The sequence below is a fragment of the Euleptes europaea genome, chromosome 16 (genome assembly GCF_029931775.1).
Source record: "Euleptes europaea isolate rEulEur1 chromosome 16, rEulEur1.hap1, whole genome shotgun sequence".
In the NCBI taxonomy this organism is placed as follows: Eukaryota; Metazoa; Chordata; class Lepidosauria; order Squamata; family Sphaerodactylidae; genus Euleptes; species Euleptes europaea.
In genome coordinates this window covers 11,795,202-11,867,290 of record NC_079327.1, presented here as the reverse complement: position 1 = coordinate 11,867,290, position 72,089 = coordinate 11,795,202, and the positions used below count along the sequence as shown (strand labels likewise).

The 72,089-nt window shown below is 42.0% G+C and overlaps 1 protein-coding gene across 9 annotated transcripts; it reads left to right on the top strand.

Annotated features, from left to right (window-relative positions):
- Positions 1 to 19,160: 19,160 nt before the first annotated feature.
- On the top strand, positions 19,161 to 65,491 carry MBNL2 (muscleblind like splicing regulator 2). 9 transcript variants are annotated; one of them, XM_056861819.1, is made up of 9 exons: positions 19,161 to 19,385; positions 34,659 to 34,823; positions 37,455 to 37,655; positions 40,179 to 40,442; positions 43,306 to 43,359; positions 44,034 to 44,187; positions 51,670 to 51,705; positions 56,488 to 56,582; positions 65,333 to 65,484. In XM_056861819.1, the coding sequence occupies exons 1-9, from the start codon at positions 19,212 to 19,214 to the stop codon at positions 65,345 to 65,347; spliced, it is 1,158 nt and encodes a 385-aa protein (XP_056717797.1). In that variant the 5' UTR covers positions 19,161 to 19,211; the 3' UTR covers positions 65,348 to 65,484. The 9 variants fall into 9 exon arrangements, with proteins under 9 accessions (XP_056717797.1, XP_056717804.1, XP_056717796.1 ...); XM_056861826.1 differs by lacking the exon at positions 51,670 to 51,705 and having other exon boundaries at positions 44,034 to 44,125; positions 65,333 to 65,491; XM_056861818.1 differs by lacking the exon at positions 56,488 to 56,582 and having other exon boundaries at positions 65,333 to 65,491.
- Positions 65,492 to 72,089: the final 6,598 nt, after the last annotated feature.

Genomic DNA, 72,089 nt, shown 5'->3' with positions numbered 1-72,089 from the left:
GGGGCGGATTTTCTCTCACACTAAGCACTACAAAGTAAGCCAATTACAAAGCAGCATTTAAAGGGGCGGGGGCTTGATTTGAGCTTGGAGACTGCTGGTGCATAGATTCCCAAAAGGAAGGTGTGGGTCCAGCGAGCAAGGAACCTCAGGTAAAACTCCCATGCATAAATGACCATAGTGTCTGAGAATCTCGTTGTTTGGATGGGAGACCACCAAAGAACACTGGGGACTGCTATGCAGAGGAAGGCAATGGCAAACCACCTCTTCTCATCTCGCCTTGAAAATCCAGTGGGGTATAACTTCATGGGATTGTCCTGAGTCGGTCGCAACTTGCTGGCACTCTTTATCTTTCAGTAGGATTTGCTTATGTGTCATAAGCTTGCTGGGGGTAAAGGGAAGATGACTGGGGAAGGCACTGGCAAACCACCCCATAAACACAGTCTGCCTAGTAAACATTGGGATACCCCATGGGTCAGGAATGACCCAGTGCTTGCACAGGGGACTACCTTTACATAAGGTTGAAGTGTTTGTATGGTGAAACAAAAGGTTTGTGTCACTCCTGCATACTACCTGTTTAATAACTGGTTGCACAGTAGTAACGTTACTTCGTCAGGCTGGGAGTGAAGGCTGGACTTTCAAGCTGACACCTGGATTTCAATCTGAAGAGGCTGGAAACCCTTCCTGGTTTTAGTATCCTATTTCCAGACACTGTTTCCTTATAACCCTGTGCTCTGCATTCTCATGGAAACAGGTGCTCTGATAATTGGATGCTGTTTGCAGGTCAGAGTCCAAACCTGACTCTTGAAGGGGAAAAAAGTTAGGTTAAGGAAATGGAAGGAAGGGCTAATTACCAAGGAACAGTACCTACAAGTTGCTGAACGCTGTAGAGTGTTTGTTAGGGAGGCCAAAGCTCAGAATGAGCTAAGATTGGCCTGGGAAGCTCACAATAATAAGTTTTTTTTTGTTTAGTTATATGAGCACTAGAACAAGAGGAGAGCCAGCGTGGTGTAGTGGTTAAGAGCGGTGGTTTGGAGTGGTGAACTCTGATCTGGAGAACTGGGTTTGATCCCCCACTCCTCCACATGAGTGGCGGAGGCTAATCTGGTGAACCCAGTTGGTTTCCCCACTCCTTCCCCACTCCTTCGCAAGAAATCAGAAGGAGATTGAGACTGGGAAGGGCAGCCATGAAAGAGCTAGAAAAGATTTTTAAGTGTAAGGATGTGTCACTGGCCACCAAGACTAGATTAATTCATGCCATCATATTCCCTATTACTATGTATGGGTGTGAAAGCTGGACAGTGAAGAAAACTGATAGGAAGAAAATAGATTCCTTTGAAATGTGGTGTTGGAGGAGAGTGTTGCGGATTCCGTGGACTGCCAAAAAAACAAATCAGTGGGTTATAGATCAAATCAAGCCGGAACTGACCCTAGAAGCTAAAATGACTAAACTGAGGCTGTCGTATTTTGGTCACGTCATGAGACGATAAGAGTCACTGGAAAAGACAGTCATGCTAGGAAAAGTTGAGGGCAGCAGGAAAAGAGGAAGACCCAACAAGAGATGGATTGACTCAATAAAGGAAGCCACGGCCTTCAATTTGCAAGACCTGAGCGAGGCTGTCAAAGATAGCACATTTTGGAGGACTTTGATTCATAGGGTCGCCATGAGTCGGAAGCGACTTGATGGCACTTAACACATACACACATGAAGCCGGCTGGGTGACCTTGGGCTAGCCATATTTCTATTAAGAGCTCTCTCAGCCCCACCTACTTCACAGGGTGTCTGATATGGGGAGGAGTGGGGGATCAAACCCATTTGTGGGGAAGGGAAGGAGATTGTAAGCCGGTTTGATTCTTCCTTAAGTGGTAGAAAAAATCCTCATCCTTCTCCTTCTTGGAATTTTCAGCCTGGAGAAGAGGAGCTTGGGGGGGATATGTTTACTCTTTTTAAGTATTTGAAGGGATGTTATTTAGATGAGGGTAGGGGGCTTTTTCAGTTGGTAGTGGAGGATAGGACACATAATAACAGGTTTAAGTTACAGGTGGGGCAATATTGGCATGATATGCGGGGGGGATGTAACAATAAGGGCAGATCAATGGTGGAATCAGTTGCCCTGCAATGTTGTTGGTTCTTCCTCCATGGAGGTGTTTAAACAGAGTTCGGGCGGTTATGCTTTTGGTCATCCTGTATAGTGCAGGGGGTTAGACTGGATGGTTTTTCTGCCCCTTCCAATTTTTTGATTCTATTATTCTAGGAACTTTTTGAATTCTATGAATGTGGAGAAAATAGTATAGGCAAACATATATTCTATGGGCACAGATCCTCACCATATTGCTAGAGACATTTGACTCCTAGTGAAACCAGTACCACACTGTGATTTAGGTACTCTGCCTTAGTTATGACAGTAGTGGTGAAGGGTTTTTTTCAGGGGGGGGGCGTGTAACAAAGTGCCATTCAGTTGAGTTGTTCCAGATAGTCACAGAGCTACACAAAGTTTGTCTTTTCCAGCTCAATGTGATGAATGTTCAGCTATTTCACAGCCAGACGTTCAGACTTGGGTAACTCATAGGACTGTTAGTTGAATCGAGGGATAGAAGTTAGCACTCCCTTGGGAGTCAGCATCAGTCAACTCACCGAGTCTTACTTCATAATGGATAGGTGTAAGATAGACATAAGCCTTTGCAGGCCTTCAGGGTCAATACTGTTGCCTGCCTGCGCTGTATTAGTATAAACCAACAACAGTGATACCTCTGTTCTGCTTTAATGAAAACTAGCGGACTTAAGACTTCCTGCCAGAAATAGCCTTGCTGCAGGGGAGAGACAGACAACTCTTTAAAATTTTAGTTGAGTGGTTGGGCACGGAAGAGGATGCAGCCTTTGAGGAAAATTTTAAAACCTGAGGGAGAAACATGTCCCAGTGGTATAGGGCTCAAAATAGTTCAAGAATGCAAGGGAGAGATTTGGGATGTGCCCAGCTCTGATGTAATAGGAACCATCCACCGAGAGCCCATGATAGTAGCTCAGGCCGGCTCCAAAGAATGTGCAACATTTACAATTGCTGGAGCCAAGAATCCAACTCATTGAGCTGCAGTGCAATCCTAAACAGAGTTACCGTAAACCTTTCCAAGCCTTTTGAGATCACTGGCCTTGGAAAGGGTGTAACTCTGTTTAAGACTGCTGAGTTCGAGTCCAGTAGGACCTTAGAGAGCAACAAGATTTCCAGGGTAAGAGCTTTTGCAGTCAAAGCTCCTTGCGTCAGATACCATGATGATGGATTTCAACTCCATGCGGCTGAAGGTGGTTCCTTCCATGAAGATAATTTCAGAAGGTATCGGTATTGATCTGCAGTAGAACTGCTACCTTTGAGTCAATCAATCAATCATCAATCTTTATTTAAAAAATCAGTCATAGACCAACACAGCTCTTCACAATTTACCACTAAAACCCTTGGTATTAAGCTCTACCCACAAGTTGATACAAACAGTAAAAAAAAAGTTGTTTGCACTCTTTACAAACTATATACTACCCTTTAAAATTATTGACCTACCGATGTTCTCAGCAGCGTCTGACGGATTCTACAGGCCGCTGCACAAAACTTAGCCATTCCTACTGTAACCTGTGGATTTTCGTCTATAAACAGCATTTTAGTGTACTCCTGACCTGTATGGCTGGGATGCCGACTAAGCCAGGGGGAGATAAACTTAGAACGAACCTCTTGATATAGTGGACAGCGCAGTAGAACGTGCTCCGTTGTTTCAGTTTCCTTTAGAGCACAGTGACATACCCTCTCCTCCAGGGCAACCTTTCTGTATCTCACATCCACAACTGTTGAGCTAGCTTGGAGTCTAGTAGCACCCTAGAGAGGAACATGATTTTCAGGGTATAAGCTTTCGAAGGGTCAAAGCTCCCTTTGTCAGGACTGTACTTGGTTGGGACTGCTGGTCTAGAGACTAGGAAAGGCAGCCGTGAAGGAGCTAGAAAAGATTTTGAAGTGTAAGGATGTGTCACTGGCCACCAAGACTAGATTAATTCATGCCATCATATTCCCTATTACTATGTATGGAGTGAAAGTTGGACAGTGAAGAAAGCTGATAGGAAGAAAATAGATTCCTTTGAAATGTGGTGTTGGAGGAGAGTGTTACGGATACCCTGGACTGCCAAAAAAACAAATCAGTGGGTTATAGATCAAATCAAGCCGGAACTGACTCTAGAAGCTAAAATGACTAAACTGAGGCTATCGTATTTTGGTCACATAATGAGACGACAAGAGTCACTGGAAAAGACAGTCATGCTAGGAAAAGTTGAGGGCAGCAGGAAAAGAGGAAGACCCAACAAGAGATGGACTGACTCAATAAAGGAAACCACAGCCCTCAATTTTCAAGATCTGAGCAAGGCTGTCAAAGATAGGACATTTTGGAGGACTTTTTTTCATAGGGTCGCCATGAGTCGGAAGTGACTTGACGGCACTTACACACACACATGACTGTGCTTAGGAGTTTGACCAATAAATTTCACTGCAGATTAATATGACCCTTTTGATACTTCATTTATCAAGAAAAAAGGGGGTGCTGATTGTGCTCCCGGGGGCATTCACTAAGTAGTATCCTTATGTGTGTCGTCAAGGCACAGCTGACTTCTGGTGACCCTGTAGGGTTTTCAAGGCAAGAGACGATGGGAGGTAATTTGCCATTGCCTTCCTTCGTGTAGGCTGAGAGAGTTCTGAGAGAACTGTAACTGGCCCAAGGTCACCCCGCAGGCTTCATGTGAAGGAGGAGGAGAAGAGTTGGTTTTTATATGCTGACTTTCTCTACCTTTTTTAAAGGAGAATCAAACCAGCTTACAATCTCCCTTCCCTTCCTCTCCCCGAAACAGACACTTTGTGAGATAGGTGGGGCTGAGAGGGTTAAGAGAAAACTGTGACTGGCCCAAGGTCACCCAGCAGGCTTCGCATGGAGGAGTGGGGGAATCGAACCCGGTTCTCTTAACCACTGGCCTTATCCGTTCTTATCCAATATAAATGAAACCATCAGGTAAGACTATAGGAATGGACTGGAATTAATTGGCCAGTGATGGCCGACTCTTTTTCATGTCAGACAGGGTTATTTCACATAGTATAGAAATCCATGTTTGCTAGCAAGTTCTTAGCTTTTTCTTTTTTGTGTGTGGACAGGTTGTTGTGATCAAGCAAATTTTAACAGGATGTTTTGGGAGAAGGGAAATGCAAACCTTTGAACTCAAACTGTTATGTGTTTTTAATGTCCTTGCTGTACTGCTTTGAGTGTAGGATAAAGTACATCTTGTATAAATAAAAACCTGCACATTTTGAAGGACTCCTCAGCAGTGATCCAATTGTTATATTTCCAAGTATACAGTAATGTTCCATACTGTGAGCACCTTTTGAAATCTCAGCCCTTACAGATGCTTCCCTCCCTGTACATTACTATTTAATATGTGCTAAATGTACTCTTAAAATCTGCTTTGTTTTAAAATTTGGAGTAGAAATAAATGATAAGAGATGGAAATGCAACCTGTTTTCTTGTGGTATTGATTAGCATATGTATGTATCACTCAAACAGAAATGTGATTGCCACAGCAACTTGTAGCTTGAATTAAACTGAATCATCTTGGGCACATTTTTTTTAAAGAAAAGGAAGGTTACAATATTTTGATTGACTCGTGTGTGTTTTAATCTCCTGGCATCAACAGACTGGCTCTTGTTAACTGCAGTCTGTTCAGCCTAGAGTAGACGCATTAGCACTTAATGGACTGCTTCTGAGAAAAATCACCAATGTTTTGCATATGGATCAGTACTCCAGGTTTAAGGCATCATTTATTTCCTTCAGACTCCCTGAGCCGTCCTACGTCTCCTGTTAAAGCTGTCTAAAATCTCCCCCGCCAGTGAATCGATGCTTTAGCATCAGATTGTTGTCGTTGGGCTTAAATTTCTGGGGTGTTTTCTAGGTGTCGTTTTACCTTCCCAGAAACACCATTTTCCAGGGAGAGGGGAGATCCCTCTTTCATTGGCATGGATGTATTGTTTTTGCACATTAGGCAAGCCCTGCTGCTGTGTCAATCACTGCACGACAACCAGTTTAAGACCAGTAGAGCCGCTGAACTTTTGTGTGATTGGTTACAGTATTCTGGGAGGGATTTCGCTGGAAGGAAGGGCTGCAGTCGCTCACCAACAGAGTTCGGGCTGCCTTTGCTTCATCATCTAAAGGAAAATCCCCAGATAAGGCATACAGTGTTTTCACTGAGGCGGGAGGAAAATAAGCAGTGATAATTGTTTCACAGGAGAATTATTCGTCATGATGATGCAGCTGGAAAGATAAGGCTACTGTTAACACTGCAGGTTTCTGTTTGCCTGATGAAAGAGTCCTGCTAGACGAAGCTGTGCAAGGTAGGTAGGAGGCTGTTTTCTTTTACTGAATGTTTAAAGACTTTACTGCAGTGTGCTGCATACCATATGTGCGGCTTAGGGGAGTCAAGGAAATGAGATTTCTCCATTGCACAAAGGATCTGTGTAGGTGAGCGTGTTTATTGTTTAAGCAAATTCGGCTTGAAGCAATTTGAATTGTGACGTGTCTGTGCAGATCGCAAGGATGGTAAGTCTCCCGTTAAAAAACCACAAGAACACATATGCCAAAAATTATGTAAAGAAAAACGCAGGCAAGTGTCTTCTAAAAAGTATTACTTGTCTAAATAAATTAGGAGAACTTTGTACCTTGGAGGGAAAAATTAATGATCTTTACAGTAGATAGATTTGAAAGGGAGTTTGTGGAATTAACATATTTTGTCCTAAGGGCCTGCTAAATCACTGAAAACTAAATATGATGGTTTTAGCAAAACTTTGTAGTAAAATTAAGTAACTGTCGGTTTCTGATATATCTATATCAATAAAATAATGGAGAAAATTGTAAATATGCATTATAGAGAATCTCATATTGTAGTTTAATTGGAATATCCTTTTTCCCCCTTTCCATTTTGAAACTAGTCAGTACTCTGGAGCCCTTACATAAAATCAGGAAAGGATGGGCTAGTAATAGTTACTGCAGATATCTGATCTATATCCATTTTTAATGAGAACACACAGTCGGTACGATAATTTAATGAGCAGGGCTGGCTTTTGAAACGGTGCTTTCGTCATGCTGAAAAGTGTTGGTTTCGTTGATAAGAACTAGTGGCAAGCAGCAGAGAAGATTTATGATAAACGCTCTTACTTATGAGAGGGAGAAAGCGGCCATTGGGGTGAAAGTTGGACAGAGTTTGTAGCCCATTTAATTAGCTCCAGTATCCATTGCCTTCAAATACAAATTTTATTTTTGTCACAATTTGCCTCCTATGACACCCCCTCCCTCCACACACACAAATGCACATTTCCAGGGTATCTACCACACTGAAAAATTTTCATCATAAAGAATGAACTTGGGCCTATTTCGTGGTGTCCTGTAAATATTTCTTCTACAGAAGGATCTGGTTTTTTAAGGGTTCCCTGTTGAAGTAACAGATGTTTAAGCTGGTAGGATGCTTTCAGGATTGCACTGTAACTTTGTATTAAAACGCTACTAAAGAAACTAATATTGCAAAGCAAGAATAGTCGCTTTTTATTTTTAAAGGAAGATGTTTAAAGAAAGGTTATGTTTTGCATGCTACAGTGTTGTTGTAATTTGCAACAATTTTTTTTGAGTTTGTCTTTCTGGAAAGTGGCTGGACATGCTCAAAGATTTTTCCAGTCCAAACTTTTCTGTATCTGCTAAAATAGGAGTGCATCACATTTACCTGCCCTATCTTTTGCTCTCTGGTCAAATGCAGATGGGAATGGGTCTAACAAGTGAGAATATCTAGAAGGTTAATTTTGTGCCTAGAAGGTTAATTTTGATTATTTTTTTTGCTGGTTTGTCTGATCCAAATCTGTACCTTTTTTTGAAATTGGCACAGTACAGAGCCTTAGCAGAGGTTTACTGCGGTGTACTGGAGTCTGTTTTTCATATTTTCCCACATTTCTGAAACTCCTTTCCAATAACATGCCCGGCTGCTGTAAAGGGACATAAAGGAAGATGACTCCTTGTGCGCATGGTGCAGTCTTCCAGATGATGATCTCTTTGTAGGTTGCGATCAGTGGCGGACTGGCCAGGGTGTCAGCTTGCCCAATGGCAATGGGGACCCCCTTAAACATTAGACAATATGTTATAAAATGTTAATAACCTTTTAGTAGCTTGAAAATATAATAGAAGTTCCAATGCTATTACTGTATGCAACTAAAATTTTAATTGTACCTTTTTCCCACTTACGTATTTTTTAAAAACTTTATTTCTTATAAAAAATTAAATGATAGCCTTATAGTTGTGGGTGGGCCCCATTTGTCTCCTGGCAACCAATATTTTTAGACCCAGTCCGCCACTGGTTGCGATGTATTAAAAAAACAGGCCCGCCCATTTAAAAGTAGTATAACCGTATCTAAATGTTATTTGAATTGCGTCAGTGTTATCAGTAATCATACTTTAGCTTAAAGGTGTCCGGGCATATCGTGTTTTGCTAGGAAATAATTATATTTTTGTTTAAATTATCAGTCACTGACAGCTAATATGCCCTGTGTACTATACATTAATTAAAGTAATATCAAGGCCCCTGCCTGTAGGTGTGTGAATTAACTATCAGCTTTTTATAACCACACACAGTCTAAGCTTTAAAAAAACACACACAGAGATTGAGTGGAGGGTTTCAACTCTTATCTTCAGTTTTATGTTTATTTTGCACTGTAAAATTAAAAAAAAAAGGCAGTGAGAGCAAGCTCAATACTAGGGGGCTGGTATGGAAAGATTTTGCTCTCTCTTGATTTGGGAAGGAATAATCAGTCAGGCCAAACAGGCTTCATACCAATGGGTGGGAATTGCATTCCTATGTAGAATGTGCCTCGGTCCTTTTGCTTGAGTTGTCAACAGTTATTTGCTCTGTAAGTAATTTTTGTGAAGCGCATCAGCTCTCCACTTATGGGGCATTGTCGTCTAGACTGCCTAGAATGGTGGACGAGTGGGTCGGCCCCTAGGCATAAGATTGGGTTGGAAGCTCTTTGGTAATTTCCACCGCTTTAGTTACCAAGCCATTTCCTAGAGTGTCTTGGTCAACCACAGAAGGAAGGAAAGCTTTGTCTATAGAGTGCAGGACAAGGCTAGGGTATCTTCATACAAATTCATGGAATGGGATCAAGCTTGCAAAGAAGATGTTGGTATTGACCACCATCTATATGTATTCCTGTACATAACGTGGACGACTAGTACTGAAATAAGGCACCCCACCCTCCATAAGCTCTACATAACTTTTTGTTTGCTTCTGTTCATGGGAATGCAGTTTTTATTTGGAAAGGGGATGGGTAGTCAAATATCAGATACTTCAGTCATCTGCATATAAAGGAAAAAAAATGTGATGGTCAAGCTGAATGTCCCATGTGTATACTGATTTATTTGAGAAGGGGTTAGAGATTTGGCATGTCTGCGGTTTCAGTGCTGTGTAGAAACTTGGAGCATGATGATGCAGTCTAAATTAAGCACTTCTAGATCCCATTTATTTGAATGGGAGTGGTAATTACTTGCTTAAATATCTTACATTCGAATCAGCTGGACCTTAATGTACTGAGCTTTGACTGGACAGCATACTTTGTTGTTGTTGTTTTAATCCGAAGAATTGTAGTTTTTTGGAATCCGAAGAATTGTAGTTTTTTGGAATCCAAAGAATTGTAGTTTTATGTTTTCTTTAAAAATATTTATTCTGTTTTTTAATAAATGTATTTTAATAGATGTAAACCATTCTAAGACCACCCTTGGTTGGGAAAGGGTGGGTTAAAATCTAATCAATCTGTTAATTAATTAAGCCCTTAAATACATTAAGTCCTATTGAACATGGGAATTACAGACTTGTAGATCTGTATATAAGTAATGATTCCTACATAGGTGGTTGTATTGTTGTGATTCCTGTCCTGGATGGCCCAGACTAGCCTGATCTCTTCAGATCTCGAAGCTAAGCAGGGTCGGAGCTGGTTATTACTTGGCTGAAAGGCCAAAGGAAGTTCAGGGTCGCTATGCAGAGGAAGGCAATGGCAAACCACCTCTGTTAGTCTCTTGCCTTGAAAACTCTACTGGGTTGACATAAGTTAGCTGTGACTTGATGACACTTTACACACACATTGTTGTGATATCTGAGTTTGAAACAGGATATATTGAATAAATATTTAAGAATAACATTAGTATATTAAATTGTATTTTTCAACAAATGTTCATGTCTGTTGCAAAGCATTGAGCGGAAACTTGCCTTGTAGCAGTCCAGAATTCCACAAACTTCATCCAGTTGTTCATAAAGTTGTCTACTATTTCAAGTTCTGCATTAATTAACGTTATTCCATTGCTATGCCATGCTACTCCCAGCCATTCTTCCCTTGAGTGAATTTATCTTAATTACCTGTATCTTGTTAATGCAAATTTAGTGGTCAATACCAAGTTCACAGTGTATCACATGAATACATGAAGCTGCCTTATACTGAATCAGACCCTCGGTCCATCAACGACACTATTGTCTACTCAGACCGGCAGCAGCTCTCCAGGGTCTCAGGCAGAGGGGTCTTTCACATCAGCTACTTGCCTGGTCCCTTTAACTGGAGATGCCGGGGATTGAACCTGGGATCTTTTGCATGCCAAGCAGATGCTCTACCACTGAGACACCCCCTCCTCTACTGTGTCCTGTGTCCTCGCATTGTTTTGAAGATGGCCCAAAAGGTCTACTACCAGATCTGTCTCCTAGAATCTTGTGCAGTGCTTCCAAGACATCCCCCACCTCATGCTTCCTGATTTATGACCATGCTTAAAATAAGTATTTTAAACTTCTGCTCTCTCTTACCCTGTAATTATTATCCAGCTTTTCTTGTAAAGGTTATGGCAAAAATCCTGAACTTCAATGAGCAATAACTACTGTAATGCTCAGACTGGAGAAACAGTTTGGGAGTGATTCTTCATAAAAAAAAAAAACAGATTTCTATGGATTCCAGTTTTTTCTCCTGTCCCCCCCCCCCCCCGAGTTCTTTTATAAGAACATAAGCATTTTTGGCCTCCATGACTAATAGCTATTATTTTCCATGAATTTGTCTAATCCCACTTTAAAAGCATTTATGGTAGTGGCCACTGTTACATGCTGGTTCTTTAAGTTAATTACACTTAGTGTGAAGAAGTATTTGCTTTTATTTGTCCTAAATCTACTGCCCATCAACTCTATTGGGTGTACCAAATTCTACTACTTGGAGAAAAATGCCTCTTTCTGCATGAGGGAGCCATAATTTTATGAATCTCTATTGTGTCACTCTTTAAACTACTCCCCCCCCCAATTCAAAAAGCCCCAAATTATTTAGCTTTCCTGGTGAAAGGCCTTCATAGGAAAGGGCATTAGGAAACTGGCTGTTTTGTTTTCTATGATTTACTTAATAACCCCTAACACAGAATTTGCCTTTATCACCACTGCTGTTCACCGAGTCAACATTTTCATCCCACTATCCATTATGATCCACGTATGTCTTTAGTTTTTAGTCCGAATGATTTTTCAAATTGTGAAACTAAATATTGTGTTTATTGTGTGCCCTGTCCGTGTGGAAAGATTTATGTGGGGTCTAGTACACAGCCCATAAAAGTTAGGATATTAGAGCACAGGTCGAGGATACGGGCTAAGAATGTTATGGCTCCAGTGGTCGATCATTTCATTCAATTTCGCCATAATGAAAACGACCTTCGCTTTTTTGTGGTTTGGAGACTTAGAGGCAAGCTCTTTGATAGAAGAGATATGGAGAGATTATTAAGACAGAAGGAGGCATATTTCATCCATTTATTCAAAACTTTAGCACCACAGGGCTTGAATTTGGAAAATGACTTGTCATGTTTCATCTAATTGTGTAATGGCCCTTTAAGAAGAGGAACAGTATTGCATCGCCTCACACACCGGTTTGTTATTTACTAGACTCCCCCACGGGGGTAATGGCTGTTACTATCTGTATCCCAGCTGGGAACCTGTTGACTCTGTAGTAGATGCTGTGAAAAGTTGGCTGAACAATTGCTGAATAACTGCTAGGATTAAATGATATAATATCCCAAATTGGGAATATTGGAGAGTTATATTAAGTATCCCTATGGGGACTTTATGGAAAATTGTGAAAATATGCATAAGTTGAATTTGGAACAAGTGTATGCACTGCTGTTGTTATGTAAGTAGAACATTTTTATACATATATATTTTCATAATGGTTAAATGATAACTTTTATTGTGTGAATGTAAATGCACTTTTCTATATATACAGAAGTGGGACTGAGAAAGACTGCGAAACGATCGTATCCCTTTTTACTCCTCAGTTTGAAGATACCATTTTTGGACAGATTGATATTGGATACCATTTATATGGACTTCTTCATAAATATTATGCATACTTTATTTCATTGGCACTGTCTATATCTTTCACTTGCTGCTTGTAGTTAGTTAATACAATTTTGTTATGCTATGGTTGTGTCAGCTGTTTCCTGTACTAATTTCCTAACCTTGGTATAAGTACAGAGGTGTTCTCTTTGTTGAGTCCTTGCCAAAACATGGCAGCAATACTGGCTGAAGGAAGAGTGATGATTCTTTCCTGCGAACTGTAGCCAAAATTAGATTTATAATATCCTATCCTGCCTTTCTCCCCAATGAGGACCCGACTGGGGGAAACCAACCCAGTTCACCAAGTTAGCCTCCGCCGCTCATGTGGAGGAGTAGGGAATCAAACCCGGTTCTCCAGATCAGAGTCCACTGCTCCAAACCACCTCTCTTAACCACTACACCACGCTGGCAGGGTCATTACTTGGATAGCAGACCACCAAGGAAGACCAGGGTTGCTACTCAGAGGAAGGCAATAGCGAACCGCCTTAGTTCATCTCTTGCCTTGAAAACCCCATGAGGTGGAACTTAATGGGGTTACTATGAATCATTTGCGACTCGATGGCACACTTTGCCTAACTTTTTAAATATAAAGTGTAAGCTGTATATTTCCTGTACATTCACTACATTAACACTGAGTCTTATATCTAGGGTCTGTTATCTCAGCTTCCCTGTTCTAAAGCAAGTGTCTAGCCTTTGTGATAGTATATAAAAATTTGAAATGTGTAGGCCGTATCTGGTAAAGGCTTGAAAATGGAGATGCATTGGATGGGACTGTGTAATTTCTCTAATGAATTTATTTAATGTGCTGAAAAATTAGTGTTTTCTGTTGCAAGATACAATTGAGAGACCTAAAATAAAATAGGAAATGCTGTAATGGGTTATTTCCCATGTGTCATAAGCATAACTGCTTTTAAGAATATTACCATTAAAATTTCTCTGCCACACCTAATATGGTACTTTAGGACAGTGAGGAATGCTTTGTTCATGCTTAGTTGTCCGTTTTATCTGATCTCCTGAATTGTTGTAGCAAACAAAAGCATAATTTTAGTTTGATATAAAAGGAAGAACCATGCTTCATTTGCCAGATATGTTTTATTTTATGTTTGTTTTAAAACATAAAGATCTCCGTAAATTTTAAAATTCTTTTGTGATGAAAAGGCATAATTCATGCTATTTAGCACTGTTCTCTCTTAACACCATTACTACTAGCACTGGATTAATGTAGTAGAAGTAACAAGGAGATGCCAGGGTCCTCAGGTGGTAGGGTTGCCAACCTCCAGGTGGTGAACTGGAGAAATAGGCACAAGTACCAAATGCTAAGCTGAGGAAATAAATAGTACTAGGCTCTTGCAATGCAACCAAACATCTATTATACAAAACTGTGCAATAAGTGAAAGTGCAAACTCTGACAAACGGAACAACAACACATACACATACAATAAAGCTCCAAAAGGCTGTATTGGAAGCGAGCGGCCTTGTGGTGCAGCGAGAGCAGAGCCAATTTTTGAGAATTTTTATTCTATAGCCAAGAAGCAACTGCATATGAAATTCAAGACGAATGACTGAAGAAGCTGCTATCGCAGCAGCGAAAACGTGAGGGTCATCCGGGCTGCGTTCTCGTCTTGCGCTCACTCTCGAGATAATTTATGTATTAGTTCAAGTCAATTTTGACTGATTACAACACTTCTGTGATAATTTTGGTAGAACATTGAGCAGCCTTTTGGAGCTGTATTGTATGTGTATGTGTTGTTGTTCCGTTTGTAAGAGTTTGCACTTTCACTTATTGCACAGTTTTGTATAATAGATGTTTGGTTGCATTGCAAGAGCCTAGTGCTATTTATTTCCTCAACCTCCAGGTGGTGGCTGGAGATCTGCTATTACAACTGATCTCCAGGTGACAGTTCAGTTCACCTGGAGAAAATGCCACTTTGGAAGGGGGTCTCTATATGGCATTATACCCCAATGAAGACCCTCCCCTCCCCAAACCCTGTCTTCCTCAAGCTCCACCCAAAAAAATGTCCGGGTATTTCCCAACCTGGAGCTGGCAACCCTATCGATTGGACTTGATTACACGAAGGTCATGTTGTTAGGAAAGTTATTTACTTCATTTATATCGTGCCTTTCCAACCACTGGGGACGCAAAGCAGCACACACATCATTATCCTCTCCTCCTTTTTTCCCCTCACAACAGTGCGGTGAGGTAGTTTATGCTGAGAGTGTGCAACTGGCCCAAGGTCACCCATCAAGCTTCCATGGCAGAGACGGAATTCGAACCTGGGTCTCCCATCTTCTCATCTGTCACTAACCGTTACATGACACTGGTGCTCGCAAAACAAGGAACTTCAAGGGCCATGTGATTATAAAGTTTGTGGGCTAGAACTAAGGTTGCCAGGTCCCTCTTCACCACTGGCAGGAGGTTTTTGGGGCAGAACCTGAGGAGGTGTGGGGTTTGGGGAGGGATTTCAATGCTGTAGAGGCCAATTGCCAAAGTGGCCATTTCTCCAGGTAAACTGAACTCTGTCGGCTGGAGATCAGTTGAAATAGCAGAGATCTCCAGCTAGTACATGGAGGTTGGCAACCCTAGCTAGAACACTCAGTCTTCCTAGCTATGACAGTGATCGGCCTCCCCAACCTTGCTCAGTTAAGGGACCACAGTCTTTTTGTTCTGGGAACAGATGTCAATGAGGCATCCTCCTGTGGTTTGCCTGCATTTCCATTATGGGGGCACGAGGGATGCCTTCCTCTCGTCACAGCAGATTTCAAAATACTGTAAATCAGCTGTCCTAATGCACAATTATCTAGCCTTCCATAAAAATTTTCTCTGCTGTTGTAACAGCAAGGCCTGCTTCCTTTGCAACTGGTGGTCTCAGTCTGCTTTCCTCTATGGCCTAAACTCCACCAGTGCTGTTATCTTATAAAGCCAGCTTTAGAGTAAACTCAGATTTCCTTAATAAGCTCGTTGCTATCCTGTAAATAGCATGAGGCAAGACAAAGCCTAAACCTTGCTTATAGTTGCTAGTAGCTCAGGATATCAGATTAAGTAATCCTGGCAAGGAAGACACGGTTCATTTTAATGAAATTGTTGTTTGTAGGTCATTCTTTCAAGAGGAAAGAGAACAAAGAAAAGACTTGCTCAAACTTCAGATAATGTTGCCTGTTAAATGATGTTGTATGTTTGATTCCTTGTTCACATTTTGTCACCTTTGGCCTCTGTAAAATGAAGTGTAGTTTAAGGCATGTGAACATTTTTGGCTTAAGTCTATGGGTCAGTCCTAGAGATATAAAATTTCCAGACATTTTGAAGCCATGGAGGGGGTAGGGTTGCCTGGTCTCTCTTCGTCACTGGCAGGAGGTTTTGGGGGTAGAGCCTGAGGAGGGTGGGGTTTGGGGAGGGGAGGGACTTCAATTCCATAGAGTCCAATTGCCAAAGTGGCCATTTTCTCCAGGTGAACTGATCTCTATCGGTTGGAGATCAGTTGTAATAGCAGGAGATCTGGAGGCTGGCAACCTTAGGAGGGGGAGGGGTCTTTTTTTTCCTTGGCGGAGGGAGAAATGGAAATTTTGGGAGAAATTGAAATATATGCGATACTTCCTTCCTTATGAAATCTAAACTACTTTTACTGATTTAACAACACAAATACATCATCGGTAACATAGTTAACATATAAAGTTGTGCTATTCGGCATATTTATGGCCAGAAGTAATTTCTGTACTCTATGCTACCCTAGCACATGTATCTTAATTTTTACTATCTGAAAGGCAAAGTCTGTAATAAACGAAAGGAAGTCTATTGCTGGGACAGAAACTCTCTCATACAGTCGCAATAGGTAGGACTATCAGAATATTTAGATATTAAGTTAAACGTTATAAAATTAAAAAACATTAAAGCATATTAATTGTCAACATAATTTCCATTTAAAAATATTATTTCAAATGAGGTATAGTGAGGTATGGATGATCATTATCTAACACTGTAGATCAGGAATGTCATAGCCCCTTGAGAGCTCTTATCTGGCCCGCGAACGAGCCGAGGCAGCCACCACCACCCTTCTCGATCTGGGCTGGTGAGGCATGGCCCGGTGTGACATTTATGTCATATCCGGCCCTCATAACAGTTGAGTTTGACACCTCTGCTGTAGATTGTCTAATGTCTTACATAAACATTTTTGTACTACACATTTTGAGTAACACCCTGTTTTTCAGCTCACTTATTCCAAAAGGGGGAATATCATAGGTGGTTTTTTTTTCAGTGTTCCCCCAAATTTCCCAATTTTTCCATTGGAAAAATGGAAAAGGTCTACAAAATTTTTCATGCTATATATTTTGAGCATGAAAAACCTTGTCTTTAAGAAGCATTTCAGTCATACTGAAAGTGAAAGTATTTCATGAGTGTTTTTCAGCGCTCAATAAATTTCCCAATTTTTCCATTAGAAAAACTGAAAAAGGTCCAGGGGGTGGATCCTCCTGAATCCCCCCACCCGTATCTTAACATGTCTACTTAATCTGATGACGTTCTTCACTATTAAATGAAATGTACTTAGAGTTGCAGACTTCCCTCTGCTAAGAGAAAGGGAAACACTTTTATTTCTTGAAGAAAGCAAATTCATAATCCTTTCTGCTTGCATCATTAAAATACACTGAAGGAATGATAATGCTATTCAAAGACAGCTGCTAAATAATGTAAACTAAATGACAAGGCAGCTAATTGGGTAATGGTTTTTATACAACATTCTGAATATTACTTATTTGCATTGTTTTAGGATCATAATGCCCAAATATACATTCAATTTTAATTGTATTTAAAATCACACCTGGCAACATCCCAAAAGCTCTGGTTGGAGAATATGCATTAAAATATATCAGAACTAGAGAAGTGGTGGTCTAGGAGAAAATGGAGGGGACAGGAATGTATATAATGTTACAACTTCCAATGACATTGGAAGAGAAGTTCTTGTAAGTAGTGGAGTTCTTTCCCCCAAGGACTTTTTTCAGTAGTTCCACTAGAAAAACTGGAAATTTGAGGGAGCATTGGGGAAAAAACTCCTTGGAAATATTTTCTCTTTTGGAAATGCTTTTGAAGGAAATGTTTTCCTCATTCAGAATGTATATTATGAAGAATTATTTTGTCACGTAATCTATGGAGAATATGCTCCATGGTTTCTACGTCCCCTATACCACCCTGCCTAACAGTCCATTTTTATATGGTAACTACTTTATAAAGGGTGCATTTTATGCTGCTAGCACAGTAAAGTAAGTTTAGACGTGACAAAGAAATGTTGCATATATTTCCGTTTTCTCCCAAATGTTCAGTTAGCCCCCCAGGAAAAAAACAAATTTGACTTTTTCACCGTGGCTTCAAAATTGCTGGAAATCTGACATTTCTGATCAAAGCCACAGTCCATCTGCCAAGTTAGGTTTGCCTCTAAAAGCCGACCCAAATGATAAATATGAACACAAAGTGCATAAGCAGACCTTGGGAAGCCATTTGGGGAAGGAAGGAAGTGGCTAGGTGAGCTGGTGTAGTAGGCAAAACTGGTGCCAGCCGAATAAGTATGTGCAAATTAGTTCCCTCAGTGGTGGCAACTGGTGGGAGACCATGGGGGGCAGGGACATGTGAATTGCTGTTGCTCCAATAGCATGATGTCACTTCCAGCACAAACCTGGAAGTCACTCTGTAGTAAGAACCATAGAGTTCCAGTGGAATTCTAGACTGTCACCCCGGAGCAATGATGTCACGTCTGGATTTGCACCAGAAGTGACCGAGCAATGGGGATTTCCCACCCATTTTTCCTCCTGCCACCCTACCAAACAATGCTGGGGAATAGACTGTCCATTCCAGCTGGAGAGGGGAGACCTGGCAACTCTATTTCTAAGGCAGGGATGTCGAAGTCTATTGTTACGGGGGCCGGATGTGACATAAATGTCATTCGGTTGGGCCAGGCCCCGCCTTGCCAGCCCAGATCGAGGGTGGGGGGCGCTGCCTTGGCTGGCTCACGGGCCGGATATGAACTCTCAAGGGGCTGGATCTGCCCCCCCCCCCGGGCCTTATGTTTGATGCCCCTTTTCTAAGGGTTTTAATTATACGTCCTAGTTTCATATATGGCTTTTAAAAAGTTTAGCCAGCTACAGTGTGCTGCTAATGAAATACAACAGCTCTCCAGAAAGGAAGCCTAGTCATTTTCGAATGATGCTGGAATAATTGTTTTGTTTTGTTTCGACAGGTGGATGAATGGAAAGTGCCTTTGTGAAAGTCACTTGTGCAAGAGACGACTTCTCTGTCATTGTCCTGATTTGATTTCTGCCACCTAAATATTGCTCTTATCTTCTGTGTCATCTGTAGCAGTTTACCAGCTGCTTGATGGGAAACTGATTCCAGCATTTAAAAAGCCAAGAGGAAAAGATTAGGTCTGGCATGAAAACAGCTGAATGTATAGCCCCTCATATATAATTGTTGCCAACACAGAGGACACAAGAAGCTCAGATGTTATCGAGGAGAGTCGTTGCATGAAAACAAAGCTGAACACAAGTGCGTCGACAAAACCAATCAACAGGCCAGAAATGCTATGGAGCATGAATATATTTCAGCCGAAAGTTTACAAGTGGCACATATTGATTGACCGACAGGCTTGCTAATACACAGTTGCTCGTTCAGCTTTGTGCATTTTGGACTCTACTAAACGTTTTCTTACATCATCACTGCTGGGCGCTGTTTTCTTTGAAAGACTTTCAGCGTTGGGAATAATTTCAGTCACTCTCACGTCAGTTTTACACCATGGCTTTGAATGTCGCTCCTGTAAGAGACACAAAATGGCTGACGTTAGAAGTGTGCAGACAGTTTCAAAGAGGAACTTGTTCACGCTCTGACGAGGAATGCAAATTTGCACATCCCCCGAAAAGCTGCCAGGTTGAAAATGGAAGAGTTATTGCCTGCTTTGATTCTCTAAAGGTAAGAATAAACATTTGCATGTACTAGTTGTGGCAAATAGGAGAGCTATAGTAAATATTTTAAAGGCATTATTATCATTTAAAAACTGAGACCTAATTAATAATTAAATCCTGAAAAGTGTTGATAGTTTTAAGAGAATACTCTATGCCCATGTGTAGATGAATGAGGAGCTATGACCCCGCTGCCCTATGAGGAGTGGTTGAAATGCTTTGGGCTGTTTAGCTTAGAAAGAAGGCGGTTAAGGGGAGACATGATAGAGGTCTATGAAATTATGCATGGTGTGGAGAGAGTGGACAGGGAGAAGCTTTTCTCCCTCTCCCATAATACTAGAACACGGGGTCATCTGCTAAAGCTGCAGGGTGAGAGATTCAAAACAGATAAAAGGAAGTATTTTTTCACACAACTCATAGTTAAATTGTGGAACTCCCTGCCCCAGGATGTGGGGATGGCTGCCAGCTTGGAGGGCTTTAAGAGGGGAGTGGACATATTCATGGAGGAGAGGGTATTCATGGCTATTAGTTAGAATGGATACTAGTCATGCTGCTTACCTATTCTCTCTAGAATCAGAGGAGCATGCATATTATATTAGGTACTGTGAAACACAGGCAAAATGCTGCTGCAGTTGTCTTGTTTGTGGGCTTCTTAAAGGCACCTGGTTGGCCACTGTGTGAACAGACTGCTGGACTTGATGGGCCTTGGTCTTATGAATGCAGAGCCCTTGTAAGGAATTTGCCATGGTATAAGGCCAGGACCTGTTTTGCTGAGCTGTGTATAGACTGTGGACGCTCAGGCCTCTGACCCATCTTCAGGTACAGAAAAGGATAAAAGACATCCAACGTTAGTTGCAGTTGGGACCGGCAACACAGTGGCGCTGCCGAAACCTCTGCCCAGCACAAAAAATCCGTGCAACCCTCATAGGGTTGCACGAAAGGTATGCCACCTAAAAGGTGGCATATCTCGGTCGGGAAAAAAGGGGTGTTCCCGGGCCACAATGGCTTAGGAGGCCGCCTAATGGTGGTGCCGCCCCCAGGCCGGCGTCGTTACGCCCCAGGAACACCTCCCAGGACACCACGAATGCCGGTGTAAGTTGCCTGGACGCCGGCGCAGGGACCCAAGATGCCGGCACAGTCCCTGTCCGGCCTCCTAATGGACTTTCGTCCTGGATGCTGGCGCAGGTCAGGAATGCACTGTATGCCTTGCTTTTCTCCCCAAAGGGGGCTCAAAGCAGCTTATATAATTCTCCTGCCTCCATTTTATCCTCACAAAAACCCTATGAGGTAGGTTAGGGTAAGAGTGTGTGTAACTGGCCCAAGGGCACTCAGCAAGCTTCCATGGCACGAGTGGGGATTCGAACCTGGGTTTTGCAGATACTAGTCCGATACTCTGCACCACTAAACCACGCTGGCTCTCATCAGTTGGTGCCAGACCTCAGAAGGGGCTCCTGAGTCTTCTTGTCAGTAGTAATTGACCTCCTTCACTGAGGACAACTGCTCCATTTGGGTTTTCAGATCACACCTTCAGAATTTGTCTGTGCCCTCAAGTTACAAGGACAGCCTTGGTAGGTTTGTCTTGCTTCTTGCAGTGTTTTGTGTGAGAGTACCACAGTGTGAGAGTAATAAGAGTTTGAAAATGCCTCTTTATTATGATTTTTTTTGTCACAAGCTTGTTAAAATTATTCTGCTAGTGGAACTTTCTGTTTACTTTTAAAAATGTAACATGAAGATAGGATAATAGGACTGATTTTGGTTTAGTTTTGATCTACTGCGTCTTAACGTTTTCCCACTAACACTTGACTTCCATGCTTTCTCTTTGCCAAAGGCTCAGGTTTCGTGCTCCTTCTGTGATATGTTTTTCTTCCCTTCAGTGCTTTTTACAAATAAAATGTTTAAGTACATGGAAGGCACTTAGAGACAGCATGTGTCACTGCCAAGATGCCTGTTCAGCAAAACTGTGGAAGCTAGTCGAGCAAACTACAAGGCAGAGAAATAAGCACCAATTTAAATCTCTCTTTTTAAAAAAAATGGTCCTAAAACCTACAGAAAGATCTGATGTAGCCTTAAAAGGGGGGGGGGGGATAACCTCAGAATTGGCCCTCAAGAGAAAGGGTCAGAAAAACAAGTTGGCTTTGTTATCTGCAAATCCTTCACACAAATAATTGTCATGGCATTGTGTCCTGTTAATGGCCTTAATCCCTGGATTATCATATTGAATGTAATAGGGTCTCTGGGGATCCTTTCGTTCTGTGGGACAGTGATAATAAGCATAGTTTTATCATGCTGCATTCTGACCCTTTGGTCTTAACATATATGAATTGAGTTTAAGCCATTTGCTGTCCTGTGTGGAGTGTCGTATCAGTCAAGTCCCACTTAACCTCTTTACTCCATTACTGTCAAACTTTCCCTTCCCGGTGACTCTCTCAAAATCTCTCAATTCTTTTCCACTTCTGTTTTGGTTGTCTGTCGAAGATTGTAAGCCAGGAGTTGGTTTTTATATGCCGACTTTCTCTACCACTTAAGGAAGAATCAAACCGGCTTACAATCACCTTCCCTTCCCCTCACCACAACAGACATCCTGTGAGGTAGGTGGGGCTGAGAGAGCTCTAACAGAACTGTAACTTGCCCAAGGTCACCCAGCTGGCTTCGTGTGTAGGAGTGGGGAAACAAATCCAGTTCACCAGATTAGCCTCCGCCGCTCATGTGGAGGAGTGGGGAATCAAACCCGGTTCTCCAGATCAGAGTCCACTACTACAAACCATCGCTCTTAACCACTACACCATGCTGGCTCCCTCGCTGGGTTGAGGGAACACTTTGCGGGGGGGGGGGTAAAATTAGACACTTTCTGTGTGAATCATCTCCAGTTTGGTCTTCAGTCATGGATTCATTGGGCGTTTGGGAGTAAGCCAATGTTTCTATCTCATTATCCCTTAGCTATGTACCTCAAAACTGGTATATGAGTGAATAATGTGGAACATCATTATGGAGTGAAAATTACTCCCCAGCTCTTAGTATTTGCTTGAATTTCGGTTTATGGAAGGGATGTCTACCCAAAAATATCTGTGAGGTGCTCTCTGTAGAGAAGAGTGTTGAGTACCCTGAGACTTCTTTAAAAATTGAGGTTAATAACTCTTCATCACCTTCCAGATTCTCAGTGAGAAGCATCAAACCTCTCTTGAACACATGAACACATGAAGCTGCCTTATACTGAATCAGACTCTTGGTCCATCAAAGTCAGTATTGTCTACTCAGACCGGCAGCCGCTCTCCAGGGTCTCAGCCAGGCAGGGGTCTTTCAAATCACCTACTTGCCTAGTCCCCTTTAAATGGAGATGCCGGGGATTGAACTTGGGACCTTCTGCATGCCAAACAGATGCTCTACCACTGAGCCACAGCCCCTCCCCAATTATTGTGGTTTCTCTGGTGAAATAGTTATAGTTTCATGTAGTTCAGCTGCAGTGCGATTTTACTTTTGAAGGCAGTGGCATGCATGGAAATACCAGAACTCACAAATAAGGGGAGTGCTAAATTTAAAAGCTTTTTGATACAGGTGTCTTATAGATGTTGAAGCCTTTGAAGATGGTGCTGAGACTATCTGATCACTTGGCCAAATTGGCCAGGTTGAAGTTAAGTAAAAAATGTAATGCATAGAAATGCATCCGCAAGAAAGAGATAAGGAAAGATAGCGGATGAGGAAAAAAATCACTGAGGCACTGAGGTGCGGTAATTTTTTTCTGTCACAAATGACTGAAGGGCCTTAGAGTAAGAGAGAGTACATCTAGGGCAAGAAGCCTGCCATATAAATTATATACTGTACAACTAATGCAGAAGTACGCTTGGTAGGCAGGAAAAAGAGTTGGATTCCCTGAGATGTGTGGACTGTGAAGAAATGACTATCTGGGTCCCGGGATAAGCACCGTGCAGGATCACCTTAATTCTGTTTCCTGGCAATACTATCAAAAAAGTACTCATTGAGATGTGGAGGTTATCTGGTCTCTGAAAAATGTATAGATTGACCAGTTCTAGGTATTTAATACTAAAAATGGCAGCCTTTCCTCTAATTTACTCCAGCCGAATTCCAGAGTAATTGCACTGATTACAATAAGACTTACCAGCGTGGTGGAGTGGTTAAGAGCAGTGGTTTGGAGCTGTGGACTGTGATCTGGAGAACCGGGTTTGAGTCCCCACTCCTCCACATGACCAGCGGAGGCTAATCTGCTGAACTGGATTTGTTTCCCCACTCCTACACAAGAAGCCAGCTGGGTGACTTTGGGCTAGTCACACTCTCTCAGCCCCACCTACCTCACAGGGTGTCTGTTGTGGGGAGGGGAAGGGAAGGTGATTGTAAGCCGGTTTGATTCTTCCTTAAGTGGTAGAGAAAGTCGGTGTATAAAAAGCCAACTGTTCTTCTTCTCTTCTTAACTGAGTCTGCAACAGAATAAATGATCGAGGAGACTCGTATGCTAAAATTTTTAATTCTATACACATGTACACACACAAAATGGACCCCAAATGTTTTGAGACTTAATAGTTGGGGATTAAGTATATAATGTTCATTACCATTGTTGCTTAGCAGCAGAAGTGGTATACTTGCAACAAAGAGCTCAGTTCTATGTTGACATGTTCTGCAAAGACAGGTTAGAAATACCAAACGTAGCAGATACTCATGTTATTTCCAGTAGAAGAGAACATTTCATTGTTTTGTTAAGGTGGCATTTCAGATATAATTGTAAACATTTATGTATATATGTGACATAATGCATTAGTGTTTAAGACTGCTGTTGAAAATTATACTGGATTGGTTCCTGTGGCTATGTCCTGATAACCGTGGTATTTTCCTCCAGCTCAAAGAGCTGATCCATGAGGCTCAAAGAGATGAGAAAATGAAGGTACCTTGGGGTACAGTAACGTGTCATCATTAGTGGGATCCAGTGCGTTCCTTCTGTGAAAGACTTCACTAATTCTGTACAGGTGTGTCTAAATACGTTTGCCACGGAGTGTTGGATGTATGGTTTAGGATTTTCGTATGCATATTTAGGAGGGGTAACTAAGCTTTGTTAGTTGAAATTGAGAAGGACTGACTTATCTTCTCCCATATGTTCCTCCCCAGGAATTAAGATCTCACGTAGAGTCCCCATCAATCAAAGAAGTTCTTTCGGTGGGTACATGAGAGAAGGCCTTTTTAGTGGCAGCCCCATGATTACGGAACGGCCTCCCCAGGGAGTTGCGCCTGACCCCCTTACTTTCGATCTTTAGGGGGCAGTTGAAGACTGTTTTATTTAGGACTGCATTTGGTTAAATTCAGTAGCAGCCCTGAGTAATGATTTTAAGTTTTGGTTTTATGTTTTTAATTATTTTATTCTGTGTGTTTTATCTATACTGGTAAGGTGCCTTGCACTCCATAAAGAAGAAAGGCGGCTAATAAATGTTTTGAATAAATAATAGTACAAGTGTCTCTTGGTTGAACGGATATGTGCTTGGGTGAATGGGTATCCCTGAACACAGTTAGAGAGGCCCCTTTTAGAGTCCTGGGGGAAAACAAGATTGGGGGAGCATACAAGTTAGGCTGAAAAGAAGGTTGAAATCTAGGGAGTTCAAAAGAGAGAGGTTTTTACCGTTGTACGACTATATGGAACAATAAGTTTGCTTAGAGTTTAACAGTATTGAGATCTAGGGACATACATTACAAAATTCCTCAGCTGAAGATATACATGGAAATTGCTGGGTCAGGTCATTACAATGATTTCCCGTAACAATAATGCAAATCTGGGATTTTTAGGTATTACGGAACGCCCATCCTAGAACAATCCATGTTGCTTATCGTCATTGGGTACTTACCATCAACAGCATCAGGCTGTTGAATCAGCGAGCCTGCACCAAGAGGAACATACTTTGCATGGTGTGTAAAATCGAACCCTGTCGTTCAATCTACTTGACACTTAGGGGGTCTTTAGAAGAGAGGGAGGATTGTGCTCTGTGCAAATTTGGTGCTGTTATTTGTAAATAGCTGGCCCAGACCCTCCAATATATTCCTCATTGAAAATAGTGGTCCCAGACCTCTGGAGCCCGAACAAACCAGATTTGAATCCTGACCTCATAATGTCCTACACGAACTTAAACAATCAAGGTAAAAAAAATTCCCCCGAAACTTAGATACGAAATAATAAGGACATTTTCCTCAGCGCTCACCCTTTTTGAGATCTGTTAGTATTCATTTATTTTGTTGCATCGATGTAAAATTCTAGATCAGGCCTGTTGTCCACTTAAAAGGAGAACAGGGCAAGAAGTTATTTATCCTTAACGGGGACTTTACTATAAGCATGAGTAAAACTGGCACTGCATACTCTGAGTACAAGCTGTTGAGTTCTCCAGAACTCTTTTATTATGCATGATGCTAAAAATAATAAATGAGAAAATGTTTGTGTGGGGGGGAGGGAGTGGGAGAACCTCTCAGCCCATGATCTTAATCAGCATCCTCTGTGGGATGCTTTGTTGACTTACATGGGCACAGAATGTGATTAGTATCAGGGTTGTACCTTTGGCACGCTATAGACTGTAGAGCTGCTTGCTTGGATTTTAACACAAGCTGAAGCAAAATGCTCTGGGGAGCAGTGCTTTTACAGGCTGCCCAAGGACCAATAATGATCCGCTCACTAGCAGTAATGGTCCTTGACTGGATGAGAAAGGGCCACCACAAGGCTGGAAATGATATTTACACAGATGCAGTTAATATAAAAATAGTTGATTAATAGGGAGCCATACAAAGTAAGTTATACCGCTCAGGAGGGGTTGTGGCTCAGTGGTAGAGCATCTGCTTGGCATGCAGAAGGTCCCAGGTTCAATCCCCGGCATCTCCAGTTAAAGGGACCAGGCAGGTAGGTGAGGTGAAAGACCTCTACCTGAGATCCTGGAGGGCCGCTGCCAGTCTGAGAAGACATTACTGACTTTGATGGACCAAGGCAGCTTCATGTGTTCAGAAAAATGTTGTTATGTGTTCAGAGGAAAAGCAGAGGAGGGGTAGTGAGAGGAGGCAGGTGAGAGAGAGTAAGACAAGAGGTAGGATTGGCTGGCCTGTCGTGGCCAGCGGGAGACTGAGGGCAGTTGGAATATGGGGTGCAGGTAGCCGTCACCTCCCTAGGAATTGGCCAAATCTTTGTGGGAAAACCATAGCGTTTTTGTGATTCCTAAAGAGGACTGACACCGCTTCAGGGGAAAACCTTTTGCAATCTCTGAAAACTCTATGGTTTTACCAGTTTCCAGAGAGCTGGATTGTCACCTCCAGGGTTTCCTGAAAGTGCTGTTACACCGTCACCTGGCGGCCATTTAAAAAAATATATATATATTTTAAATAATTTTTTTATTATTTTTCCAAAATTATTAATCACATAGTTATACAATGACATCAACAGTAAAAAATAAAAACAAATAGGTAACATTGTTAAAAAAATTATATATAATAAAGAATTATTGACTTCCCCTACACCTCCCTTCATCTTGTGATGAATTAGTAATCTCTTTTGCACAAAATTCTAATCCTATTACTATTATTAATATTTATTGATCTCTTTGACATTTATATTTTTCAAGGAAAAAAATTATAGTTAATAATATCATATAAAGGAAAGGGGGAAAAAGGAATTAAGAATAAAAGAAAAAAGAAAAGAAATAGTAAATCTCACTAATAATAAATGGATTCGTATAATAAAAAGCATTTTATTATTTCCATTAAAAGTTAATTATTTTGTAAGTCCTCCATTTCTCCCTAACACTCATTTAATACATATTGTTTTTCTAGTAAATTGATATCATATATAGTTCTATTTCCATTATAACCAATCCTTTTAACCAGTTCCTTTTCGATCTTAGCCAGAAGAGACACTAGACTCTTTTAAATTAGTCCCTTTATCCGGAATTTCCAGCATTTCTTTCTTTCCCACAGTAGCAGTAATCTAAAAATATATATTTTTGTCCCTGCGCCACTCTTAGTGACAATGGGAAATTCCACCTGGGGTGGGGAATCTCCTGCGGAATACTCCCAGCTAGCATGATTAAATTAGATGCAGCCCCATTCTTTTCAGTCTCTGCCGTTTAACCTTTGCAGGCTAGAGTTTCAGATTTAATGCATGTACAGAGCAGGCCTCAGCAGCACATACAGTGAGAGCATGCACAGATTGTATGCCATAATGGATTGATCTAAATCTTTCTTTATTGTTAGGACGGTAGGTAAATATTCCTAATTTGAGAACTGAGCCAATTGCAGAAGTATCTGGACAGCATAAAATTGTTTGCTTGTTGTGTTAATGTACGATTGTGAAATTAAAAATTAATTAAAAATAAGAATTCAAAATCACTGTAGTTTCCTGTATTAACTCTATATTCCTTGATTCGGCAATAGCTCCCTTTAGCCAGCATGGTGTAGTGATTAAGAGTGGTGGTTTGGAGCAGTGGACTTTGATCTGGAGAGCCGGGTTTGATTCCCCACTCTTCCACATGAGCTGCGGAGGCTAATCTGGTGAACTGGATTTGTTTCCCCACTCCTACACACAAAGCCAGATGGGTGACCTTGGGCTAGTCACACTCTCTCAGCCCCACCTACCTCACAGGGTGCTGTTATGGGAAGGGGAAGGGAAGGTGATTGTAAGCTGGTTTGATTCTTCCTTAAGTGGTAGAGAAAGTTGGCATATAAAACCCAGCTCTTTTTCTTCTATTTCTCAGCACAGTGCTTATTTTACCACTGTTAGTACAGGTTGCTAATACATATTTTTACATAGAATCTGTACCTATTCAAGAAAAAATAAGCTCCACCGAGGGAAGAGGAGTGGAGGGCAATTTCTCACCCTTCTCCCTCCTCAGTGCAGTCCCTTGACCTACTTTGCTATTACCGGTAATCCTTGCAGGTCTCAGGACCCTGGGAATTAACTTCCCTGGGATCAGAAGTGATGCTCAGGGAGAGGAGATGATCCATGACTGCCCGTATCTTCCATTGGTGGATTACTGGATCCAACCCACAGTGGTAATTAATCCCATCTAAATGTGAATGTAGACTTTCTAGGTTGGGGAAAATAGGTATTTCAAAACATGCCATGCCACTAGTCCCTGAAAGTATATTCAAATGTCTTATACATTCCACTGTTTACTTTGTTTTATGTAAAACAGGCATACCAATTTTCCTCTGAACTATTGCAGAGGATGGAATTCCTGGAATGTTAAGGATAATGACCCTCAGTTGCTGTAAGGTTATTAAAGACTGTTGCATGCACACTGATAACCTCTCTGCTCTTAACATGAAATAATGTGTTCATGTTCTTTGTACAATACTAACAGAAAGAAAAACCTATGGTGTAATGTGAGAGCCTCTACAGAACACAACAGCACGCTGGCTAATCTCTAATAGTTATAATGGTAGCAGATTCAAATAGGTCACAGAATAGATAACTAATAATAATATAACATTAACATAAACAATAGCAAACTAGTTCAGTTGCCCTCAGTGGGCAAAATATATCACAAGTCGAAAATCCAAATAACTGACAGGGAATAGAGTCAATCACTAAGAAGATGCTTTCTTCTTCAAATTAATCCCCCCACCTTTTCATTCACATGTATATGATCCTGGGAGGTCAGCTTTGGATCACCGGTAAGTATAAATATCAAGAATTAGGAGACTGGATTCCCGGATATTACTTCCTCCATTTGCACATAAAGCTTTGTCAGTCAATGGTGTCCAGTAGTCTTACATGTGGGTAAATGCAAGTTTAACATATCGCCTTAGCATAAGGAATCATCCTTACCCCTTTCTAATCATCTGCTAGTTAGACTCCCTTTCTAGAGTAGATTTTATGGGTCTTGATAGGGGCTGGTGTATTCGTGTACTCAATAGGCAAAGCCTCAGGCCTCCACATCGGTTAAATTAAGCCCAAACCAGACAAGGATTCAGAAAGTATTTATTCAGAACATGTAATAAACATTCAGAATCTAAGGAAAGAAGAAATGAGAATCTGTCATTTAAAAAAAAAACTTGCTTGAATTTGGCCAGGCCTTGTATATCAGCTACTGGACGGAAACCAAAGATATCAACAAGATCCTAGCTGAAATACTTTTTACCTTGTTTTATTTTTACAATCTTTCTGTAAAACCTGAGCCTGTTTCACCCTTTCTTACTCACTTCTTGGCTCTTTTCTAACAGTCGTAGTTCCCAGTGGAACTTGAATTCTATTTATTCATGTAAGTATAAAGAATTTGTAATAATACTTCCATCACAAACTTTATCTATTATCCTAGTGGAAGGGAACTATTGGATCCAACCCCAAATACTGTTGCATGGATTGCGTTGTCTTGAAGGAATAGATCTACAAATGAGATCACTCATCAAGTTGCAGAATTATTTCGCAGGGCTGTTTTTTTCAACTTGTACTTTTTGCAGCTGTAGTAGCTCTCGAAGCAAAGAACTTCAGGATATTCAAGATTCACTGGCTTGTAACAGCTTGCCTAGTAATTACACATTTGTTTTAAATTGTAGCCTTCTACTAACAGCAAATGCTGTCATCTTGAACTGAACCGAACAATTAACTGTATAATGTAATGAAGTTGATTGTGTAAAGAAAATCACACCCAAAAAAGCATTATATTATTTTTACCTCTCTGTTGAAATTTGGGTTGGTAGCTTTTTTTGTTTTATCGGAGTATTTGTTATGTCAAGTGGCATCATCTAAACAGCGATATTTTCCCTAGTTATTACACAGTTAAAGGAATACACAGATTTAAAGGAATATATTAGGTGGTAAGTGTGTTTTTTCTAGAGAAAATCTGTGTAGCAACATTTGGGGATAGAGAATAAAAATGGCCTGTCACTTGCAACATCCTCGTATTCAAATAGTTAGAATACCTGATATGTTTTTGGGAATGGTTATGGCCTGTGAATTTCTAGGTTCTAGATAAGCATGGTGAGCCAGTGTGATATAGTGGTTAAAGTGTCAGACTAGGTTCTGAGAAACCCAGGTTTGAATCCCTACTCTGCCAAGGTAACTTACTGGCTGACCTTGGGCCTTTCACATGCTCTCAGCATCAACCCTGAGCAGTATTTAGATGGGAGACCTCCAAGGAATACGAGGGACATGGCGCGGAGGCAGGCAATGGCAAACCACCTCTGAACGTCTCTTGCCTTGAAAACCCTACAGGGTCGCCATAAGTCAGCTGTGACTTGACGGTATTTCCCATCTGCTAATAAAGCAGATTTGCGGTCATTTGTGTAATAAAATTTTGTTGAGACAGTTCTATTGGTATCCTTAGAAATAATCTGTAGTAATTATCTGCAATTATATATTACTGAAAGCTGCTTCTCACTCTTTCCCAAAGGAACACCATGTACAATAATTTTTCTGGAAAATTAAACGCCTTAGAATCTTTACTTGAAGCAGTGAGTTGGCTCCCCCCGTCCAAATCCAAGGTTGCTTAGCAATCAAGTCGTGTGACTATTTTCGTCTGCTGAATAGTACTCACCTGTCATCATTTTACTATGACATGCTGGTGGAAGATAGGGAGAATAAAAGATTTGGCTCAAGTATATTAATTATTTTTAGAATAGATATAATTTTTTAAACGTTGTGGAAAAGTTTTGAACTCAGATGACTAATATAAATCACAGTTCAGACCTTATTGTATCTTTAACCAAAAACATTTTTAGATGTAAAGTGTCATGTCCGAAAGGGAAGCTTGAAATGATGTTACTGGCATTTAAAAACTGAGACCTGTTTAATAATTAAACCCTGAAAAGTGTTGCACTGTTGATGGTTTTAAGAGAATACTCTATGCCCATGTGTAGATGAATGAGGATCTATGACCCCGCTGACCTATGAGGAGCGGTTAAAACGCTTAGGGCTGTTTAGCTTGGAAAGAAGGAGGTTAAGGAGAGACATGATAGAGGTGTATAAATTCAAAACAGATCAAAGGAAGTATTCCTTCACACAACGCATAGTAAATTGTGGAACTCCCTGCCCCAGGAGGTGGTGCTGGCTGCCAACTTGGAAGGCTTTAAGAGGGGAGTGGACATGTTCTTGGAGGAGAAGGCTTCCCATGGCTACTAGTCAAAATGAATAATAGTCATGATGCACACCTATTCTTTATGGTATCAGAGGAGTATGCTGTGGAACAAGGGCAGGATAATGCTGCTGCAGTTGTCTTGTTTGGGGGCTTCCTAGAGGCACCTGGCTGGCCACTGTGTGAACAGACTGTTGGACTTGATGGGCTTTGGTCTGATCCAGCAGGGCTTTTTCTTATGCCTACTTACTGAAGAACGAACTATAAAATAATACAAAGCCTCTGTATATTGTTCATAGAACAGTAATGCTCACAGGGCGAAAACGCGCGGTCGCTTTAGCCTCCTTTATTCCCTGTTTCAGCCAGGATTCAGCCACGATCAAACGCACGTTCGGCGAAACGCGTGCGTTCGATCCTGGCTGAATCCTGGCTGAAACAGGGAATAAAGGAGGCTAAAGCAACCATGCGTTTTCGCCCACAGACTCTGGATGAAATTGGACTCGCTTTGCACCAGGCGCTTAATACGTACATAATAAAAACAGAGGTCTTGCTTTAGGCTGTAGTGCAATCCATTAGTTTTCATGGTCCAAGCAAAGAGCAAAGATACCTGACTTTCTGAGGCCAAGCATTATAAACGGCACTGGGTGATATCCTACCTTAGGCAAGACAAGGTTCCTCAAACGTGAAATGTCTTCTGGTGGAGGAAGAGTAACTTAAGTTGGAGGAATGCTCCGGAGGCTGGAGGAAAACGTCAGGCTTCGCTGAGGCGGGTGGTAGGCCAATGCTGTCTATTTATTGTGCAGACGATTAATATTTGAGTTGTCAGCTAAGGGGCATGGAGGAGATACTGTTCTGCCTCGTAACTACCAGCCTTTGCTCGGTAATGTTATGAGAGTTAGGGTTGAACATCTGTTGCTGGCTTCCCTTTCATGCAGCCGTAAGCGGTGGACTCAGATCAGGAGAACCAGGTTTGATTCCCCACTCCTCCACATGAGTGGCGAAGGCTAATCTGGTGAACCGGGCTGGTTTCCCCACTCCTACACATGAAGCCAGCTGGTTGACCTTGGGCTAGTCACAGCTCTCTTCGAGCTCTCTCAGCCTCACCTACCTCACAGGGTGTCTGTTGTGGGGAAGGGAAGGTGATTGTAACCTGGTTTGAGTCTCCCTTACATGGTAGAGAAAGTCGGCATATAAAAACCAACTCTTCTTCTTCTACCCCTGCCTCAGTCCCTGCCAGGTACCATTAGGAACCACATAGGTTACTCTTTGGGGGCTGCAGCGGAAAACAGGATCACAGGAAATCAGCCTCTCTTGCACGAATAAGAGTCTGTCTCTCTCTCTCTCTACAAAATTTATATCCCTACTATTATAATAGGGCGCAATCCAGTGAAAGCTGATGTCTGTATCTTGGGGAGAGGGGAAAGTGGTGAGATTAGAACCTGTGACCATGTAGGAGAGGTTCTTATCTGGTGTTCAGGCTAAGGAAGCCTGGCAGAAACCTACCTGGTTCTAAGGAAAGTTCCTGACTGATAACAGGTTGAATCAATATCACGCAGAGGTGGTTTAAAATGATGAAAGCCCCTGTGATTTTGATAAGAAAATGTGTGCTTCAAATGTAACTGGAAGCCATAATTAAAACATAAACAAATAAATGCCTCAGCCAAGGCTACCTCTTGCCGGCTTTCAGGAGCCCGTGTTCAAACAACTCTCATAAGTTAAACAACTTTTGTTGTTCTCTTTTACTCTTACTGAGTCCTGCCTCACTACTGCGAATGCTGGGTTATACTAAGGCTTTAATGCACACTAACAACAAAGTGGGAGGGGGGGAACCTTAACCCTAAAAAACTAAAACAAGGTACCCAAAAGGTAAGGCATCAACATGAAATAATGGGGTAATATTGATACAAGTGATTTTGTGAATACATTTAATACAAACCCAAAATTAATGTAAATATAAACAAATTGTATGTAGCCCTGTTCTAGCGTCTATGTATCTGTGCTGAACATGCCAAATAAACATGAAAACACAAAATTACAACTGTGACAATATACCCAAACGATATCACAGCTCAGACCATACGCGTTTCGGCTGTAAAGCCTTCTTCAGTGGTCCGAATAATACAATTCTGTGCTATTTTGAAAGTGCATGAAGGTATAAGAAAATAGCAGTCCTTAGACTGAGTAAACTGACATTTGTAAATTGTAAAGTCTAAAATTGGTTTATGTATATCTCATCCAGAGTTGCCTTTATAATCTTAGGCTCCTATAGAAGTATTCCTTTCATAGTACTCTGTCATCAAGATATATTGAAAAAATGGTCTTTTCTGCACACTACCCATATTTTCACGTTGGGGAAGCGGTGTGGGAAAGGTTTATCGCAACAAGCCTTATCCCCCCCCCCACAAATTATAGTAGGCTGCCTCTGTTTACTCTCTAGGGTGGACCTGAGAAATCAGCCCACCATATCTCATTTCCTGCCAAGTCTCACTGAGTGCCATTGGTACAGGACGGTGTATGTAAAATGCATTTCTGTGCCAAACATAGTAATGTTGGATTCAGCTAGCTTTTTCTTTGGTAAAAAAGGGAGGGAGGGGTCTCTTTTGACCACCCAAAAAGGCTCCGCATGGGATCACGGGACCACCATGGACAAAGCCCTGACCTGGATGGGCCAGGCTGGCCTGATCCTGTCAGATCTTGGAAGCTAAGCAAGGTTAGTACTTGGATGGGAGACCACCAAGGAAGTCCAGGGTTGCTACACAGAGGCAGGCAATGGCAAACCATCTCTGAATGTCTCTTGCCTAGAAAACCCTATGGGGTGACCATAAATTGGCTGTGACTTGATGGCATTTTTCACCACAACATGAACAAAAGCCAGGTGAGATGGTGGCTGTAGTAAGGAGAACTGGGTGAGATTGAGTGGAAAAGGTGTCTGGATCCAAGCCATTCTGTTGTAACTTTCCATCCCTCCCTCCCTACCATACTGCGCACAGTTGAGACTTTGCCTGATGGCAGAAGTATTACTTGGTTATGCAGCTGATGATCACGATGCTAAACACAGTATGCTGAAATAAGTCTTAACTGGTTTCATTTGAACCAGCTTCCACGTAATGTGATTAAACAGGGATGTGACATCTCGAGTAAAAGTCCAGACAGTCATCTGATTTCCCTGAAACACTAAACCATTGCAAATGTTTTTTTCAAAAGATATATATGCCAAAAACAGGTAATAATATACCATTTTGCAGGGCCGTTGCACACGAGAGAACTGCAAATATCTTCATCCACCAACACATTTGAAAACTCAGCTAGAAATTAACGGCAGGAACAACTTGATCCAACAGAAAACGGCTGCCGCGATGCTAGCACAGCAGATGCAATTTATGTTCCCAGGAACACCACTTCAGCCGATGGTAAGTACCTTTCAAGAAACGATAGCCGAATTGAGCTGCCTTCATCAGCCAGTCCCTGCTAACCTGTCAAATACTTTGTGAGCATCCAGTATTTTCAGTTTCACTTGTACGTTACTTTTGTGTTGCTTGTATGAAACGTGCTGAAGAAAATTTTACAGGCTGTTTATGGTTTTTTTTAGAAAAGGAAAAACTCAGCATTTTCTGTATATATTAACTATTGCAACTGTTGGGGACGTAATACTTTCAGGGCCAGGCAGTTTATTCCTGATTAAGGCTGTTGCTGAAAACTCATGATCTTGCTCACAGATCTGCAGCTAATCTGCAAAATACAGTTACCATCTGTATAATTTAATAAATACGATTAACATAATTTGCATTAATTTTTTGTAGGAGTCGAAGATATTGGTGGATGTGTTTTTCTAGTTTTGTTCTGAAATGCGAAAATCTTAAATTAGACTACAAAACATTTGATATGTAGAAGTCGTAACAGATAAAGATATAATGAACTTGCGTTTCATTCTGGCATCCTTGTCAGTAATCTTTTACAGTAGATGTCTGAAGGGCTAACAGAAAAAGTTATTTCTTCAGTAGGAAAAAATTAAGTTCATAGTCTCATAGGAAAATGCATCATTATTAGTCCCCCACCCCCAAAGCTCCTGTCATTTGGGGTACCTGCAATAGGGTTTGGATAACATCTATGCATTTCTTAATATACAACTTACACCTATCCTTCTGTAGTTTAAGAGCATTTTGGGTGAAAACACATGGGAGGCCTTGAATTTGTCGCTCTCTAAATGCACATTTTCCCCAGCCAAATTCTCAAAACTCAACAATAAGCCCCTATGCAGAGTTTTGAGAATTCAGATGGGGGAAATGTGTATCTAGAGAGCGGCAAATCCAAGGCAAAACCTCCCATACGTTTTAGCCCTTTCACACATGCCAAATAATGCACTTTCAATCCACTTTCAATCCAGTTTAACGGCCGTTTGCGAGTGGGTTTTGCCATTTCACACAGTAAAATCCATCTGCAAAGTGCATTGAAAGTACGTTATTCGGCACGTGAAAGTGCCCTAAATGAAAGCATATGAACTAGTGTGCCATCGTGTATAATGAGCAGTAGTTCTGATTAATAGTGCTGTCCTACACAAGAATATACTCTTCTAGGACTGTTGAAGTTAAAGGGCTTAGAAGGGCGTAACTCTGTTTAGAATCGCACTGTAATTCTCTAGACTGAAGGCAGTTCCATCCTGAGTAGAGTTACATCCTTGGAAGGGAATTGACTTCAGTGGACTTAGAAGACTGTAACTGCGGTGAGGACTAGACTGTAAATATTCTATTTACTTTATGCCAACTTGGTGTAGTGGTTAAGAGAGGTGGTTTGGAGTAGTGGATTCTGATCTGGAGAACCGGGTTTGATTCCCCACTCCTCCACATGAGTGGCGGAGGCTAATCTGGTGAATTGGATTTGTTTCCCCACTCCTATACACGAAGCCAGCTGGGTGACCTTGGGCAAGTTACAGCTCTCTTAGAGCTCTCTCAGCCTCACCTACCTCACAGGGTGTCTGATGTGGGGAGGGGAAGGGAAGGTGATTGTAAGCCGGTTTGAGTCTCCCTTACATGGTAGAGAAAATCGGCATATAAAAACCAACTCCTCCTCCTCCTCCTTCTTCCCTCTATATAAACTGAGACAACAGCTCACCGCTTGATTGTGTCATCTTTCTCCATATTTATAATATATTTCTGTGTTTGTACACGCACCCCTTCCCTTCCCCGTTGGTTCTAAGAGTCTGCAAGCCTGAACTGTTTATATAATAAAGTGAGGTCAAAGTTTGCATTTTGAATGTCTATTTTAGAATGGTTGGACTTCGTAACAGAAGCCGCCACCCTCAGCAGAATATGATATATTCTAATGTTAGATGTGCTAGTAATGATTTTCAAACTGTTTATTAAAGGGTATTTACCAGTGAAATTATATCTGTTTGGAAACACCCACCAATTCTGCATCGGGAGCCCTGACATTATACGTACTGTGTAATACCTTCTCTCAGCAACCGTTGGAGCTATCTTCTGGAAATCACAGTTGCACGCTTCTTTCTATCACATTGTTAAATCATTTTTCTACAGCAAACTCCCAGGGTGTCTTAAACTTCGCACCTGTCCTATGCTGTTTTGACCCAGCTTGTCTTCCTGTTCTTCCCCCCACCCCCCAAAGAACGATAATTTGTCTGAATGGTGGGCAGCAGCCTACTAACTGCTGCAACGTGTATCCCCGCTGTTGTCAGAATTGTGTTTATGCAAAATGATTCTCCTGTAGGGTGCGATCTGTTGCAGCAGATATAAGCGTGCAATGTAAATTGCTAGTCACTGGAGACCCAGAATATCTGGACTGAGGATACATCTCAACAGCAGAAATGCTGTTCTGGGAATTAATATCCAGGCTCAAAATGCAACCCGTTTAGACCAACAAACTTTATTTATTATCTATTTACATTATTCATTTGATGCGCTGCCTCACAACTACACAGGTGGGTGTGCAAAAATTAAAACGATTAAATGTCAAGAGAGAACTCCGCTTTTCATGTAAGATTCACACATTTCCTCCCCATTATCTCTTTTTTTCCTCTTTCTTAGCCCTCCTTTTCTGTAGGGCCAACAATAGGATCCAACACAGCATTGAGCTTTGCACCATATTTAACATCTGTCACTCCTGGGGTTGGATTAGTTCCTACTGAAATTGTCCCCTCGCCACCTGTCATTGTTCCTGGAAGCCCCCCTGTCACAGTTCCTGGGTCTACCACGACACAGAAACTCCTCAGGACAGACAAATTGGAGGTATGACAGGAGTAACTCTTCTGATGCATGCAGTTGTTTAATACTCAGTATTAAAAAGAAGAAAGAAAATGTGTAATTTAGTGCATGGAAACAACAAGTACTTAACCTCTGTTTCTGCTCAGCACAGAAACTGTAAATACACTGCCTATGCTATACTGGCTGGAAATAACTGTATCATTGCCTATGCCAGCGGTTCCCAAACTGTGCACTTGGTGCTCCGCAAAACATCTCCTAGTGCTCTGTGAAGAGATTGGAAAGAAAAATACTACTGTCGTTCGGTTTACTATATAGGTGCTAGATGAAAATTGTGCTCCGTGACTAATTTCTCTCCTGAAAAGGGCTCCATGACTCAAAAAGTTTAGGAGCCGCTGGTGTATGCTATATTTTTATATTATACGATTTTTGGGTTGCATTAATGGTGCTGGGTCCTTTATGGTGGAAGTGCCTAATAAATGCAGAAAGTAAACGCAAAGGAAACCTTTTTGCGTTTTGGTTCTTCATTAAGTCTGCCAGCAACTACGCAAAATGGTTTCTCGGAGCGGGAGGACAACATAAACAGTGTGTTTCGAAAGGTCTTCCACCCAACTTCATGACTTCTGGTAAAGTACATTTAGGTGTACATAAGATGTAGTCGGAAGAGTTCTGTGAATATGCTAGGGTGGGCCAATGGGTAGCAGAGAGCCAGCGTGGTGTAGTGGTTAAGAGCAGTGGTTTGGAGCGGTGAACTCTAATCTGGAGAACCAGGTTTGATTCCCCACTCCTCCACATGAGCAGCGGAGGCTAATCTGGTGAACTGGATTTGTTTCCCCACTCCTCCTACAGCTGGGTGACCTTGGGCTAGTCACAGCTCTCTCAGACCTACCTCACAGAGTGTTTGTGGTGGGGAGGGGAAGGGAAGGTGATTGTAAGCCGGTTTGATTCTGCCTTAAGTGGTAGAGAAAGTCGGCATATAAAAACCAACTTTTCTTCTTCTTCTAGCAGGACTGAGGGAACCTTACTTTGTCTCTTCTGGATGGCAGTCAGTACTGTTTGTTGCTAGGCAGATAGCAAAGAAAAAGAGAACTCATTGCTTTGCATTGCCCCCTACCCATTTCTAACAGGCTGTACCAGAAGAAAAGGAGGACCAGTAGAGGAAGGTTTCAGTGATGCATATATGTTTTGAGTCAAATATTTTTGCCGTCAAGTCACAGCTGACTTATGGCAACCCCATAGGTTTTTCAAGACAAGAGACTTTCAGAGGTGGTTTGCCTTTACCTGCCTCCATGTCACTACCCTGGTATTCTTTGGTAGTCTCCCATCCAAATACTGACCAGGGCTGATTTTGTTTAGTTTCCGAGATCTGACGAGATCGGGCTAGCCTGGGCTTATCCAGGTCAGGGCGAGCCATGTTTAGACAACTTTAAACGGTCTTGAAATTTCTTAGTAACTATTAAAACATCAAATTCTCCTAAAGTATACCAAGGATGCAACTGGTGAGAAGAGAAATGTAGGTCACTAGTTTTCAGCTGGTTCTGGCCTTACCTAAGGTGGGTGGAACCAACAGCACAATTACCATCACTCAAAGAGAGAAAGATTACGAGCAAGTGAAGGAAAAAGTTGAAAAGAGAGAGGGGAAAACATAGTATGTGAGATACAGAATTAAAGGTTGGATCCCGTGTAATATTGCCACCCTGGCGAGGGGGTCGATTTTGACCAAATCCTCTCTTCCATGGCACACCTCCTTCCCACCCCCAGCCAGGTTCCGGGAGCAGTATATCTGGGGGAGTGGGTGGGATTTCAAGCTGCAGTGGGAGGGGAAGGTGGGAAAGTCTAATTTCCATGGATGAAAATCCTTCCTTCCTCAGAAACTGTGGGTGGGATCTGAGCCCAAAATTGGGTCCCCTTACCACAAGATGAGTTAAAAAGTAGATCCTCTAAAGGTCACTGTTGTAGATTACAGTTTACGATTGTCTGATAATAACCTACTGGTGGTCCCTAGTTCTAAGAGTGTGCGGCTGCCCTCGATGAGAGCCAGGGCTTTTTTGGCGTGGTGGGATGCTCTTCCTGGTGACATCGGGACCCTGCAGGACCTCAAAGAGTTCAGCAGGGACTGCAAGACAGCTATTCCACCAGGCCTAAGGTTGAGGACGGTCGCAAATGTCATCTTGCTGGCCTTCCTATTCCCCTCCTTTTATATCATTTTATGTTAATTGAGGGGTAACCTGCCACCTCTCTCCGGCAACATGAGTGATATTTAGGCATCATCTGTAGTTCTGTAGTTTTTAACTGGGATTTTATTGTTTTAAATTTAGATGTTTTGGTTAATTTTTATTATTGCTTATATCGATGCATTTTATATGCTGTTACCCACTCTGAGCCTGGCTTCGGCCAGGGAGGGCGGGTTATAAATCTCGAAAATAAATAAATAAAACTGTTGGGTTTTTTTTAATTAATTTCTCTGTTCGCGGTGTCTGTAATTGCCCCCCGCCGCCTTCTCCCCCTGCCAATCGAGTACGCATAATAAAATATCGTTTTGCGCACCAGGTATGCAGGGAGTTCCAGCGAGGGAACTGTGCACGGGGCGAAACCGACTGCCGCTTTGCCCATCCCGCAGACAGCACAATGATTGACACGAACGACAACACCGTAACTGTTTGTATGGATTACATAAAAGGGCGCTGCATGAGGGAGAAATGCAAATATTTTCACCCTCCTGCTCACTTGCAGGCCAAAATCAAAGCTGCTCAGCACCAAGCCAACCAGGCGGCAGTGGCGGCCCAGGCTGCCGCCGCCGCCGCTACAGTGATGGTAAGTGTAAGGCTACGTAATTACGGCTTTTTGTAAAGTCAGAGTTGCTTAAGAGTGTTCTTTAGGGTAATTCCGTTCCCGAAAATACAGTTTTCTGTTACGATGAAACCAAAAAAATATCCAGCTACCCAACACCTCCGCCCCCACAGTTATTTCAGTTCAATAGGTATCTTCTTGGAGCACAGCGAGCTCAATTTCTGCCACTTTATACTCTTGTCCTATTGACTTAGAATCATAGAGTTGGAAGGGACCACCAGGGTCATCTATTCCAACCCCCTGCACAATGCAGGAAATTCACAACTACCTCCCTCCCCACACCCCCAGTGACCCCCTACTCCGTGCCCAGAAGATGGCCAAGATGCCCTCCCTCTCATGATCTCCTTTTTCATTTTTTTAACAAGTGGCTCTGGGTCACATTTCCGCATGCAGAAAATTTGAACGAACAGGTCGGCTAAGTTATGTAGGCGACATCTCTGGGCATGGATCCAGACTACTGCGAATGGGAGTTTGGGGAAGGGGTATTTGCTGATCTCCTAATGTAGCCCTTATATCCCATCTAAGAAGTCAGAGGGCGAGGGACCCTTGGCAGCAATATATAGTCCTTGCCCTCACTCAGCTGGAGCAAGAAACGCAAGGGGGGGGGGGGAATTTCAGCTGATTCTTCCTGCCCAGTACACCCCATCCCATGTTGCTTGAGGGTACTACCCATAGCAGGGGTGTCAAACATAAGGCCCGCGGGCCAGATCCAGCCCCTTGAGATTTCTTATCTGGCCTGCGAGACAGCCAAAACAGACACCCCCTCCAGTCCTGATCGGGGCTGCCGAGGCATGGCCCAGCCCGACCAAGTGACATTTATGTCATATACGGCCCTCGTAACAAATGAGTTTGACACCCCTATAGTATTAGCGTTTTAGTGTCCGGGAAGGCAGAGCTCCAATGGGAAAGGAAGATTGGCAAAGATGTTTTCAAACTCTGTTCTGTTCATGGCAGTTTGAATCCCAGCCATGACAGTAATATGACTGCAAAAGAGACTCAGATATTTGATTCGTTTTTCCAGGCAAGATGCATACAAAGTTAGATAGGAGGACCTGAAAAGACCGTCTCTGTTTATATACGTGTGTACTGCATAAGCATAGGGACTAGAGATACTGTAATCTTGAATTCTGTTAGCCTCTCACAATTTATTTCGTATGATTCGTAGGATATTAACTCTACTGGTTTAAATAGTAGCATGGTTAAAATGACACAAGTTGGAATGAAATCTTGGGAATTATCTGACGTAGGTTGAGTTCTCTGAAGGAAAAAAAAAAGAATCTGTACATGGTGACCAGTGGGTTATATGTTGAAATGTTTGCAAGATCATAAAATCTGCAACATTCGGTGGATATGCTTTGTCTCTATCCTATCAGAATGATCTTGTGAAATGAAATTTCTTAATAGTAAAATAGAGAGTGGGCTGTGCCCCGTGGTGCAGAGGGGTAAGCTGCAGTACTGCAGTCCCCAGCTCTGCTCACGACCTGAGTTCGATCCCGATGGAAGTCGGTTTCAGGTAGCCGGCTCAAGGTTGACTCAGCCTTCCATCCTTCCGAGGTCGGTAAAATGAGTACCCAGCTTGCTGGGAGTAAAGGGAAGAGGACTGGGGGAGGCACTGGCAAACCACCCCGTAAACAAAGTCTGCCTAGGAAACGTCGGGATGTGATGTCACCCCATGGGCGACCCAGTGCTTGCACAGGGGACCTTTACCTTTTACCTTTTATGTCCTGGTGGTGGTGGTAGAAAGAGCTGTCAGGTCGCAGCTGACTTATGGCGAGCTTATAGGTAAGAGACATTCAAGGCAAGAGACATTCAGAGGAGGTTTGCCATTGCTTGCCTCTACACAGCAACCCTGGAGTTTCTTTGTGGTCTCCTTTCCAAATACCAACCAGGGCCGACCCTGCTTAGCTTCTGATGAGATCAGGCAAGCCTGGGCTATCCTATGCCTGTGTCTTATCACTCCACTAAGCAAGATTTGAAACCTTCTGCCACCCTGAGGAGCCTCCCTTCAATTTGTGGCTCTTCTTCTAATGGAAGAGCCACTTCCTCTACTGGAAGAGTCATTTAAATCCTCAACTTAACGTGGTTATTCCTCTGAAAGAAACCTAAGCTGTTGTTCCATAGTGTAGTATAAAAAAAATCAAACTGAATTTGATGATAAGTTAGTGATCAGATATAACTATCAATGCACCAAAAACAAAACTGATGTTAATATTAAATCTTATTCACATGTCCTTTTTGTTAATATGCTGTTTGTTCCCAGTAACAATTACCCTCTTTAATTTGTACATGTGCTCATTCTATTAAATAAGAAAATATCTTTTTTAGTTCTTTGGATTTTGAATGTTGGTGTTTGGAATTACTTTAAGCATTTTAATACGGCATAACTAACTTATCAGAAATTCTTTTAGGAAAACCCTGAAATAACTGTGCTTTTCTATGTAGCGGTAAAGCTTTATTGGTGCTTATAAATGCTTTAATGGTGTCTGCAAGCTGCTGTTTTTAATCAACTTTCCTAAATTTCAAACATCTATATTTTACTCTCTTATATGCTTTTAACTAAGGTATAGTAGATGCATTTTTGCTTCAGTACTAATTCAAGGTGTAATATTCATCTCTTTAGAAAACAAAAAAAAAACATTTTTGTTGTTGTGCATGCCTAGTGTTTTGTATGTTATATATTGCATTCAGTATATTTTTTTCCTTCTCACCTATCCACAATGCAATGCCGTTCCCATGATGCACCTCTGCTTGCTGTTTACCTGTATGTTAATTCGCTTGAATCCCATTGGCCCGCTGCCATCATGTGCTCGCTGCCTGTTATTAAAAGACTCAGTCGACTGCCAAAGCAATGAAGCGACCTCTCGAAGCAACTGTAGATCTGGTACTTTGACCTTTCACCTTTTGCTTTGCATGTAGCTTTTCCAAAATGCAAATAATTTTTAATGTTAACTGAATTCTCTTGTATTAGTAATTTTATTTTTTTAAACAAACCAGTATTTAGCCATCTCATTTTCATATGTAATTGTTGCAAAGCAAATTAACTTCTTCCTTTAATATGGTTTCATTTTTAATATATATCTATATCAAAGTTGAAATGAGGGAAAAAACTGCCTTTATAATTGAAGATGCTCATGCTATACTAATTAACATAGCTAACAGTACAGAGATATTTAACTCTTTACAAACATCACGTAATGCGATACAATTGCCGTTTTCCTCCAGCGGTTTTAAGCCCTGTTTTAAGACAACTTTTGTTTTCTTTAAACACCCTTTTGTCTTGAAAAGCTTCCCCCATCCCCACCCCCAAGTTATCGTGGTGCTATAATTTTAGTTTAATCGTATCATGCTTTTTTTTTTACTATCAATAACACAAAAAAATGCTATCCATTTGACATTGCTGCTGTTTTGAACTAATGTGCATGGCGAGGCATCTTCAACAAATTTTAAAAACAGTCACCGTGTTTTTTTTTTTTTTAAAAAACCATTTTTTAAAGTTAGACCATCTCTTATAGACTCCGTTCACCTCACTGTGTTTTACCCCCTTCCCATTCGCAGGCCTTTCCTCCCGGCGTCCTTCACTCTTTACCAAAGAGGCAAGCTATTGAGAAAAGCAACGGGGCCAGTCCTGTTTTTAATCCCAGTTTCTTGCACTACCAACAGGCTCTTGCTAGTGCACAATTGCAGCAACACGCAGCGTTTTTTCCAACAGGTATGCCATTTTTATAGAGTAAAAAAAAAAAAGAATTATCATAAAAAACTTCCACAGCCAAGAAAGTTCTGTGTTGCCAATCCATTGTGATGCCCGACTGAGTAAACCGGCACACGATGTTTAGGTTGGGATATAAGAAAATAGTTTTGTTTTTAATACTTCTGAAGGATATTAAAAAGGTAAAGGTAGTCCCCTGTGCAAGCACCGGGTCATTCCTGACCCATGGGGGTGATGTCACATCGCAACATTTACAAGGCAGACTATGTTTACAGGGTGGTTTGCCAGTGCCTTTCCCAGTCATCTTCCCTTTACCCCCAGCAAGCTGGGTACTCGTTTTATTAACCTCGTAAGGATGGAAGGCTGAGTCAACCTCGAGCCGACAACCTGAAACTGACTTCCTTTGGGATCAAACTCAGGTCGTGGGCAGAGCTTTTGACTGCAGTACTGCAGCTTAACTCTCTGCACCACGGGGCTCCTCTGAAGGATATTAGCAGTTCAGAAATGCATCAAAAGGCTTTGAACGTTGTAAAAATGTTATACAGGAGGTCCCATGTTCAATCTCCAGGCGAAAGGATCAAGTAGTAGATGATGTGAAAGACCCCTCTGCCTGAGACCCTGGAGAGCCGCTGCCGGTCTGAGTAGACAATACTGACTTTGATGGACCAAGGGTCTGTTCAGTATAAGGCAGCTTCACATGTTCAAGAAAGTACTTAGCATTGGTCTTTCTCATGTTTGTTGCAGCCTCTTGAACATGGGGCTTGGATCTCTCGGAAAAATTTTGCATGCGCAAGTGGAAGTGTGGGGAAAAAACCCTCATTCTAGCCCCCTGCACTAAGTTAAACATGGCATATCCTGAACTGTTTTTCTGCTTGGCCAAGATGTTGTGCAAACCATTTCTGGGCAGTTTAAGATACAGGGAAGAAAGCGCTAGGTGTTGCGTCAGATCTAATGCAATCGAAACTTCCCTGAGTCTGAGAAAGCAGACAGGCAGAGCAATCCTGAAGTGGGGGGACAAAAGGATTCTGGAGGTGGTGTAACCCCAGCACCTGCATACATGCCACTTGCAGCGTGAAAACGGGCATCTTCCCAGCGGTGGGCCACTTAACGCCAGCGCTGGGGAACGGCGCAGCAGCGTCATGCTCAAGCACTGGAGCAGCCGCCGCCATAGTGTTTTTCAGGCACAAGGACTTGCGCCAGCACTAAAGGAGGCATTCTTGGGGGCGGGGCTGACTTTGGTCAGCTCCCTAATCCCTTTCGCCACAGGAATGCCCCCTTTTGCAGGCCTTCAAAAACCATGGCTCAGCCCCATGTAACTCAATGGGGTTTGGGGGGGAAATACTTTTTCCTCGTCTGTGCCGGGCAACCAAGCTGCTCAGGAGGTGGCGTGGCTGTGTCGTCCCCAGCCCCTCCGAAAGTATCCCCCGCCCAAGGATTGCGCTGTTAGTCAGATTTGTTAGGAGTATCCTAAGTGCTCGCAATTACTACCTCTGTCCTTGCAAATATATCTTGCATGGCATTGTCTGCTTCTGAGCCAGAGTCAAACTCCAACTCCACACAAATCTCCCTGCTAATACTAAATTACTTCTGATATTCCTATAAAGGATCAAAGTGATGGTTACCCTCGGACAGAAATGACAGAGGCAGGATGAGTGTGTGTGTTCCGTATTTGTGAGGCCACTACCCAGAGACAAAATCTGTGATCAGGCAATGGCACACAGCATAGGTTGTGAAAAATCTCTTATCCTCTCAAGACAAAACTTTTTTTCCATACCCTTTCTCTACTCCTCTTCCTCTTTGCCCTCTGCCCCCTAAACTCTTGTCAACAATGTTGTAAATTATCCTCAACCAAAATTGCAGAAGTGGAATAAATTATGGAAATAATCCATTTGTGTAATTTATTCTTCGGGAATAATCTGAGTTGTTTTGTTGGCACAAAATCCAGACTCCTTTTGTGCAGAATACACATAAGCTGGTCCTGAACATGGATATAAAGAGAAGATGGGAACATGCTTTTAACATGACAAGTAACTAACAGAGCATTCCTGAGCCTGGGGGCCGATTGGGCTTAGGAGGCGGCGTGACCTCGCCGCCAGGGTATGTGCATCTTGTTCCATGATTTGAGGCACTTACGCTGGCGGTGAGGGTAGTTCCATTGGTGCCTGAGCACTGAGGAGTTGTGCGCCGCTCCTCCGCCGGCGCAGTCTCCTCACCACGTAAATCCTGGCGGAGACATGCGGCGCCGGCGTGGAGGGGCACTGCCAGGGGGCGGAGCTGAATGTAGTCAGCATCCACACCAGCTCCAGCCCGGGAACACCCCCTCTTGGAACCTCTTTGCTGCGCCAGGTTTTTCCTATGGGGGGGAAAGCCCCATGTTTCCTGTTTTTATTTTCGGCCGCCTTTTTCTGAGCCTCTAGTTGGCTGGGAAACCAGTGTGGAGGTGGCGCTGCTGCGCCGCAGCCACACCGTCCCTGGTTGCTGGAGGCTCAGGAATATGCTGTAAGTCATGTGACAGTGTTAATTTTTATAACCATATAGCTTGTTGTACAAATATCTCTCCTGGTTCTTTAGTCAAGCACTGGTGTTTAAATGCATTAATATGTGGTTCACCTGGAATGGAACATTAGCAAGATCAGAGTTCTGTTGCCACTTTGACCTTATTTTACAACTCCATCTTAAGCAGATTTACACCTTTCAGTTTGAAGTCATCGCGCTTAGAAGGGTGGAACTCTACCTAGGGTAGCACGCTTAGATTGTCTGAGCTAGTGTGGGCATCGCTGCCATCAGTTAAGCCCCATAATTAACTGAGTATCCTAGTAGTATAGCTACTCAAATAATGTACCGCCTGAAATGAGGATACACGGAAGACTGCATGCAGTGGCAGCTTCCATGACTAGATGCATTTTTTCCTGGTTGCAGAAGAAGCTTGTGTGACTGTTCTTCTTCAGACATGAAGAAATAAATGAAAAACTTTCAAAACATGTTGGGTTGGGGGGAAAACTGGTTGAATCCAACCCACTTGTCACCAGTTCTGAGAATGAAGTTAACTAAGAAAGTATCATCAAGAGTAGTTACCGGTAACTCCTGCTGGCAACGTATTTTGTTTTATTTCTGGGGAACAAGAATGACAACATAACCCCATAAATCATACTATCACATGGATAGAATCCCTCCCCTGCTGGCTAGGAGTATATTTGCCTGTGCATATGTCAAAAGGGCAATTCAAGTAGTAAACATGTTTGGGTAATTGTGCTGCCAAATTTTGAAGCCAATCGCCCCTTTGTATCTACCTCAGGATTAAACTAGTCAAGATACTGGCAAATCTGTGGCCGGATTTTCCTATCCCTTTTTAAAGCTAAACTGGAGCCTCACCTGACTTCAATTTAGATGCAATAAGAAGTGCAGGATGGTAACCATTGTCTGGCGCGTAGCCTTATTAGATTTATCTGTACTTTTTTGTGGGGGGGAAACTACATGCCTATGTATTTTTTTTACCTTATTCATCAGGCAGGCAAGAATAAGAATGAAATACTTAAGACTTCTAGGTTTTTACCTTGGCTATCACAAATAGCTTGGGGCTCCAAACACTTGGATAACCAACTTTACAGAGTTTTCAAGATGTGGTCACATGAATAGTAGCAATGTACATTACAGTAAATCTTTAGATCCAATTTTTACAATGCTGTAGTAGCTTTTAAGGCATTCTTTGAGATATAGAGGTATTTTACAGGGTTTTTTTTGTTTTGCTTTGCTTTGTGTTTTTCATTAAGAGCCCAAGAACATGTCATTTTTTCATTCTTTGGTCCCATCATAAAAACGACTGGGAAAATGTTACAACAGTTCATGAAAATTGTGGAAGGGGCTGTGGCTCAGTGGTAGAGCATCTGCTTGGCATGTAGAAGGACCCAGGTTCAATCCCCGGCATCTCCAGTTAAAGGGACTAGGTGAATAGGTGATGTGAAAGACCCCTGCCTGAGAACCTGGAGAGCCGCTGCCAGTCTAAGAAGACAATACTGACTTTGATGGACCAAGGGTCTGATTCAGTATAAGGCAGCTTCATGTGTTCATGTGTGAGGCTATATTCTGAGACCATTGGACTTTGGTGTTAGTTTCCTGTGTATAGTGACTCCCAGAGCTTTTCACACCCTGACCTGGATAGCCCAGGATAGCCTGATCTTGTCAGATCTCAGAAGCTAAGCAGGGTCGGCCCTGGTTAATTGTACTTGGATGGGAGACCACCAAGGAAAATGAGGGTTGCTACACGAAGGCAGACAACGGCAAACCTCCTCTGAACATTTCATGCCTGGAAAACCCTAAGGGCTTGCCATAAGTCGGCTGTGACTTGACGGCACTTTCCACCACCACCAAAGCTTTTCCATACAACTAAGGTCTGGTGCCCATTGGTATTTCTTTTCCCAGCTAAGGAGAACTACCAGTCATTCCCCATCAGAACAGAAGTTACTCTAGTGACGCCCTTACGTTTAGGTTAATCTGCCGCCAGTTTTGTGATGTGTCAGGAAGGGAAAGAATGCAAGAAGTACAGCTGGAACTATTCATAAGGGATCAGCTACAGTGGGAGTACACATACTCATATAGAGCACAAGGCTGTAGGTAAAGGGGGGTTGAAGGAAGATATGGCAGGCTACAATGAAGAAGAAGAAAAGGAGTAGGAGTTGGTTTTTATATGCCAACTTTCTCTACCACTTAAGGAAGAATCAAACCAGTTTACAATCTCATTCCCTTTCCCCACAACAGACACCCTGTGAGGTAGGTGGGGCTGAGAGAGCTCTAAGAGAGCTGTGACTAGCCCAAGGTCACCCAGATGGATTCATGTGTAGGAGTGGGGAAACCAACCTGGTTCACCAGATTAGCGTCCGCCACTCATGTGGAGGAGTGGAGAATCAAACCCGGTTCTCCAGATTAGAGTTCACCACTCCAAACCGCCGCTCTTAACCACTACACCACTGCCTGAAATGATGGATGAGAGTGGGCTAGGGAGACAGCCGAGACAAAATTTAAAAGATGCTCAGATGGTCAGCTGTGTTTCTGGGCTCGTTCATACCTTTCCACTGAGAGGATGCTGGCTTTTTGCAGTTCTGACATCACGTAGCTTTATTTTACCCCTGGGTAAAGCATAGGAGAGAGGGAGAGAAGTGAGACCGCACCACTCCATGTTGGAAGGCCTGTTGCGTTGGTCTGCAGGAAGCAAGCTTTAGGCATTCCTTGGCCCTGAGAAATGGAAGAGCAGGTTCTGGGGACTCCTCATTCTGCACCCTGCAGTAGTGGAACACACACATAGGGACAGCGGCCTCTCCTGATAGACAGCTGATCTCCAATCTGAACTGGCTGCAGCTATCCGAAGTGCTTTAGCTTGCATTTCTGTGCCTCCCATTTATAGAGCAGATATGCTTCCTGCACGTGGATACTGAATCGTCATGCAAAGGGGGGCAGGAAATCCAGTGAAGCAGCTACATGCTTATCTAGATGAATGTGACATCTGCAATTAAAGTTGGTTCCTAATAGAGAAAACAGTGTAGAATTCACTGCCTGAGAGGGCCCTTGAACTCCTAACACGCTTAACAGTGCAATCCTAAGGAAAATTACTCCAGTCTAAGGCCATTCATTTCAGCGGGCTTAGACTGGAGTAACTCTGCATAGGGTTGCACTGTAAGTTGTGAAGAGCTTTGAACATAGGAAAGTTTTTCATTCTGCCGTGATAAAGATAGGGGCCATAAACCTACAGACAAGCAATGTAATGATACCTTCTGCACCCTAACACGTTTTTTTTTTTGGCACTAAGTAAAGGTTAATTAAACAGGCATGAGTGGCAAGTTCCTGAAACAAAGATTTAGCGTTTCTTGGGTCCTCCTTACTTTTTATGTGCTTTGGTGCCATTGGTGGGTTCTTCAGTGCTTCCAACCAGTTAATACTTTCATATTAGCCTCACTTGAAGTGGAAGGAATTACTCTCCTAAGTATATCTTTATTGATGGGAATGCGGGGAAAATGCATGCATGTTTTAGTTTTGTGTGTTGTTGTTTTTTTTAATTGAAATTCCCAGGAAACCTATATGAAAATATTGGAGTTGCTTTCTCTTTCTCTTGTTTTTTATTCTCTCTGGCATACGTTGCATGCTGTTTTCACAGTCCAGTGCCTGGAGTCACAGGAGTCATCTCATTGATTCTTTCAGAGTTATTGTGAAGTAATTGGGTGGTGGATTGCAGGCTAAGTTAGGGTGCAGTTAGTGTAACTATTTGGGAATGTGGTGCCCGATTGTTTTATGATCTCAGAATTAGGTTTTGTTTTTAAACTGCAAACATTTTTTAAAAAAAAAATGAATATAGTAATGGCAATACTGAGTTAATTTTCTGGAAGTTGTTCCTTCAGTATAAGGTCATTCATAGTTGTGCTGGCTGATCGTTATGTTTTACTTAAATAGGAAGAAGATGATTACAAATTTGGGCTTTTTTGTCGTTGTTGTTAATCCTGACTAGTTATAATTTGCAAAATACATTGGCTAGGAGCCTGCGCTACGCAACTGAAGCAGCACTCATGGAAAGGAATTTTCCATCAGAACTTCTCCTGTTGCTGCCTGCCACGTTCCCTGAAATCCTGCCCTTGAGGGTTGGTAGAGTCCTGGGAACAGCATGGGAACAAAGCAGAGGTCTGCAAAAAGGAAAGGGGAGTTGGTGAAAATTGCTTTCCTCATTCTGCTGGTGGAAGGTACCCTCTGAAAGCAGAAACCGTAGTTAGAATCCAAACCTTTAATCTGCTTTCATTTCAAAGCATCTTATGTACCGTATATAGAGTGTTTACTCCCCCCTCATCATCCCACAAAGGAACTCTGGAGTTAGAGTAGATTCCAAGGTTATCAAAGCATGAAAGAAAAATAATGGTGTCTCAATCGCTATATATGATCAGAGATATAAAATACACACTGAAAATGATAGAGGAGTTTTAGTTGGGTGCTAATGTTTTTAGATTTGGTATCCAGTAACATCTCGACTATGGGTTGGATCCACCAGAGTGTTTCTGTGAATGGAAGGACTTCTGTCCACAGACCATGACTTTCTGTCTACAGACCACAAGCTCATCCTTGTTTCCCAGCAGAGTAAACTGATACGAAGCATAAGACTGGTTTGCAAAGAATGAAAATAACTCAGGCGCTGATGTTCTTTCCATGTCTCACAAAGCTGAAAGAACCGTCAAAGCACAAAACTCAAAAGTTTCTGGACCGGTGCATATGCATCACTGAACCGTTTGGATTTGGATCCATATGCACAATACTGTGTTAGTATTATGATACAAAATGCTTTCGAAGGGGTACTGCTGGCACTATGAATGACCTTTTTGAAGTTGTATTGAACTAACTTTGGCTTATCCTTGGGGATGCTTGGATCTCACTTTGAATGTTAACTCTAAACAGCTAACCTGTTTCTTTCCCTTTATTCACTTTTTTCCCCACCTATCATTGCATGACACCCAGGGTCAGTTTTGTGCATGACACCCGCTACCAGTATTGGTAGGTTTCAAACTTCTTTATTGATCTCTCTCTTTTTTTTATTATTGTATTCTGTACCCTTCCTTTGTTCGGAGGAACTAAAATATGACTTAAGACAATTGCATTAATTTGATGGGTCGTTTGGACTTTTGCTCGAACTGTTAAAATATTCAGTTTGTTTAAAAGAGAAACAAATATATATATATATATATCTGCTGCTTAGATGCAACATCACGTGCTATAACGATCCCACTGCAAAAAAGCACAAATGCCATGAATTCCAATCTGCTTTTCTGTTTTCCAAAAATTTTCCTCTTGCTATATTTTATATTGCTAGCATTATTAAATCATAAAAATATTGAAAAGCAGGCTAATTTCATCAATGTTTTGAAGTTTCATAGTGGTGTGCCTATTTCTCCCTTTTGCTGTGCTGTAAAAAAAGTTTTTTTTTTATCTGCGTTTCCCAGAATCACCTCTTGCAATAGAAAGTATTTGGTCTGAATTATGTTTTCGCCTTAAATGACATCTGAGCCACCTTGCAAGCGAAAACATTTGAAAACTTTGCTGTTCCTGTTTAAAGAAGAAATTAGGGATTTGCCTATTCAGATTATTCAGATAGATTTATTTTAATTTGACATCTCCCATGTCTTTGAACACCCTTTTGAAGTAATCAGGGTTGGGTTTTTTCAGTACAAAAGTTTGTTACATTTGTAGTAGAGCTCACAATAAAAACAAAAATCAAGTTATGTGTAAAACTGAATTGAAGTAAATTGCCAGAAAAAAAATCGATTTTCCTGCTTGGGATCAAATAAGCTACAAGTTAAACTGGGAAAAGAGCTAGGTTTTTTTTGTTTCAGAACAAACCATAAAATAAATCACGTTATGACGGGCAGCCCAGTCCTGAGGAGGGGGGCCGAACCAGCTTAGAAGCCGGTGTGACCCCAGTATAGGCATTAATGCCACTTGTGCCAGGTAAACGGGCACTAACACCTGCACCGGGCCTCTTAACACCAGCTTTGGGGAGCTGAGCTGCTGCGCGAGCCAGCGGCACCGGCGCAGCCTCACCAGCAGCGTTTTCCTGGTACAAGGGCTCACGCCAGCATCAAAGGGGGCATTCCAGCCTGGGAATGCCCCCCTTTTGTGGGCACCAAATTACAGCTGCAAGAAGACAGGCGTAGCCCATGGATCTCAATAGAGAGTCCATGAGGTTTTCTTGCAAAAGGCATTTTTAGCTTGCTGCACTGGGTGTCAAGCTGCTCAGAAGGCGGCATAGCTGCTCCGCGACAGGGCACTTGTCAACTCCCCCCTCCTTAGGATATTACAGTAAGAGTTATATAAAGTTAATGGGACACACATTTGAGTATCACTTGTCTTTTCAAAAGTGAAACAGAAATGTTAAAAGTTAATCTGAGGTAGGAAATTAACAGTTTACATTTGCTAGTTTTAGTTCCCAAAGTTAAGAAAAGAAGTACATTGTATTTACATATTCGTATTAGGGTGGCAGGGTGTGCAGAGTAATAGGAGAATTTTTTTTTTTTTTTTTAAAACACACACACACAACCTAATGTACTTACTGGAAGTGCTTACTAGAAGTGACATATGGTAGCTCTAGGAATTGCCTGAAACTCTATGGTAATCCCATAGAATGAACCCATAGAGTTTCTGGCAATTCCTAGAGCTACCATATGTCACTTCTAGTAAGAACTTCCAGTAAGTACACAAGGCTTACATGAGGACTCCCCAACCCCTCTGGGGGCTTGGCAGCCCTAAGATGTATTAGTGTAAACCATTCTGTTTCATATAAATTGCAACCTTAGTGGTTTTGCTGTATAGCAAACAATAGATCAAAGATGGCAAACTGGGGTTAGTCGTCCATTCATATGGACTGTAGCAGACTAAAAAGCATTGGTTTGGATCCAGAGGTGCTCTTCTGCTCACAGAAGGAGTCTTCTGCTCATGAAAGGCATGTTTGGATCCCGTTCTATTCTTATAACAAGCTGTCTGTCAAAAACAGGGGGATAAAATGCTTTGCTTCAAATGACCAGGAAAACACATTTATTGATGTGTTTTATAGATGGAAGGTGTGTGATAGGTTGCTTAGCAATATCATCAGAGAGAGAAAGTAGTATGCTTTATATAAGAAGCATATTCTGAACATTTAAAAGAGGCAGGTCGTTTGATTAATGATGGGTAGGATCTTGGAAGAAGGTGGGACTAGGGGAAGGGAATAAACAGCCAGAGGAAACTGCAGAGAGCAAGGAGCTTAAATATAGTTGGGGGCAGTGTGTTGGAGAAGCTTAAAAGGCAAGGCCAAGAACGATTTTATTAAAAAGGCCTGTGAAATAGGCCCACCCACTCCATAGCCAGCCAGCCTGGTATCTTCTCTGCCTATTGTGCATTGCACCATGATTGCATTGCACCATGCATTGTACACCATGAGCAGTAGGAAAACTACCAGACCATAGCGTGGCAGTGGGGAAACACAAGAAGTGGATTGATGTTTCCAGTGCTGCATCAGGTCCTCATAGGAGCTGAATCCAGTCTAAAAGATCCAAGCGTGCACAATTATGTATTTCAAATATTTCTATGCCTTCCTTTCTCCTGAGCATCTCAGGACCCAATTCCCCTCTCCTGTGGCAGCCCTCAAACTTCCCCCTCACGCTGTTCCTGGGGGGGTCCCCCTTAGGGCAGTTTTTTGGGTTGTAGTAGGAGGGGGGAGGTAGGAAAGTTGCACTTCCATACACAGAAAATTTAGGTGGGATCCAACCCGTAGTGAGGAATATGTGACCAACCAATAACCCCGAACCCCTACAGAGAGCAAAATTAGTGGCTTAATCAGAGGAGAGACATGATAATAGTAACTAGAAAGAGATCCTTTTAGCAGAATATTCTTAATTGACGGCAGTGGGAAAACAGTGACAAATGAACATAGAATAAGTGAGAAGGAGGTTTCAGCCATCTCAGGAAGAGAGGATCATGGAAGACCCATGCTGTGGCTTCAGTAGCAGCTGAAGGAAAAGGATGAGCCTGTGTCAGGACATGGAAATGTCCCCTATGCAGCCAGGCAGAAGTCCAGGGTTGATGGGCCCAAGATTGAAGTGGCTAGGAAGATAATGTATACAATGGTGGCAGACAAACAGAGAGAAATCCGCCACAAGTTGGACGGCTTGCCAGTAGTTTTGGGGGAAGAAAACAGGAAGAAATTCAGGAGGTAAAAGATGTCTATCATAGGGAGACGGGATTGGAGGGAAGGCCAACATTTCAGCGGAAGTGTTAACCCAGGCCTGGTGACGAAACCGGAATCATAAAGGAAAGGAAGATGTTTGGAGAAAAAACTAAGTTAACAGAAGCACCTTATGTTAAACTGTAATGACAGGAAAACAAATAACACAGACTGACCACAATAAATAGTAAACTAATGACGTGTAATAACACCAAATTATATGTGCACGTGGAACACCTCAAATTCTCAGGTAAGTGTTCTCAAATAAGAACTCACAGGTAAGTACACAAAGTCAAGATTCAACAATCACAAAGAACTGTGAGTAATGTAATAACGCAAATGATGTCAAATGCTGGGTCTTCACTAGATGTGTTTATTATAAAAAGATTTGACATCATTTACGTTATTACATTACTCACAGCTCTTTGTGATTGTTGAATCTTGACTTTGTGTACTTACCTGTGAGTTCTTATTTGAGAACACTTACCTAAGAATTTGAGATGTTCCATGTGCACATATAATTCGGTGTTATTACACTTCATTAGTTTACCATATATTGTGGTCAGTCTGTTTTATTTGTTTTCCTGGAGAAAAAACTATGCAGGATATAAACCCTGTGATTTCAGAAAATGTGTTCGCATGTGTGACTTTTAAATTTTGATATGGAACTTTAACTTCTGTAATTTAATGATATTGTTCACATGGCCAATTTGGCCCTGAACAGTGTCACACTGAGGGCACTTTCACACAGCCCAAATAATGCACTTTCAATCCACTTTCACTGCACCTTAACGATTGTTTGCAAGTGGATTCTGCCAGTTCACACAGTAAAATCCATCCTTCAAAGTGCATTGAAAGTGGATTGAAAGTGTATTATTTGGGCTGTGTGAAAGTGCCCTGAGATCAAAATAAAAAGGAAGAAAAAAGGAACATTCTGAATAGTCCATAAGGAAAGTAGTATTTTTTAATCTTAATTGACTGGGAAAGAAATTTGGCCACTGCCTATGTAATATTAAAATCCACCCCTGCTAAAAAACCCTCAGATTATCCAGTTTAGAGACAGATTCCCGATTAAAAGGCTCTATCCATCTGTCTCTAGCCTCGTTGAGCAAGTCGCAGCTAAACAAGGAATGCTGAAGAGTGTTTGTTTGGCCAGAACACTTCTGTAATTTAAGAAATGCCTGTCAGGTTTTTGTTTTTTTAAAACAAAAACACACCATCAACTTTCACGAAAGCATCGTTTGAACATCACTGATATGAAAATAAAAATGCCCCCAAAATAATTACTTTAAAAACAAAACAAAACATTTCTGCTTCTGTTCTGGGAACCGCCGATAAACTGTGACAAAAAAAAACTTCCTTTCAATTGTACTTGTAATAAGCTATTTTCCCTTTTTGTTTTATTTCTCTGCCATGCTTTCCTTGCTTTGCATTGTGGTTGCATGCCATCTGCTGGTTTTTAACCCCACGATGGCTCGCTGCTCTGATATTCACCATGCCAAAAAAAAAAAATGCCACTTTCCATTGCCATAATGCTACACACTCCTTGTTCATTGCTTCCATGGCTCCCCTCCTGAAAGTACCCATGATGCACAGCGCTACGTCCGCCACTGTCTCTGCAGCAGCACCTCCTGCAGCAAGTGTTCCCTTCGCCGCAGCAGCCGCAGCCAATCAGGTTTGCTCCTTTTAAAGCTTTCTTTCACAAAAAAACCCCGAACTCTAAATGAGTGCTAGTACCGATTTAAAACGAAACCAACCGACAAAAAAAAAAAAATTCTCCTGGAGAATTTTTTTTTTAATCCATGTTTCTTACCCATCAAACTTTATTTTTTGAAACAGTTCTGTAGCAAGTATTTACGGACAGGTTGCACTTATTTAGAGTTAACATTTATTTGCAAATAATGGTGTAGCTGTGCGGTAGCGTTGCACCGTTTGTTTGGGTTTTTTTTCCCCCTAACACTGTAATTAACCCTACTGAGATAAGAGTCGTTTTTAGTGGTGATCTAGTTATAGAGAAACCATCCAATTAATTTCTGAATTCTGGAGAGACGGACGGGTTAAACCAGGTTTCAAATGTCAACTTTCTTTTCCTCCTATGGTACAACTAACTGGTCTTTTCCTGAATACTGAAACAAGCTCCAAATGGACACGGTCAGCTGGAAATAACAGCCATAGGACAGGGAATCCCTCATATTTAAGCTTAGCATGATAATGTGGAAAGCTGTGCTTTTATTATCCTGTGATGAGAAAGCTCTCAAGCTTGAAAAAATCACAATTTCATGTCTGTTAATTTTTTTTATCTGCAAGTAATCCCCAAGATTGCTAATCACTGCTGTTCTGTGTTCTGTCACTTTGCATATTGTTATAGATCTGTACATGTCAAAATCAGTAACTTCTTCAACATGCCCCATGGAGGATTTGCATCCAAACAGACACAGAAGATAGGAAGCAGCTTAGTGTCAGGAACTGGTGTAGCATAGTGGCTAAGAGAATGAACTGGGATCTGGAAGATTACTAGTTAAAGTCTACCGAAGGCTCATTGGGTGATTTTAGGCAAGTCACACCCCCTCAGCTTCAGCGCCCCCCTCCCCAAAATCAAAAACCTGCAGGGCTGCTGTAATAATTACAGTAACAGGAATGTGTGTGAAGCACTTTGAACACTGAAAGGGCTATATAAATGCCTAAGTATGACTTGTTTTTAGATCACTTTTGTCTTTTCACAAGGAGTTTTATGTTTGCCAGTGCTATGGTGCTGGTTGGAGCTTATTCCTTTTGTCAGGTCTAATGTTCCTGCAAAGAATGGTCTTTTATGCATGGCTGTTTTACTCGCTGTCACTCCCCTGACGACTTCAGATCTTTGTGTTGATTATGCATGCCTTTTCCGACCATCAGAGGTCGCCTCTCTCTTCCCCTGCGTTGCCCCGCATTTTGCCCACGTTTTTAGGGACCTGTTTTATCATGAATCCAGAAAAGGGAGGGCAAAACCCGGGGGAGGGAGCAAGGTGACCTCTGACGGTTGGAAGCGGTATGCATAATCAACGCAAAGACCCGAAGTTGTCGGAGGGTTGACGGTGAGTGAAACAGCCATGCATAAAAGACCAATATTAAATGTTAGCTTTCTGTCCTAAGAAAAATGTAAAGAGATCACTTTAAAAAATACAAGATTATGGAACTGTTAATTTTAAACAAGTTAGTCTGTATTTACAAGACCATCTCTGACCAAGATTCTTCCTTGTTTTGGACTTGCAATATGTCCCTATCCATACTACTTCATTGCATTGCTTTGCAATGGATTCCTTGAGAGTTAATCACTCAATCTTGTGTTAAAGTAATTAGTAGCTTCAGCATAAATACCAGAAAAGCTGATGTTTTTTCACACTTTTCAGTGCAGAAAAGAGACAGATAAGGGGGGACATTACAGAGGTTTATAAAATTGTGTACCTGGTAAAAAGGGTAGACAGAGATAATTGTTCTCCCTCTCCCAAACAACTTTTTCTCCCTCTCCCCTCTCCACAGAGTTGCTGCTTCCTGTCATTGCAAGTGCTGTTGAGCTTTTAAAATTGCTGCCCCCTTTATATTGCATTGCCTCTGCAAACCTGAACTCTCTATGCAGACCACATCTTTTAGCAACAAAATAGCAGCAAGGGGCTGTTTTTCCTCTTCAGGTTAAGCTGGGACTTTTGCAGTGCATTCCTTTTAAGGGCTGGCTCTTCCTTTCTCTCCTCCTCCTGCTTTTTTGTATTTTTCCACTTCCAGTTGCTGGCTGGCTTTGAGCGAAACATTTTCAGTCTCTTATTATTATTGTTCTGTAGAGAGGTTTGACTTTTTATACTATTTTTTTCTCCTTTTCCCCATTTTCCCTTCTTGCTGCTTTGCTCACTCCGACTGGCCCATCCTTTCTTTTAAAACGGAAGCACCAATTTACAGCCTATTGGGGAATTGATTTAAGTGCCGTCTGAAACCTCCATTCGCACCTCGCTGCAGAGAATGATGGGGCAGCAACAGAGAAAAATTAGGGTAAGGGAGTAGTGTGAAAATGCCCTAAGAGAAAAACCCTCACTTGAGTTCAAGACAATGTCAGAATGATGTGATTTCTGTCCTTATGCCTCAGTTTGTGGCTTGGTGGTATGAGTAGCCATCAAATTCAGGATGTCAGGTGGCATGGATTTGTGCCCAGTAAAGTTTCCCCTGAGAGGCTTCATTCACACATGCATTCCGTAGAGCTGGAGGGCATTCCATAATGACAGAGATTCTAGCCCCTCAAAAAAGCAGACCCATGCTGTGGCCAAACAGACAGAAAGAGGTTCTAGCACAATCTGAGTTAATGAACAGGCTCATAATGGAAGAAACCATCCTTCATATAAGCTGACTCCAGATTGCATAGGGCTTTAAAGGTCGAAAGCAGTACCTTGAATTAGATCCTGAAGCCTAATAATAGCCAATGTAGACTAACAGCCTTCTTCTGCCCCCAGTGAATGTTCCATTCAGTTTTCAAGAGTCTGCATGTATTTCTGCACATGTAAGATATATTTGGATTTAGCATCCCTTTTCGTATGCAGTACTGTAGATGTAAAGCGATCCTTCCATGAAGTCGTCTTCCACTTGCAAGCGCCTACCCTTTGGATCCAACCCAGTAAACTAGTGAGGTCCCCAGTTTCCAACCCAAGGAGTCATTCCTGTGAGTACAGAACTACAAAAAGTACTGCCAGCAGACCATGCCTGGTTGCAGATGTATTCAGGGAGGTAGTTTTTGATTATGGAGTCATTCTACTGCTAGTCTACTGATCTAATGGTGGAAACAACAGTGCCATACAGGAGAGGCAAGCAAGAGTTCCTGTTTCCTAGTCAGGCCTGTTGTCTCATCAGCATGGTGTAGTGGTTAAAAGAGGTGGTTTGGAGCAGTGGAGTCTGATCTGGAGAACCAGGTTTGATTCCCCACTCCTCCACATGAGCGGCGGAGGCTAATCTGGTGAACTGGATTTGTTTCCCCACTCCTCCACATGAAGCCAGCTGGGTGACCTTGGGCAAGTCATGCTCTCTCAGCCTCACCCACCTCGCAGAGTGTCTGTTGTGGGGAGGGGAAGGGAAGGTGCTTGTAAGCCGGTTTGAGTCTGCCTTAAGTGGTAGAGAAAGTCAGCATATAGAAACCAACTCTTCTTCATCTTACTCCTGTTCAGATGTACCACAGACTTCTACTTCTGTTGCTGCTTGAGGAACTTGTGCTCTCCGTGTTGACCACTCACAATAGCCTACCTACGGGGTGCAATAACCAGATCTAGGTCGAATACGGACTTCAGCTTCTAGAACATTCAATCCCCCAAGCTCCTTTAGATGGCTTTTTCTGTTCTTGTTTAACATGTAATTGCTGGCAAGTTGAAAGACTTGCTGTAATTGCTGGCACGTTGAAAGTCACCCAGTGATTGCTGCCAGACCTGGCTCCAATGAGTCTTCCCTCAAAGGCCAAAACAGCCCTGGAAAGGGCTCTGCCCTCTTCCCCTGCCTTCTGCTCACAGAAACCAAGACTTGGAATCCTGTGGTTGCCTAGCAATGACCACTGAGGGAATCCAAGTCACCCAGTGGTTGCTGCCAGGCCTAAAGTGGAACCTGGAGATCTCCTGCAATTACAACTGATCTCCAGACGACAGAGAGCTGTCCCCTTGGAGGAAATGACTGTTTTGGAGAATTGACTCTACGGAATTATATCCAGCTGAGGTCCCTGACCTCCTCTTCCCAGATGCACTCCAAAATCTCCAGACATTTTCCAACCTTGAGCTGGCAACCCTAGAGGCCTAGCCTCACTGAGTCTTCTCTCAAAGGCCAAAACATCCCTGGAAAGGACGCTGCCCCTCCCCTGCCTTTTTACTCACAGAAACCTAGCCTGGAAAGCTGTGGTTGCCTAGCAACTGCCACTGAGGGAATATGTTTTTTTAAAGCTACAGGTGCTCCTTATATCATTTTGGCATTTTTGAACCCCCCCCCCCCCCCGCAAGGTATTTTTTTCAGATTTCACATTTTTCTGCAAACCTGGGGCCCTTTTCAGGTTTGGAGAAAGATATGTCTTGCCCATTGACAGCTCCAGTCATTGGATTTTAAGTATCTTCAGATTTGGCCGACTTCGCTATCAGAATATAAACTGAATATAAACAAACTGAGTTTGTTATTGCTACAAATTCAAGATACAATTAATGTACAGAAACATGAACGATGGTTGGATATTTTAAAAGAATTTGTTTTAAATTCCTTTTTTTTAAAAGCAAACAAACTGGGAAGCAATTCTACAACTGATTTGAAATTGCATGGCCTGAGCTTGAGGAGCTGGGCAGGGAAGTTGGTGAAAAAAGCAGAAACATTTTAAAACTAATTTTAGTGGCTGACAAGTATGAACTAAAGTAATTTTTAAAATATACAATCAATGATAACAACCTACTTTTGGGAGTATGAAATGTAATCAATCCTCCATCTGAAAGTTAATGACTTATATCCATCATTTAAGGGTAGAGAATAGGTTGGTGGAGCAATACAGTAATTTATTATCAGCAGCAGTAGTGAATTAAAAGTTAAGCGCTAAAACTGACAGTAGTTTTTGAAGAATGTTATAAGAGCCTAGATGAACAGCCCACCTTTCCAGAATTCACAGCACACTCAAAAACCATTTCGTATCTGAAAGCGAAGGTGTTTTGAATAATTTGCTGGAACTATAAGGTCATTTCTAGTAAGAATAATCCTGTAAGAAGCTGCAAGACTGGTATTCTCTGTCCACGTTAAAGAAACGGAGAGCAGAAAATTTCACTTTACTCACATGAAACTCTAATTGATGGCTCTGCAGATATCAGTGGATAGTATTTTGGCACTAAGGCTTATAGTCACTAAAGGAGTGTCAGGTTCAGAAAATTGCTAGTGCATACAAACATGAAAGCTGTGTCCTTTGCAACAATAGTAGAGGACTTTATAAGGCATCGTCAAGGTGTTTTAGGTGTTTAAGAAAAAACTGAGGAAAACAATTACCGATGGAGTCACACATGTATATTATTATAGCTAAATCACCACTGATATCATACACATGACCAAGCTACTCCAGGGTGAATTCTCACACCCCAAGGTATCTTGTAAAATGTATCATCCTGCCAAATAATTGTTTAAAATATCAGATGCTAATGATTGGTTCAATGCATGTCAAAATAATTGCCTGAGTTCATACTGTTTATCAAGTTGGGCAACCGTGTGAATTGCTGTATAACAAAACTAGAAACTTTCAGTCCATTTGAGAGACCGTTCCATGAACAGCCTGTGACTATAACTGGGTTAAATGAGCAGAGATGATGAACATTCTCACTTTTGGCAGGAAAAAAAAGGTGCTCTTTTATGGCAAAAACCAAAGTCATATACAGTGATATGTTAACTAGACTAGGGAAAGAACTCCAGGATATCTCTGAAAATTTTTGACGTAGGAAATTGAACCTCTCAAAATATCAGCAATGGATTTATTGCAAACAAAAGAGGACTTCGATTCAAAGTGAGGTTTTGAAACAACTTGATCACATTTGGGGCACAATCTTAGCAGAGTTACTCCGGTCTACATAGAAAATCAATGGGATTGCATTATTAATATGCTAAGAAAGCAATTTTTTTTAAAGCCAAACTCTCTATAGCTAAAGTTCACGGCTTGGTTACATTTGCTTTTTATTGTGAATCCTGGAGATGAGAATGAAATTTGGTCATTTATTGAGTGCACGTGAATTTAATCAAGAGCTGAAGCTGACAATGTGTCTGTTAATTAATGCTATGGATTAAGAAGGACTGTCAAATGAACGGGTGTGCATTTTGGCCATCAAATCGATTTTCAAACCAGAAATTACTACCACTTTTATCTATCTCTTGGGTTGGATCCTACAGAGCTGTTCTGCTGACATTGGAAGAAGTCTTTTTTCTTTGATCTTAAGGAGATAAGCATCTTCCTTGTTCATTGTCTTGAGCGAGGCAGCCCCTGTGCCAGTCGCTGCCAGCCACCATATTTTAGGGCTTATTGTCATGGTACCCTGCATAATAACGTGGCCATGGCAGTAGCAGAAGGAAGGGGAAACAGATCCCTACTGGATCTCATTCACAGTAGCTGCTAAGGATACCCTTTTGACTACAGGAAGGTTTAATTTTGACAGTTGACAATATGCAAAAAACCAAGCAGTGTCCCTTTTCAGTTGTAGTGATAGCTCCTGGCAGCGTGTTTAAGAAGAAGAGTTAGTTTTTATATTCCGATTTTCTCTACCTTTTTATGGAGAATCAAACCGGTTTACAGTCTCCTTCCCTTCCTTCCCCTGCAACAGGCACCTTGTGAGGTGGGTTGGGCTGAGAGAGTTCAGAGAGAACAGTGACTAGCCCAAGGTCACCCAGCTGGCTTCATGTGTAGGAGTGGGAAAACCAACCCAGCTCACCAGATCAGAGTCCACCGCTCATGTGGAGGAGTGGAGAATCAAACCCGGTTCTCCAGATTAGAGTCCTTTAGATTGATCTAGTGACTACTCGTTCTGTTCACAGGAACAGATGTTTTTCACTGGGTGACTGTTCAGTGGGGCTTGGATATAGCAGGAGAAGCAGAATGTAGTCAAAAGGTAGTTTAGTCCACTTCTACAGATGGAGCACAAGATCTATCTCATGCTCCCTTGTCCTACTTCATGTGCAAGTGAAAGGCTCACAGAAGCACTACACTCCTGAATGGTTGCCATTTTGGAATTCACTGCCAATGGACACGGTGATAGCCACCAGCATTGGTGGCTGTAAAAGGGGATTAGACGAATTCATGGAGGACAGGTCTATCAGCAGCTGCTAGCCATGGTGACTAAAGGGAACCTCCGCATTCAGAGGCAGTAAACCTCTCGATGCCAGCACGGGCCATCGCTTCTAGAAAAGTAGCAGTGCCAGCCCCCGAGGCCTGCACTGCAGCGCCATTCCTCAGGGCCAGCATAAATCAAGCTGGAATGTGTCCAGAGGAGGGCAACAAAGATGGGGAGGGGTCTGGAGACCAAGTCCTACGAGGAAAGGTTGAAGGAGCTGGGTATGTTTAGCCTGAAGATGAGAAGACTGAGAGGGGATATGATAACCATCTTCAAGTACTTGAAGGGATGTCACATAGAGGATAGTGCCGAGTTGTTTACTGTTGCCCCAGAAGGTCGGACCAGAACCAACGGGTTGAAATTAAATCAAAAGTTTCCGTCTAAACATCAGGAAGAATTTTCTAACAGTTAGAGCTGTTCGTCAGTGGAACAGGCTTCCTTGGGAAATGGTAAGCTCTCCTTCCCTGGAGGTTTTTAAGCAGAGGCTAGAGGGCCATCTGTCAGCAATGCTGAATCTATAACCTTAAGCAGATGACGAGAGGGAGGGCATCTTGGCCATCTTCTGGGCATAAAGTAGGGGTCACTGGGGTGTGTGTGGGGAGAGTTAGTTGTGAATTTTCTGCATTGTGGAGGGGGCTGGCCTAGATGACCCTGGTGATCCCTTCCAACTCTATGATTCTATTATTCTACGTCACCCTATGCCAGCGTTCCTGCCACTTTGCATGGCTCAAGTGGCATGGACACCGGCGTAGGAGTCACGCCGCCTCCTCTGACCCCCACCCACACACTTAGGATTGCTCTGCCTTTGTTGTAGGAAGCAGGTATTTATGGAATCCTCCCCAATTTCTGGTTTGAAAACTACCTGTCAAGAAATTGTATGGCAGGAAATTGTATGGCAGGAAAATCCCATGTTAACATAGTTCTTTGTATCATTCAGAAAGTACAGCCTGAGCCTACCCAGATTTTAGCTCTTGATCTCTGGAGAAATTGCTGTTCTGATACTTCAGGAAAAATGACTGCCTGGCTTGCAAAAAAACTACAACTTATCTCTTGGAACAGGAATTGTATTGAAAAAAGTCCATACTTACAAATTAATTCACCTTGTAGATGCTTTCAGACTGTTGGTATGTGTTCCTTACTAACTTCAGCAAGAGGATGGCTAAGCTTTAGGTTTGCAATAACCACACAACACATCCTCCTGATTTCATCTTGTAAATTATACTGTGGCTGTCCCTCTATCTAGCGACTGCAGTGAACATCAAGGGTTTCTGATCATTGGCTGCCTATGCCTTTTGCAGGGACTTTCTTGTCCTCCCCTACAATTCAGCCCTCTTTAAATGCGAGACGTCTTTTGGAGCGTGCTTATTTTATCTTCGGTCATTTTCTCTCCTTGAGGATGTGCAATTAAAAGGAAAAGACAAGAGTCACCGGGAAAGGGCCTGCATGTAATAAACGTTGAGTTAATAAAATCTCAGGTGAATCCTTGGTTTTCGTTTTTAGGTAACACGAGAAAACACTAGTATCAGGGTGTGTTTGTGTGTGTGTCTTTTTAAGTCCCATTTCACACATCCCAACAGTGTTTCTTTTCTTCTAACAGATAATCCTCAAGTAGCCAACAGGAACGGAATGGAATGTCAAGATGCTTCGTTGAGAACAGCAAAGCATTGTTACTGTACATACTACCCTGTCTCTTCCTCGATAGAATTGCCACAAACTGCATGCTGAGTTATGAGTTTGTTCGTCCGGACAAATCACAAACACTTAAGGAGCTAGTACTGCTATATCAATATAGGAATATTAAATATGGTATGCTTTAGTATATTCCAAACTAATCTAGTTAACTACCTGATTGCTAGCTGCGATGGCTCAAGACATGGAAAAGGGTTAACATTTTACTTTAAAAAAAAAGTTTTATACGACACCGTTTCCTTCTTAGGAGTATTGTCTTGCCACCATGACTATAGCTGATGTCAGTAGTCCTATTTATGTATTATTGTAGGGTTCACAACTTTACGAATCTTTCAATGTTAGCAATAAACACTTTACATTGGCCACTGAAGCCCAGGATCCAAAGAACCACATGGCCACGGGCGCTTTCTCAAACAGCCAATTTGGCCCAACTCCACAGGACAAATCACTTTTTGAAACTGCAGAAAGTTTCGACACTACTTCGTGATAATAGCAAAGGAATCTGCTGCTCAAATTGGGGAGTGTGGTGGGGATGTTAAGTAAAAAAAAAAAATCACACTGGGCACGTGCAAGTACTTTGATGCACCAGGGTAACTCTGGATCCTGGCCAATACACACAGACTGGAGATTTTAACTTTTAACCCTTTGACAATTTTGTACTCTCTTTAAAAAGCTCACTTCTCTACTAGGCAGTCAGTGCCGAGACGAAAGAGGTGATGTGAAAGTGGAACCCTCAATTCCTGCATGTCACCTCCTAAAAATCCCCAATAGAGAATCCGAGGTAAAGCACAAAATTGCTGAGATGCACATGAATTGATATTAGACTCGTATGGAGAAGCAGTACCGGAATCACGGCATTCTAGAACTAAAGTTGAACCTTTGCACGGTATGATTTTCATACCCCAAACAAAGTCTTGACTATGTTATTTTACAAAGAGAGAAAATATTTTTTAAAGAAACGCCTTTGCAGAAGTGCCTAAATTTATTGCCACATCAGACTTGAAACTAAGGGGGGAAACGCATGGTCGCTTTAGCCTCCTTTATTCCCTGTTTCAGCCAGGATTCAGCCAGGATCGAATGTATGCGTTTCACCGAATGTGCATTCGATCCTGGTTGAAACAGGGAATAAAGGAGGCTAAAGCGAATGTGCGTTTTTGCCCAAAGTGATCCTGAGGTCTATAATTGAATCTATACCAAGTGATTAAGCTTTCAGATTTAACAATCAGGTTACCAAAAAAGAACTTGTTATGAAATAACTTCTTCCCAACTAAAGAAATGGGGCTATAGATGAAGAGATGAGCATGATAGTCTAATTTAATTAAAACTGACTGCAGTCATTAATAACTTGATAAGTGACTTTAATCTAGACGGTTAGAATTTGAACATGGTAGAGAGAAAGCTTCAGTTTATTCATTCTTACTGTTGCCGTATTTTTTAAAACTGGGTTAAAGAAGTTGTAACCGGATTACAGCACAGAGAAAGAAACTAGTTCTTTTAACCTTTGTTTCTTTAAAAGCTTATTTTATGTCACAGAAAATGAAGATATCTTTAATACAGCTATATACATATTATATATATACACATACATATATATGGACAAACCAGATTTTAATGTTTACTTTTTTAAATACGTGTTGATTTACAAGGTAATTATATGCATTTGATTAATGTAGGAGGTTTGTTTTTAAGATTTTATTTCCTACACTGTTGTACCAAATATGTCATATTTCACATTTTATATGTTGCATATATATATATATATATATCACAGAAAAATCATAGTTTTTAAATTATTGTTTATAAAACAAAAAAGCAGCAGTTCTATGGAAATCTGTATAATTGTTTGAAACATCTGTTTTTTCCATGAGAACATTATGAATGATTGCAGTATTTTAACTTAGCCTTTTCAGATGGATTCTAAGCTCTTTGGCTTCGACAGCACTGCCTGTTTTTGAAAGACCCATAAGCACTAACTGATAATTTGTTTAATGAAATTATTTTCCAGTGTTAATCTTGTTTTTTCAAATGTCTAATATCTGTTTATATTAAGACTGTAGATTCGATCACCTAAAAAGGGGGAAAGACCCAAAATCTAACAGTAAACATAGTGCTTGTAATCTTGCATTTGTTTTAATTTGTGAAGAATATATATATCTTCTTTTATTTTTACTTGTAAATTTTTCTCAGTCAATATAACTAGGTTTCTGATACGGCAGTTTACCTACATCCGTAGGTTTAGGTTTGGGGTTTTTTTTTCTCTCTTTTTTTTTAACGATCCATTTAAATATTTGGTAGTTTGTTGGAAAATACTAAATGGTAATTTATATATGTTTAAATATTTGAACTGTAGAAGGCAAAACATTTTAGTGAACATATTATTTTCTTAGAATCACTCGAATATTATTTTCTGCCCATTGGTGGTCAGATATCAATATATACTCCTGGACAAAGAAAGAGAAAGAGAAAATGTATTTTTTAAAAAAAGAGATCCATTGTATCGGCATATAAGTTTCTTCCATTCTTACAAATTCTTAACTCACTTGTTTGACTTGTGAAATCATTCGCTCCACAATAGCTGCACTGATGGCGGAAAGTAGGGTTTCCCGGTCTTCCCTGGCCACCAGCAGAGGACTGGGTGGAGTGGGGTTGTCAGCTCCAGGTTGGGAAAACTCCTGGAGATGTGGGGACGGAGTCTTGAGAGGACAGCAGGGGACCTTAGTGGGGCACTACGCCACAGAGTCCCACCCTCCAAATCATCCCATTTTCTCCAGGGGAACTGATCTCTGTAGTCTGGAGATGAGCTGTAATTCCAAGGGACCCCCAGGTCCCACCAGGAGGCTGGCGTCCCTAGTGGAAAGAGTCGTTTTGAGGATCACAGTTTAAGAGCACGACACAGAGGCTGAGCAAACAGAGGTACCAGCATCAGCAGGGACGAAGCCCATTCTTAATCTTGAATGTAGCTGCCCCCTCCATAGCAAAACGTCTAGTCGCAGCGGTTGAACCCTTATCTGTTTTCCTTGAACTTCCCAAGAATACAATAATCTGCTCATTCCTAGCATGTCCTGATTGGCCTTTGTTGGTTTGTTTCCTTTCCAAGTTCCTGGTATTTTGCCCCTGTGCAGTAAAGCAAACCACGAAGCGTGTCCATTCCTCCCAGAGTCTGTTGTTCCCTTTGCTGCTTCCACCTTGGCCCTGTTGCTCTGCCTTCCTGCTACTTCCCTATCCATGCGTCATGCCAGAACTGATTCCTCCTTTATCTGCTTTCCAGCCATCGAAGGGCTTCCCATAGTGTTGCTTCGTTCTGTCCCTGCCATTCTAACCCTCAAGCTGTTTGCGTATCCTGGCTTGCCTTCCAAAGGACCGGTTTCTCCACTTCAGCCCTTTGGCATCTAAAAATCAAACATGATGCGTCTTTCCGCTGGTTTGTCGCTTTACTCTCCTGATTCTGGCACCAATATTTGGCCTGAATCATACGCCTTATCCTAGGTTTAGCTTCTACTAGAAAATCAGCCCATTCCTAAGGGGGGGAGGGGTTAGATGTGCCTCCACAGAGGCTTACCGGACACCGAAAATAAAATAAAAGCACTTTTTAAAAAACATAAGAGGGAAAATGCCCCCATACCAAACAGTGAGGCTATGCCACCAAAAAAGAATGGCGTGCCAACAACGCAGCTCGAGGGGGTGTTCCCGGGTCCAAAAGGGTCAGGAAGCTGCCTAAAGGAAACTCTGCCCCCAGGAACGCCCCGGGATTGCTCCCCCATGCGCCTGCTTCCAGGATTTCGCTGCCAGTGGAGCCCCACGCAGCGGTGTGCGCCCCTGCGCTGGCGTAGGTGCCACTTTATTTCATGATAAGGTGACACCTATGGCATTCTAATATCAACCGTATAAAGAAGATTCATGCAGGGTCAGACCATTGGTCCATATAGTCCAGTGTCCAGCTTCACACAGTGGCCAACCAGTTGCCCTGGAGGGGCCAGCAAATGGCACACACAGTCAGCCTGTTCCTCTGTGTCTGTCTCGGTAAAAGCAGAACATTTATCGCCAGTCCGTACTCCTTCCTGCCAATGCTCAACTGCCCTTTGCCTAGCCTCTGTGCTCCTGCTTTCAGTCTGTGCTAGCAGTAAATATATATATATAAAAAAACTTAAGTGTACCAGAGCACGGTTTAAATTATTTATTATAGAGTAATTTTGTAGAATTCATTGAATTTGGGAAGATCTAAAACTATTTTTCTGTATAAATATTGTTTGCCAAAACTTCATTTATATTTTGGAGAACAATATATAACTTTAAAGGCGACCATAAGTTGGTTTTATTTTTTATTTTTTAAACCGTTCCCTCAAAAGAACCATGAAATGGGCCGACAGAGTCAGTTGGTACAAAAATAGATAAATGGGGGCCTAAGTTCCAAGTTACTTGAGATTTCTCAGAATTTTATTTTCTAGAAAAGCGCTTCACCAAAATACCTTAATTTGCCCATACTAAATGACCAGTGGCGACCTTTCTCACTGCACATTTTCCACCAACAGTTAAATAAATTTCTTCTCTTATTCCATATATTGTAACTAATCTAGCAGCCTGTTAAAAATCCATATATGAGTTTGTTATTATTTAATTACCAAATGTGCAACCATGGAAATAAAAAGGAGCATTTTAAAATTATCCTGATACTTTGGTGGTATTTCATTGCTGTAGAGAGAAGGAGAAGAACAAAACAACTGTGTAATGGCAAAAGAAGAAAAACTATTCTAACGGGGTTTTTAAAGTAATAAAACGTAGACCATTTATGCTTGGTAATTAGCAGTGCGTTCCAGACTGAAGTGCCCCACTTTTTTTTTTAAAGTTTTTCACACTGAACTGTCATTCAGGAAGTGACTGCGAAACCGGCGCATACCTGCTTCGCATTTCTTAAGAGTCCCTTTAACACAACCTTTTGTATTTGCTCCGCCCCTGCACCAAAGCATATACTGAAGGAACCATGAAAAATCACAAACGTGGCTTAGTTATGCAAACAACCATTGCCAATGGCTATTCAAACAAAGGAGAGAAGGAGCAGGCGTGTGTGTGTGGGGGGGTGGAATTTCTCCTTTTGCATTGGGACCATGAATAGGCATTTTAAAGGTCGCATTTTTTAAAAGAGCTTTGAGTGAACATCAAAATTGACCCTGCATAAATGGCCGTCGTTTGAGACAGACGGCTTTGTTCACTGAATTATTGTTCTTGCCACTGACAGACTTTACAGGGGTGGCATCTATCCCCATGCTGATTGTGTTTAGGATCAACGCAATCACCGTTGCAGAGCCCAAACTAGTACCACCAGATCCTTGTACTTTAGATGGTACTTCTTGCTGGAGGCAGCCCTTTCCCTGACCCCCTTCTGTTTGGCGCTGGGAGCAGCTGTAAAGGTCGGTAAGTGATATCATCGCTGTAAAGTGATAGTCTTTGCATGCTAAGCTGAGTTTGCAGGAATCCCAGCGTTTTGGGCCTTTGAGCTGGACAAGATGCTAAGAGAGCCACCGATCAGATCTTCCAAACATTTTAAAGTGGATATAGCTGTGGGGGGGGGGAGGGGTGTCCTGATTCACAGGGGCCCTGCATGGCTGTGCCATCTAAAACCAGTTTATATTAGCCTGACAAAAATAAAAGAGACAAGCTCACTGTAAGAACATAAGAAAGGCCATGCTGGAGCAGACCAAGGCCCAGCAAGTCCAGCAAGGCCAACCAGGTGCTTCTAGGAAGCCCACAAACAAAGACGACTGCAGCAGCATTGTTCTGCCTGAGTTCCACAGCACCTAATATAATAGGCATGTTCCTCTGATAATAGACAGAATAGGTATGCATCCTGACTAGTAGCCGTGGGTAGCCCTCTCCTCCATGAACATGTCCATTCCCTCTTAAAGCCTTCCATGTTGGCAGCCATCACCACATCCTGGGGCAGGGAGTTCCACAATTTTTGGAGCCATAAGTATGCATGAACACGCACACCGGAGTCAATAAAATACAGGCAAATCTACTGTGGGGATTTTCTTTTGCCGGTGTGTTTTCCTTCCAAGGCTAGTAACATTGTGGGGTGCGAGTATGGTTTTAATGGGTGAAATCATGCTGGTGATCTCGATGGAATGGAGGTAGAAGTAAACCCCATGGTATTGGTATTAAATTTCCCACAGTAGATTTGCCTGTACTTTAATAACTCCAGTGCGTGTGCATGCATACTTACAGCTCCAAAAGTGGTAAGAAGAAGAGTTGGTTTTTATATGCCGACTTTTTCTGCCACTTAAGGGAGAATCAGACCGGCTTACAATCACCTTCCCTTCCCCGCCCCACAACAGAGACCCTGTGAGGTAGGCAGGGCTGAAAGAACGTGACTAGCCCAAGGTCACCCAGCTGGCTTCATGTGGAGGAGTGGGGAAACAAATCCAGTTCACCAGATTAGCCTCTGCCGCTCATGTGGAGGAGTGGAAAATCGAACCCGGTTCTCCAGATCAGACTCCACCGCTCCAAACCACCGCTCTTAACCACTACACCATGCTGGCAACCTTTCCTGTTCGGCAGTTACACACACTGCTTTTTAATAATTTGCACTCTACAGTGCAGCAACGTACATACATTATGTGTGGTCATTCTATGACATACCTGCAACAACCCTTCTAATAAAGTAAGTTTGT

What these genes read in the sequence shown, in the direction of transcription:
- MBNL2 (XM_056861818.1), top strand. Translation starts at nt 19,212, where the DNA reads ATGGCTTTGAATGTCGCTCCTGTAAGAGACACAAAATGGCTGACGTTA. An exon ending in TCAGGACAGACAAATTGGAG is followed by an intron (nt 37,656 to 40,178) that starts GTATGACAGGAG and finishes TTTGCGCACCAG; the next exon opens with GTATGCAGGGAGTTCCAGCG. An exon ending in TCGAAGCAACTGTAGATCTG is followed by an intron (nt 43,360 to 44,033) that starts GTACTTTGACCT and finishes TCCCATTCGCAG; the next exon opens with GCCTTTCCTCCCGGCGTCCT.